The sequence below is a fragment of the Archocentrus centrarchus genome, chromosome 24 (genome assembly GCF_007364275.1).
Source record: "Archocentrus centrarchus isolate MPI-CPG fArcCen1 chromosome 24, fArcCen1, whole genome shotgun sequence".
In the NCBI taxonomy this organism is placed as follows: domain Eukaryota; kingdom Metazoa; phylum Chordata; class Actinopteri; order Cichliformes; family Cichlidae; genus Archocentrus; species Archocentrus centrarchus.
The window spans coordinates 11,911,507-11,974,790 of NC_044369.1; the positions used below are offsets into that span (position 1 = coordinate 11,911,507).

A 63,284-nucleotide genomic window follows, 5' to 3' on the forward strand; every position below is an offset into this window, starting at 1 on the left:
ATTGTGTATTTAAGCCCTCAGTTTTCATTTGTTCGCTGTCGCGTCGTTGACGTTGTGTGTCCGTGTGTTTCTGTGTTCCTGTGTTCCCGTGTTCCCTGCGCCTGCCCTTCGTCTCCCTGTGCCTCCCTTCCAAGGTTTTTGTATTTTTGTGTTTCCCCGGTGGAATAAACGCCCTTTTAAGTTACCCCTGGAGTCCTGCGTTTTTGCCCTTCCTTGCCCGTTTCCTCCCCGGCCATGACAGAACGACGCGACCAAACTATGGACCCCGCAGATATAAGGACCCTCTCTGAGCAAGAAGAGAAGATCCAGGAGCTCAAGGATTTCTCCGAGAGAATTGTTCAGGCCCCCACCAGTCACCACCGGTTAATACAATTAGCTTTCTGTTGTGGACTTATTTCGTCCTCCACCTGGCTCCTCACCCATCCTGACACCGCTTCACTTGCCCATTCAATAATCATGCTCCGAAAGAACCTACAATATGAACTGCACAATATTGGCCGCCCAGTCCAGGGCAGGGACTCAAATTTTTTTCTTCAAGCCATCACTAATGCACCTCTCCTGCAGCCAGACGGCTTATCCTCGTCTCCTCCTCTCCATGGCCCCTCCTCGCACCCGGCACTGCCTTGCTCTCCGGCCCTGCCATCTTCCATTCCACTCACCTCTCCCCAAGACCCGAGCGGTATAACGCCGCGGACATTGTCACCGCTTCACGCACAGGCCACCACCTCCGTGAGTACCACCGGGCTCGATATTATTGCGGCAAGTGATGAGACTTTTTCCCACTCCACCGTCGCGCAGCCCGACCTCTGTTGGCTGCCGCAAGATGTTGAAATCATTGATTCTCCTCTGCTAGTGGACATTCTGGATGCAGAGAATCGTGCCTCCCACTCCAACAGAAAGCGGAGGAAGCAGCGCACCCGGCATCGTCACGCTCCCCCCCGGTCGCGCTCGCCCCTGTCTGCTGTGATGCCAGCTCGTCTCCAGGAGCCCCAGGTTCCGCCAGCCTCTGTGAAGCTCTCTGCACCCGTTCCTGTTTCGCGGGTGGGGGCAACCACGGACGGGCTGACCTCTGCGCCCGTTCCTGTTTCGCGGGGGGAGGCAGCCACGGACGGGCTGACCTCTGCGCCCGTTCCTGTTTCGCGGGGGGAGGCAGCCACGGACGGGCTGACCTCTGCGCCCGTTCCTGTTCCGCGGGGGGAGGCAGCCACGGACGGGCTGACCTCTGCGCCCGCTCCTGTTCCGCGGGTGGGGGCAGCCAGGTCCAAGCCTTCACAGCAGTTTTCAGTGTCATCCACAGTGCCTCTTCAGCCTGTCTCTCAGTCAGCTGTCGCTCCAGCCACCTCCCAGTCTCAGTCAGCTGTCGCTCCAGCCACCTCCCAGTCTCAGTCAGCTGTCGCTCCAGCCACCTCCCAGTCTCAGTCAGCTGTCGCTCCAGCCACCTCCCAGTCTCAGTCAGCTGTCGCTCCAGCCACCGCTCAGTCTCAGTCAGCCTCTGTAGCTCTCCCCGCTTCACCTTCCCCAGAGCCAGCTCTCCCCGCATCAGCTCCCTCAGCCTCAGCTCTCCCTAGCTCTCAGTCTGTCTCCACGCAGTCAGCTCTCTCTAGCTCTCAGTCAGTCTCCACGCAGTCGGCTCTCCCTCAGTCTGCTCCCACGCAGCCAGCAGCTCTCCCCCGCCCTCAGTCAGCTCTAGCTCCAGTCGCTCTCCCTCGCCCTCAGTCAGCTCTAGCTCCAGTCGCTCCCCCTCGCCCTCAGTCAGCTCTAGCTCCAGTAACTCTTCCTCGGTCCCCAGTGTCAGCTGTTTCAGTGCCCTCTCAGTCAGTTCCCTCAGCCCCTGTCTTAGTTCCTTCGGTTTTGGTCCCAGTTCCCTCAGCTCCTGCTCCTTCTGTCGTGTCAGCTCCCTCTCAGGCCCCAGTGTCAGCTAGCTCTCGGTCTGTTTCCACGCAGCCAGATCTCCCTAGCTCTCGGTCTGTTTCCACGCAGCCAGATCTCCCTAGCTCTCGGTCTGTTTCCACGCAGCCAGATCTCCCTAGCTCTCGGTCTGTTTCCACGCAGCCAGATCTCCCTAGCTCTCGGTCTGTTTCCACGCAGCCAGATCTCCCTAGCTCTCGGTCTGTTTCCACGCAGCCAGATCTCCCTAGCTCTCGGTCTGTTTCCACGCAGCCAGATCTCCCTAGCTCTCGGTCTGTTTCCACGCAGTCAGATCTCCCTAGCTCGCGGTCTGTTTCCACGCAGTCAGATCTCCCTAGCTCGCGGTCTGTTTCCACGCAGCCAGATCTCCCTAGCTCGCGGTCTGTTTCCACGCAGCCAGATCTCCCTAGCTCACAGCCCGCTCTCTCTGGCTCCCGGCCTGCTTCCATGCAGCCAGTCGTCTCCCGGCCTGCTTCCACGCAGCCAGTCGTCTCCCGGCCTGCTTCCACGCAGCCAGTCGTCTCCCGGCCTGCTTCCACGCAGCCAGTCGTCTCCCGGCCTGCTTCCACGCAGCCAGTCGTCTCCCGGCCTGCTTCCACGCAGTCCCCTGCACCTCGGCTATTCCCAGAGCAGCCCCTGCTGCTCAATAAAGCAGCAGTGTGCCCTGTTCCGCGGTCCCAGCCTACGCATCCGGTGCCTCACTATGTAGGCCCCGTTCAGCCCATGGGCTCAGCTCAGTCCGAGCCGATGGGGGTCTCCGCTCAGTCCGAGCCAGGGGGTCCCGCTCAGTCCGAGCGCTCCGCGCACGAGGGTCCCGCTCAGTCCGAGCCGATGGGGGTCTCTGCTCAGTCCGAGCGCTCCGCGCCAGAGGGTCCCGCTCAGTCCGAGCCGATGGGGGTCTCCGCTCAGTCCGAGCGCTCCGCGCCAGAGGGTCCCGCTCAGTCCGAGCGCTCCGCGCCAGAGGGTCCCGCTCAGTCCGAGCCTATGGGGGTCTCCGCTCAGTCCGAGCCAGGGGGTCCCGCTCAGTCCGAGCGCTCCGCGCCAGAGGGTCCCGCTCAGACCGAGCCGATGGGGGTCTCCGCTCAGTCCGAGCGCGCCGCGCCAGAGGGTCCCGCTCAGTCCGAGCCGATGGGGGTCTCCGCTCAGTCCGAGCGCTCCGCGCCAGAGGGTCCCGCTCAGTCCGAGCCGATGGGGGTCTCCGCTCAGTCCGAGCCGATGGGGGTCTCCGCTCAGTCCGCGCCAGTGGGTCCCGCTCAGTCCGAGCGCTCCGCGCCAGAGGGTCCCGCTCAGTCCGAGCCGATGGGGGTCTCCGCTCAGTCCGAGCGCTCCGCGCCCGAGGGTCCCGCTCAGTCCGAGCCGATGGGGGTCTCCGCTCAGTCCGAGCCAGGGGGTCCCGCTCAGTCCGAGCACTCCGCGCCAGAGGGTTCCCCACCAGAGCCCGGGGTCGCCCTTCTCCGCCGCCGCATGCCCCGCGGTCGGCCTCCAGTGTCTGCTCCCCGTCGCCGCCGCCGCACGCCCCGCGGTCGGCCTCCAGTGACCCCTCCTCGTCGCCGCCACCGCTGGGAGCGCGGTCGGCCTCCAGTGACCCCTCCTCGTCGCCGCCGCATGCCGCGCGGTCGGCCTCCAGGGGCTTCTCCGCGTCGCCGCCGCCGCCGCCGCTGGAAGCACGGTCAGCCTCCGGTGCCTGCTCCCCGTCGCCGCCGCCGCCGCTGGGAGCGTGGTCGGCCTCCAGTGACTCCCCCTCGTCGTCGTCGCCGCCGCCGCTGGGAGCGCGGTCGGCCTCCAGTGACTCCCCCTCGTCGTCGCCGCCGCCGCTGGGAGCGCGGTCGGCCTCCAGTGACTCCCCCTCGTCGTCGCCGCCGCCGCTGGGAGCGCGGTCGGCCTCCAGTGATTCCTCCTCGTCCTCGTCGCCGCCGCCACTGGGAGCGCGGTCGGCCTCCCTCGTTGGGAATTTGCTTTGTGGCCCCTTGGCCCCTGCGGCCTCCTGACCTGTGTGTTTTTTGTTTTGGATTTCCCACTGACTCCCCTGAACTGTGGACTGTTTTTTCCCCTGCTGTTTTTGTTTTGTCATAGCTCCTGAACTGTTCCTTGTTTTGGCCCCCTGTTTTGGACATTGGAGCTCTCCGGCCTTGTGCTGTCGCGTTTTATTTTCGTCCGGGTGTTTTTTGTTTTCTCATCCCCATGTTTTGCTCTGGTTTTTGGACTGTTATTCAGCTTGTGCCTTTGCTTTTCTTTGTTCTGTTCCTTTTGCTTATTGTTTTTTGCCCTTGTGCTCTACCCTTGCTCCAGTGCTTCCTTGTGTTTTTGGGTTTGTTCCTGACTTTGTTTGCTCCCTGTCTGTTTTTGTTTCGGGCCCTCCTTCCTGGTCCCCCGCCTCCCGCCCTTGTCTGGTTTTGTTTCTGGTTTTGGCCGGCGGGAGCCGGCCTTTGAGGGGGGGGGTACTGTCATGTCCTGGGCCGTTGGCCCAGCGTTTTGTGTTAATAGTTTATTTCCTGAGTTTGTCCTCCCTGTATGTTTGTCATGTTCCCAGTGTTGTGACTTGTCTGCGTGTTCCTTGGGTTATCACTTCCTGTTTTATTTTGCCAATGTGATTTCCTTGTGCTTTGTGTTTAGCTTTGCTTCCCCTGTGTAATTAGTTTCATTTGCCTCACCTGTTGTTCCCTGCTGTTTCCTGTTGCCCTGATTACCCATTGTGTATTTAAGCCCTCAGTTTTCATTTGTTCGCTGTCGCGTCGTTGACGTTGTGTGTCCGTGTGTTTCTGTGTTCCTGTGTTCCCGTGTTCCCTGCGCCTGCCCTTCGTCTCCCTGTGCCTCCCTTCCAAGGTTTTTGTATTTTTGTGTTTCCCCGGTGGAATAAACGCCCTTTTAAGTTACCCCTGGAGTCCTGCGTTTTTGCCCTTCCTTGCCCGTTTCCTCCCCGGCCATGACAAATTTTAATAGCATTAGTAGTGAAACCAGCACTATCTGTCCCAAACACCAACTCCTGCAAAAATTATTTAAAGCTCATGTCTGTATGTTCTGACAGATGCTGTAAAGCTGATTTAAAATTATTCCTGCAGCCTTAGTCTTGAATGGAGACATTGAATTATTAGTTTCAGGTATATAAGATTTGGTTTGGTTAAACTGATTGCAAGGCCTTCTGTCACCTCTGATGCATGTTTTTTGATGTGTCATGACTGTGAATGCCTCTTTTGATCATGCTGCTGCAGAGCTCTTCTATCAAATCATTCTGGCAAACCTCCTCATTAGTCATGTATTATTTCTGACTTCACACAGACCCAGTGACACCAGATACTTTAATCAGCAAAAGTCTCATATGAGACTGCACCTATACACCTATCTGCTTGTTAAGTAGGAAATAATTAGCCAAGCACAGATCTAAATGCTCCTTCAGTTCCCAAAAGCAAACAACCAAAGAGTCACCAGTGGTGGGTTGAAACAGTCCAGTGTTTAACTCCAACACCTGGGAGAATGACTAACTGTGTAGCCATTCTCCCAGGTGTTACAATAAAGTGTACCATCCATGAAAAAGAGAATGTAAGAGGTTGAGTGGAGGTACAAGTTAGCAGTAAGTTAGATAGCTGTCACTGGGAATAATTTGAACAAAAACAAAGGTGAAAAATCTAAATACCAGGAAGGTTTTGGAGCTGGACCAGCTTTTTATCCTCTCAAGGATATTCAGGTGTGCGTGGGAGTTTGCCCATCCAGTCTACATGTGCTTTGTGGACTTGGAGAAGGCATTCGACCACGTCCCTCGGGGTATCCTGTGGGAGGTCCTGCGGGAGTATGGGGTGTCTGGCCCATTGTTGCGGGCCATTAACTCCCTGTACAACCGCAGTGAGAGCTTGGTCCAGCAATAAGTCGGACTCATTTCCTGTGGGTGTTGGACTTCACCAGGGCTGCCCTTTGTCACCGGTTCTGTCCATAATTTTTATGAACAGAATTTCTAGACATAGCCATGTGGCGGAAGGCTTCCACCTTGATGGCCTCAGAATCTCATCTCTCCTCTTTAAGGATGATGTGGTCCTGTTGGCTTCATCAGGTGGTGGCCTCCAACTCACAGTGGAACAGTTCGCAGCTGAGTATGAAGCAGCTGGTATGAGAATCAGCATCTTTAAGTCTGAGGCCATGGTCCTCAGCCAGAAAAGGGTGGAGTGCCCCCTTCAGCTCAGGGATGAGTTGCTGCCCCAGGTGGAGGAGTTTAAGTATCTCGGATCTTGTTCACGAGTGACACAAGGAAATCAGGGAGAGTGGACACAGCAGGAAGCACAGGTGAATCACATGAAACTGACAACATAAAAGAAGCAAGACCAAACACAAAGCACAGGAACACGAGACTGTCAAAATAAAACGGGTAGTGACCAACTGTGACTCACAGACTTAACAGAACATGAGAAATAGGATATGCAAGAGACAAGGGACAAAGACAAAGGCAACTAGACACCTGAACACAGAGACCTAGGAAAGATAACACAGGGAGCAGGCATTCAATATAAATACCAGAAACTAAAAAAGACCTATAACATGAAATAAACTGAGCCAAAACCATATGAATGCAAAAACACAGGAATCTCTAATGAAAACAGAACCTAAAGAAACATCACACAAAATACTGGGCAAAAAGTCCAGGACCATGACACACCGGTGTGTCGTGGTGAAGAGGGAGCTGAGCGTAAAAGTGAAGCTGTCGATTTACCGGTTGATCTACATCCCTACCCTCACCTATGGTGATGAGCTTTGGGTAGTGACTGAAAGAATAAGGTCATGAATACAAGCAGCAGGAATGAGCTTCCTCCAAAGGGTGGCTGGCCTCTCCCTTAGAGATAGGGTGAGGAGTTCAGCCGTTTGGGAGGGGTTCAAAGTAGAGCCGCTGCTCCTTCACATCAAATGGAACCATTTGAGGTGGTTCGGGCATCTGACTAGGATGCTTCCTAGGCGCCTCTTGGATGAGGTGTTCCGGGCATGTCCTACTGGGAGGAGGCCCCAGGGCAGACCCAGGACACGCTGAAGAGATTATATCACTCAGGTGGCCTGGGAACACCTTCATCCATCTGGATGAGCTGGTGGAGGTGGCTGGGGAGAGGGAGAGGGGTTTTGAAAAGTTAGTAAAGTTAAGCTACAGTAATTGACATATAATAGTCTCTGAACCCATGGCTATCTACAGAAGTATTGTTAGGCTAATATATGCTCTAGCTGTCATAGTCCTGGATTTTGATCCCAGGTTTTTTTTTCTTGTAGCTGTGTCTCCTTCCCCACTTCTCCTCTTCTGTGTATAAATAGTCCAATCCATCACCTCATTTCTTGTCTTGGCATCTGTTAACCTCCCCAGTGTTTCACTGTTTCTCTTGCTCTTTGGGATTTAGTTCAGTAAACTTTTGGACTCAGTTTAGATTTCTGCCTCTTTGCATAATGACATATATTTTGGACTTACTAGCTTCAACAAATGACTGACTTTCTGTTAAATCCATCTGCCACTATCTACATTTGGGTCCCTTTTCCTGCACTTCGTGACAATAGCTTTGCATGTATTTGAGATGTTTTAGGTTCTCAGTGAAAGCATATATTGAGGGTCATTCAGTGAGGTAGAACACCTGTGAGTGGATAGTGGGGAAAAGATTCTGAAAACAGACAAAACTGCAGCCAACAAAGATCTGAGATGGTTAGAAATTTTTAGTTGCTGCATGGTCAGAATTATTTGTCACCAAAAATAATAATTCTAATCATAATCTCCATCCTGAAATCTTTGTTGGCCCAAGAGTAATGTGTAACCCATGTTAAAATCTGACATAAAAAAGAATAAACAGTTGATTAAAAGTCTGCAGACAGAAAATAACGTCACTGCCCCTTTAAGGAACTAGCGTTACAGACGCAGCACCTGAGTGACGCTGCAGTACACAGACCGGAGGGAGAGAGCAGAGGAGGAGTCGGAGAGAAGAGCGGTGATTAATTAACAGGAAAAAGTTAATATTATGGTGAAAAAAACATAATCTACCTGGTCGGGAACTGACAGGGATTTTATGAGAACTAAGCTACATCGGGTTTGGTGAGTTTTATGTTTATTTTCCTGCATTTTCACCGTGTCGTACTTTTTCTTTTGGCGGAGGGCTAATGCTAAAAAAATGTAGCCGTTACAAAGAAATGCTCTGTCATAAACTGTTACCTGATTAATATATTGGGTTTATGAAGAAGAGTTTATTTGTATAATTTGAGGATTTAAAAAGAGTTTTATTGTGTTTGTGACCTGTTACACAGGTCAGGTTTTTTGCTTGGTTGGAAGCTCGGTCGGAGCGAGGATTGGTTTGCCGTGTGCGACGTGCACATTCACAGACGGGATTCAAGATGGCGAGCCAGACCCAGACCTTCAATTCATCTTCTCCATCGCATTAGGGAGGGATTCTCCTGCGTGTGGTAATTCGCTGCCGGAGCGGTAGGAATATCAGGAACTAGTTCGAACTGAACTGACCAGAACTGAGAACTGATTGAATTATTATCCTTTTTGGACTGAGTCAAACTGAAGCTTTTCACTGAACTGAGTTTTTGACTAGAACTTGAATTTAAAGTGCCATACTTTGATTTTCATATGTTTATGTGTCTGAATGTGATTTGAATAGTTGTGGTCCACTTTGATTTAATTGTGTTTGAAGGTATTTTTCTTACCTCTAAAAGAAAGGAGATTGAGTTAACTCAGGAAGAAAAATAGGAATCTTAAAATAGATGCAACCTAGGAAAAAAAGACTGGTTTAACTAACTCAAATTAGTCTTATTAAAATAAGCCAGGTAAACTAAAGAGCAAAAAGAAAGAGTGACATACTCTTTATTTTTTTTTCCTTTTCAATTATATTTGCCTCCTTATTAAGAACCTGCAGGGTAATTTTTGTTTTATGTATTGTATTTTATGTGTGTGTTTTTGCATTCAGTAAATTGCCGGCCTGTTCCACTTAAAGCAGCGGTCTCTGGTGGTGTTATTCTTGCTCCCCACTCCTTAGAGCCTAGAACTGGTCCAGTGGCGCAGTTAGCGGTGTGACACCGGTGCTACAATTGCATCTCTAAAATGTTATAGCAGGTACCAGCAACACTGTGTACATACCAATTTTAAGTATTCCAAAATCTTAATGTTCATAAATCCACTTAGAAAATTGCCACATTTGGTTGGTATGTGTGCAGCTGACTGTTTACCTCAAGTGACCCGCACTGCTACATTTCAGAAGATTCCTTGCACGGAGTTGCGATTGGAGGTAACAATAAACCATATTTACCTTATTCCCAAGCATTCTACAAGCTTTCTGTCAATGTCAAATTCATGAATTGAAATATTTTTTTTCTACCCAAAACTCCAGCTAGGCATCATTTCACCCCTTTCAAATGAAATTTTGAAACCCTTCCTATTGGAATATTTTCAGTGTCTCTATACCAAAACAAAGCGTTTGAAGTTTTCTTTAAAGTCAAACAGGTCCCAAAACCCCACCTGCTCTGTCCATATCACACCGGACCATTGAATCTCACCCTAGCTATGATCCATGCTGGCAATGTAGTTTGGCCCCTTTGTGAACATTGCATGTATGAGTTGCAGTTAGTCACGTGATTGTTATTTGGCCTTCTGGTTGGATGAGAGTGTAAACAAAGCCATGTGCTGCAATCAGAGTTTTCTTTAGGAAACTGAGATATTTTTTAGGCTATTTTTGGCCATTTTTTTTGAAGTCAAAAAATGGCTTGGAAGCATTTTTGGACCTTTATATCTTAAATTTTGAACTTCCTGTGGCCCTGAAAAAAATAGGGTAGCTAAGCTACATATTAGATTAGAAATATATGTTTTTCTTGCCTATTCAGAGTTCTTTCTTGAAATAAGGGGTTTGCAAAAATGCCACCTGGACCTTTTGAGCCCAGTGCAGTTTTAAAAGCTTAGCCTAAAGGTATGCTGCATGGTGCTAAAAAAAAAAAAAAAAAAGGTACAGGATTAGAATGACTTAAAATGAATAATTTTTAAGACTTTGGTGTGTTTTAGGATTGTTATTAAAGAACAAGGCACCCAGCACTCCTGCACATTCATAAAATATGAGAGCCAACTGAGTAGCTTGGACCCAGAAACAGCAGATATATCTTATTTGGCCAACACAGTGGAAGAATACAGAGAAGGACACAATAAGATTATAAATAAAAGATGACTGAACAAGGAGCATGTAAAACATAACAGTTTAACCTGTTGCTAAGAAAGAGGTTTTTAAATGGGGTGGCTGTAGCTCAGGAGGTAGAGCAAGTCACCTACTGATCTGACAGTCAGCAGTTCAATTCCTGGCTACGCCAGGCTGCATGCCAGTATATCCTTGGGCAAGATACTTAACTCCAAGTTGCTCTCTGACACAAGCGTTGGAGTATGAGTGTTAGATTATAAAAAGCACTTAGCTTAGTTAATCATGGAAGTGCTTGTGTGAATGCGGTAAATGTAAACATGTTGTATGAGTGCTCAGACAGAGTAGAAAAGTGAGATATAAGAACTAGTTCATTTACCATAAATATTTTAGGCTCTGGGTTTAAGGACTTTAAGTTTAAGATTCTGAGTGTGGGACTTTGAATGGCCTCAATGTGTTTATAGAGTACAGATAAGTTAGCAGGCAGACATGCTAAACTGAGAAGGTAAACAATCATACAAACACATCTGCTTCATCAGTGTGTTAATACTGTGAGTATCTTAGTGAAACTTAGTATTTAACTTATAAAATTGGGCAGCAGAAAGACTGGGACCATCAATTAGTTTTCAGCCAGCAGGAGGAAACCAGCTGTGTGGACTAATGGCAAGGTGAATACTAGCAGGTGAAACTAACAGCAAACTACCTAACAAACTAACTGTTCTGCAGTAGTTTGGTGTTTGAAGGCGACAATGTATGCCAACAGTGTCGAAGAAGGTAGTATAATGTGTTTAGTTAAAGATTTGATCAGATCATAAAAGTTCCACTATGTGTTTAAGTCATGGTTCTTGTGAACCAAAGCCTAATTTTTCAGTATACAAATTTTTCTTATGAATTGATTTTTAGCAACAAATATTTACTCACTCGTTTAACACTATTAAATAGGTGCCTTTTCTTACAAGTTTTGATAGTGAAGGGGCATGCTGGGAAATATATTACTTGTACTTTCTGTCCTTGTGGAAAATGCTTGTTCTCTGTAGCACAGGTGTGGTTTGGTTATAAAAAGTTTGACAGACACCAGAAAACTGGTGTCTGTTGGCAAATTAGGCCACGCACTGGACCCCACACCAGGCTCAAACATCACAGACCTCTTCTACTGCCGATGCAAGAACATGGAGAGAATTTAAATTTGAGAGCCAGTCTACATGTGTTTTGTGGACTTAGAGAAGGCAATCAACCATGTCCCTTGGGCAATCCTGTGGGAGGTGCTCCAGGAATATGTGGTACCTTGCCTGTTGCTAAGGTCCATCTGGTTCCTCTACAACAGCAGTGAAAACTTGTTCCGCATTGCTTACAGACTCCTTCCCAGTGGGTGTTGGACTCCACCAGGGCTGCCTTTTATCACTAATTCTGATCATAATTTTTATGGACAGAATTTCTAGGCACAGCCAGGTGGTGAAGGCTCTCATCTTTGCTTTTTGCACACGATTTGGTTCTGTCAGCTTCATCAGGTGGTGACCTCCAGGTCACACTGGGGTGGTATGCAGCTGAATGTGAAACAGCAGGAAAGAGAATTAGCACCTCCAAGTTCAAGGCCATGGTTCTCACTTGGAAAAGGTGGAAGGAGTTTAAGTGCCTCAGGGTCTTGTTCATGGGTGAGGAGAGTGTGGTGCATCAGATTGACAGCTTTATGGTTTCATTGCAGTGAAATCAGTAATATGGCTCTCAGTGCGATGTTCCTACTTGTTCTCATTTCAGCTGCAGCATCAACCAAACAGAGGAACGTCCCAGTGAGTGCCAAGAGCTTGTCTGGACAGAAAGCTGGGGTCATGTCTAAAGCCATGCAAGCAGAATGATTTCAGCAAAGATGGGAAGGTTGGGGGTTGGGGTTGACTGTACCAGAGTGAGCAGCGGCAGAGCCGGGGGTCACAGTTATGTAACAGCACTAATGTTAGACCTTCACATTAGATGTGATCTTTCCTAGCATCCCTGTAGCTGAATGCCATTTTCTCTTTACCTAATAATCACATTACAGCCAATCTGAAATGTGGAAGCCAGCCGCTTGAAAACCAGCCCTGCCGTCCTGCTGATTCAGGTGTAAAATGAACATGAAATTGGGCCAATATGTTCTGACTTCAGTGGACAAGTTCTTTTTTTTTTTTTTTTTCTTTTCTTTTCTTTTCTGTTCTTTTCTTTTAAGGTATAGCAGTAAATTCTTTCATTTTGTGGTGATTACCTGTGGCTGATTTTGACATAGGTAGCACAAGCACATCTGGGCATGGATTCCTACCATGATTAACTTACCAAGAACACAAGGATCCATCAGGAAAGGAGGAAGGAGCAAGAGCAAGGCAGAGTTATCTGCTTATTTTACTCTCAATAATGATGAGCATGTCATCATTTCATGAGCTGACAGAGACAGAAAAGCTCCAGGTGTTAGTGGGAGGAATGGAGATGCTCTCAGTCTTTGTGCAATCATGAGCTTTAAATGCCTCCCACTGAGAAAAGATTTGCAAATTCTGCCTTGTTTTTTTTGTCTCATTATAATAATAAAAAAAAGGAAAAAAAAATCCCATTTAACACCCTAAACTGGTATATTATGTAATTTATCTTGACCTTGGCAGCAAAGCAATCTAAACTAAATCAAATACAAAGAGTCAAATGACAAAGAGGTTATTTAGAGCATTTGTTGTGATGACAAAGGGTAAAAGGGGTTGTTTTACATTAAAAAAATCACTTTAAAGAAGCTTTGGAATCTTAACTGAAATAATAACGGGAACTGGTGCCAATATGAGTTTTATTCTCTTTGATTTCTGTGATTAGAATAGTATTTAATATTAACAAGAGCCAGCGTTGTATTAAATTAAACATCAGCCTGTTTAAAGTAATGATGTTAGCAGTGTCATCATCAGCTAACTGTCACAGCTGCTATCAGCAATCAATAAGCCGGCAATAACAAACAGCCTGAAGAGCGACAGGGCAATTAAGCTAAACCTTCTGTTATGAATAAACAATGCAGAATATTTTGTTCAGTTTACAAGAATGTAATCGGGTGTCTTGTGGATGTCATTCGTGTTTTGCTTAAGAAATCATTTTTGGGAGAAGGTATATTAGCTCTATAGGAGTTAGAGAGAAACTACACACATTAGCTGCTTAGCTTAAGCTGGGAACAGGAGAAAGCAGCCTGGCTGGATTCATCCCCCTGCCTACCAGAATCTCTACAGCAATTAGCATATTATATCCATAAACAATATAAAAGATGGATGTAACTTTCAGGTCTGAAAAGTGAAGCCAATGCGTAAGTGTCTTAAGTGGCATCCACACAGGAAGTGATTTGCAGTGACATGGCAAGCACAGATAGTCAATGACATTCAAGGATCGATGGGTAGAATAAGTGCTGGTGACTCAAAGTTAAACTTCCGGTGAGTGACTGAAGTGACTACCAATGAGAGTAAAGGATACTGCTTTTTTACACGTGATAGGGTGGTAAATACATTAGAGGGTTAACTAGGCAGCCAGAGCCTGGATCCAACCGCAAAAAAGGGATGTGTGATGAGCAGAAAACTTCCTATGGCGTCCCTTTAAACCTGCTTTTTAATGGCCTTGGGGTGTGTGTGTGTGTGTGTGTGTGGGGGGGGGTCAATAAACTGTTAAACAAACAACTGTTTGAGCACAAAAAAGTATCAATACCAGGTCCATCTTAGATTCCTTTTAGCCACAGCTCACTGTCGTCTATACATATATGTGCCATATATGTATAGCTGCCAGTGGTAGTAGAAAGTGCTATGAGTGCTCAAATAGAGTAGAAATGCACCATTTAAGTACCAGCCCATTTACAGTGTGGAACCTAGATGGCATCATGGAAATAATCTATGGAACATCAACAACTGACTGGCCAGTAATGAGCTTAAAAACATAAATAATAATGCAATCATATCAGCATTGTTGATAACACTTCTGTTCTACATTTTACAAATCTAATTGTGAAATGATGTGGACAGTGAGAAGAAATATAAATTACAGAGGAATTCAATGACAGGGGTTGAGTGTCATGGACTGTTTGATGGCTGACACCTTGTTTGTTTATTTGTTTGCTTGCATTTTAATTGTGTTTAATTTGCTGTGTTTAAAAGCTTAAATAGCACATGCCGACTAAACAGGACAGGAAAGTGACTTCAGTCTGTAATGCTGACATGTCAGTTAGTAAGGCACAACAACTTGCGTTTTTTCTAAAAGAGATGGTTTTCTGCAGATAAAAAGACACTTCCCCTCTATGTGATTAACAGCATGGAGCGAAGCAAGCCATTAATGGCATTTTCCGCTCGTGAGATAAAGGTCCTGGCAGACAGACGCATTTTCAGCTTCCTGTGAAAAATGAGTTGGCCTTGTGCAATGCAATGAGACTAAGATGTGAGAAGAAATGAATGCTAGACATTTAGAGGGGGGACATACACCCTCTTCATTTTCATTTATTTCTGTGGCTCTGCTCTGCTGTGCCTGAAAAGGATTCATTCAGATATTATTCTGAGGAATAATGGTAGTTTATTCCACAAGTCGCCAATCTCAGGAGACAATAGTGACAGTGAAATTGTGAGGAAAGTGAAGGAGGAGGCGCCAATGTGAAATTGCATTTTTACAAATGCTGGATGAGGAAATGATAAGTGACCAATTTTCAGGTATAAATGCCTTCAAATGTTTTGAAAAATGGCGTCAGTTTGATGGTGTTTCTTCTGCTGACAGCCCCTTTCAAAAAATCAGTGCCTTGATTTCACAGCATGCCAATTACTCAGTCACAAGGATTTTGTACTGACTGTATATCGTCTTGAGTTCCATGTGCAGCAGCTTTGTAGAATGGGCCGTACTGGAAATACTGTCTAATTAACCTGCAACATATTTAGCCCACCTATATTGCCTATCATTTTAACGTGTTGGTCACATCAAAGTGACTTAATGTTATCTGAGGTAAGAAAGGTACGCCTGTTTGTCATGCTCACACAACACAGAAGCACAGGTTCAATGCAAGCATCACCTCGGATTGAAACCTTCGAGTTATTTTTGTGAAGCTTGGCCATCCAACCATGAAGAACTGCAGCCTGTCAGATGGTATTTGTGTCCTCAGTCAAACTCAAATCTGTGGATGCTTCCTGTCATTTTCTGTAGTTTTCATTGATTGAGTCCACGTTCCTAAAAATGCTCCTTGGGTTTTGTGGGGTTTTTTGTACCTCTGAATGGCATCGTTCCATTTCACTAAATAGTGCAGAATGCATCAGTGATTAAATACATAATAAAAATGTGAATCACTGAGCACTCAGTGGACATAATCTTGTCAGTATTGCTTTTGGTAATTACCACAAACATCACACAAAGTGGGATTTTGAAAATTTGTGACACTTTTTTTTTTCTTTTCATTTAACATTGTAAAGGTCAAAAACATCCCTATGCATATTTCTGTCAGATTTATGTAATGAAGCAATGTGGAAAAAGAATATTTTACAGTCTAGCTGAAAACTTGCTTTGGAGGCCGGGTTGTCCTGGGGGACTGATCTCTTAACCTCAGTATTTCCAAGTCTTTGATACAATCTTGTTTGTGATCCCTATAAATGAAAAAAAAAGAAAACAATCATGTTTTCTCTCTCCTAACTGTAATAATGGTTAAAAAAAAACTGTACATAATTTGACTGTAATTTAGTTTCTATGAAAGATTGGTTAGAAAGTTTAGCCATACTGTATATAATAGGATACTATCATTAACATAAGTGATCACTTTCCGGGGAAAAGTGAAGATGGCTGGAGTTATCTGAAATGACTCAGTGAGGCAGCAGATGCCAGTAAAGAATGAGAGAGGAGAATGAGAAATGAGTAAATGGAAGATGATTGGTTACTAATGAGAGTTTGTTTTTTTTTTCTCCCCCCCCCTTTGGCTTATTTTCTGATGGTCATCTTCAAGAACTAAAAGCAATGATGAACCCAACCATGCAGCACTGTGAAAAATGAATCAAGCTACTGTGAAAGGCCAGCTGAGCTCCTCACCAATGCTACAGTCACATTAGGAAATATGGTGGTTGGAGACCACAGCATGAACAAAATTATCATCGCCATGTGCAATGAACTTGCAAACTCACTGTCCTTGAAATGTTTGCTACAACGATGAGGACCAGGTGTGCGACCCCTTGCAGTTATCTGCCATCTTTAAAGCAACTTTGGTGTGCCATTACTATGATAAAAGAGCAATAAGGTGGAGTCAGTCAGCTATCAGTCTGTGATTTAATCAGAGGTGGAAAAGTACATTCTGTACTTAAGTAGAAGTAGAAGTATTTGAGTTAAAAAAAATATTCTGGTAAAAGTTGAACTACTGATTCAACTTCTTTACTCGAGTAAAAGTGAAAAAGTATGGTCTCTGAAAGGTTCTTAAGTAAGAAAATAAAAGTAGCTCTTTAGAGGATGTTTCTATCAGCTAATTTTGTGCAAAGCTAACTGAACCTTGTATTATATTAATATAATAATAAAATAATATTATTAAATAAGAATATAAACTTTATATCTAAATTTTAATTCTAATGAATGTACTTGAACACTGTTATGTAGAACATGAGCAGAGAAAATGAAAGAGAATTTTTAAAAAGCTTTTTTTGCTGTTACCTACATCATACAGGGTGACTCTGTCTCATCACCTAAACTGAAAAATGAGTACAGTCAGGGGTTACAGTGGGATTCAGCAGGTGGGCGATTAAGATCGGTTGTAGTGGCTCAGCGTGGGGAAAAGAATCACAACTCTTAATAATTTCTATTGTGAGCTCCAGTAGATTATCTTTGTGTGCTGGCTGTGACCAGCTGACATGTGCTGCTGCTGCTGCTCTGAGGTTTACTGTTCTTTGTGGATGAGCTGAATTCAACAAGATGTACGAAGATGTTTCACAAGCTGTCTTAGGTCATAAATTATGGTTTTGCCTCTTACATGTGACCTGTGCTATTGCCTTGCTATTAAAATGGACGCCAAGAAGATGAGAGTGTTGCATCCCCAGCCTCTGGGTGACCGGCTGGTCACCGCAACTACTTGTACTACTTGGCATAAAAAGCAAAAAAATTTAATGCAATCACCAGGCAACCGCCTGATCTTACTAGATGCAAGGAGGCTGCCATCTTATTTTTACTCTAGTGTGACTGAGCCACAAGGCATGCAGTAGCTGGTACAGTCATTCAACTCAGTATTAATTAAATCCCCATACACCTAACACACACACTTCAATAGTCATGTCTACGCTCTGACAACATACAGGTTATGGGTCATGGGTTAGGGTTTATCATGGGGCACCACAACAGTACACTCTCACCTCAGCAATGTTTGAACCTGCCACCTGGCAAAGGTCCTCCTGTGTGTAGCTTGCAGGCAGGCAGGGATAACAAAAGGCTGGCCGTTTATTTTTGGCTGATGAAAAGGTGGAACATAAGGTACACAAGGGAAAGTGAAAACTATAAACTTACTAAGAACTAGAACACAGGCTAGGAAATGCTGGAACTGGGAGACACAGGAAAGGGGTGAACTGATGATCTGACAAAGGACTAGGGGAGAGTGAGAGACTATATACACAGAGACTTGACACAGAGACAGATGAACATGGAGATAAGATGGGATTACAAAAGGGGAAACCAGACCATCAGGGAGACAAGACAGGGGCCAGAAAAACATGGGGGCCCTACTGGGGAAATGGATCACAAAAGATAACTAAAAGTTACATAACCAGGAAGATGAACTAGAATATAAACAGAGCATATAGTGGAGGCTGTAGCTCAGGAGGTAGAGGAGGTCACCTACTAATCGGAAGGTTGGCAGTTCGATCTCTGGCTGCTCCAGTCTGGATGCCAAAGTATCCTTGGGCAAGATACTGAACCCCAAGTTGCTCTCCAATGCAACCATTAGAGCATGAATGCATGTGAAATGTTAGATAGAAAGCACTTAAGCACAGAAATAAGTTCTTGCATGAATATGGGTGAATGAGGCATGTTGTGCTTTGAATGCTCAAAGTAGAACAGCACTATATAAGAACCAGTCCATTTTACCATAGTAAATAACAACCTAACTAATATTACAAAAGGGTCAAACTTAAAAACGAGAGATTCTCAAAACCACAAGGAATCACAAAACCCACAGAGAACCCAAAATCCTGGGTCCAAGACCCAGGGAGCGTTGAGAGACGGAGGCAGATGATCCACTGTAGTGACCCCTAAAGGGAGCAGCCAGAAGAATTACAAGAAGACATTAACACTAATTACCATTTATCATTTAGATTGTTTCAATTTACACACTTTTTTTTTTTAATTACATAATTGTATTACTTGTGTCTTTAAGACTGTTACATTCCCAAGTTGGTCTAGGGGTGAGGAGAGTAACATAATACTGGATGGAGAAATGTGAGGAGGGTTGTTTGGGTCAATTTGAAGTTATTTATTGCTAGTATGTTAAAAATGGCACATAAATTACCTTTAGGGAGAGCCAAGACCAATACAACAAACAAAACAGCCCCAACCCAAAAGAAAAAACCCATTAACTAGCTAACTTAGTCAAGAGAAACATTACAAACTTACATCTCAACTCCCTAACAAACCAGTGAAAAAGCAGAAGAAAAAGGTGAATATCAATAGGAAATGGCAACTCTCCACTACAAACTTCCTCTGGTCAATGTAACAAGATAATGAAACAAAGAATAAATCAACCAAGGACAACAAGCAATAACAGGTTAAGGAGGAACATAAGAAAACTTTCCAAAAAAATAAAGCAAAGACTAACAGCACATTCTCAAAGTACACAGTGTTCTGACAACCAAAATGGCCAAAGGCTCTGAAGTGCACCTTCAGTCAACATATATACTGTAGGGCCTGAATGGCATCCTATGGCTGTAGAACTCAGACCTCAGCCAATGATATGCAAGGTGGAAACTTCAGGGGCCAGTAGGAGGGAAGAGAGGAACCCAAAAATCAGGACCTGAAAACAGCATAATAACATTAAGCCTTTATGTACGCTTTACAGTTTTTGGAATGGGATGTAACAAAGACAAGAACATTTCTGCATCTCTGAGTTACCTGCAGCTTCTTGGCTTTTATGCTGTTGTCACATAAAGCAGAGCAACAGGTGATGTGAACAAAAACACGAGGTACGGAGGAACCACAGAACTGCAGAGTGGTGCTGAGTGTGGTGCTGCAGGTCAGTCCTTGCAAGGTTAAAGGATAGAAAGTAATGAACGATAAAAAAGATCTCAGCTGATCATGTGGGCACTCTCTCCTTGGAAGTGGAGCGGAAGAGTTTACGGTTTGCAGCTGTGAAGGTGTGACTGTGGCAGTTATATAATAATTTTCAAAACGGATGAATAAATTCCAAGTCACCTCATCCTAACTTTGGTTACGTAACATGTCACTGAAGCCTGCATCGCTGAAAAGTTAGTCGTGATGACAGGACTGGTGGCAGTCAAATACAGATTCAGAGAGTTGTTGCAATAATATCATGGGTCACATGGAGGGTTTGTTATCCATAAAACACAATGGATTTGCTTAAAAATGTAAGGCTTTATTTACACAGGGTGTCTAAAAAATAGGATTTACTGTCTTATTTTCTGAATACTCTTAAAACCAAAATGGAGAGAAAACAGGAAGTAGAAACAAAAGCAAGAATACATCTGACAACCCAAAAATGATGGAAAACAAATTAAGATAGTAATGATGATTTCTTTAACCTCAAAGGGAACTAAAGGTCTGTTTTCTAAAGCTAATACAGTGCATTTAGGATGCACTGAATGCATCTTATATTAAAGCTATTGTGCAGTGGATCAACTTTAATATGTCAAATAGTTTCTCTTTGGTTTTTAAAAAAATGGCTGATATGCTGTTGTTCTGTTAGGAGTTTTCAGCTGAATGAATATCTGCACTGTGACTGTTGAAGGCATCTCATTTATTATTAAATTCATGGAAGGTACAAGTGATGAAGAGTGACTTCCTCTGCAATAAACACCACACTGAATGATGAATAAATGCAGAAAAACATTGGCTGAATTAAACCTTTACTGTGAACCTTTCTACACTGAAAGATGATCTTTAGCTGTAGAAACTGAGTGATTATAGCAGCAATATTTTCTTTTATTTAAAAAAATGGTTTAATATTATTATATTTATTTATCTTTTTTTTTGCAGATTTCATTCAAAATAAATGAGAGCTTATTGTGCTTATAACAACAAGTCTGTGTGCAGTGATGGTATCAACCTATTTCTAAGCAACGTTATAAAACTTGATGCAACAGCAAAGAAAAGCAACTTCTGTTACAGGGCAGCCTTTTTACTGGAAGAACCATAAGCAGATGCGGTGTGATCACAGGATAGGGACCCACAGTGTGGAAAGGGTTAGGTTGTTTTTAATTTAGACAAATCATCCAAAATGATAAATTATTTAACATCACTGCAGGAGTTTTCCTATAAACAAACAAAGGTAATGTTTACACAGACCGCCATCCTTTATTTCTAAAAAAACAATGTTTTGAATGCATTTCCTCATTCATAAAATATTCACATATTTTTAACTATTTAAAATCCTGAATTGTTTACATTTCTGTTTATGTGCTAGAACTATTATTTCACATCCTTTCTTAGCACATTTCCATGTGGTGGGGCAATGTTCCCCATGCCTTTATGTTTATTTAGAATAAAAAAAATTTTTTTAATTACTTAAAAAGGCCTAATTTGCTTTCTCTTGATTTTTCATGTATTTTTTGTTGTTGTTGTTGCTGGTTTTCATGATATCTCAACAAATAAAGTTAGTCAACAACTGCGTTACCTTAGGTCTCAGGCCTTGGTCAATAACCTCTTGGCACCCACTAGATAATAATGTGAAAATGGAGATTGCTCCCCTTCCAAGTAAAAGCCGTACCTTTTGAAATGTGTCAGTTGCAGTGGTAAGGAGCAGCTTTGAAAACAAAAGGTCTCTCATTCCTTTTTTCAAGTTTTAGTACAGCTGAGCAGTAGTTGCAGAGTGTTTGCGGACAAGTCAGCATCTTCCACACAAGCCATGGGTGACTGCGTCAATCTGCTGATAACCAAAGCAATTAGAACAGGAATTTTTGCTGCAGCACCCTCTTTGCAACTGAGTTCACCTTTTGACAGCCTGGAACAACTTGGAAGGCTGGAATTACATATTTTTCCCTAGAAGCTGTTGGTTACAAGGGGGTTGCCAACTGGTGTCTAGGCCTGTGTGACTGTGGTTTTATTGATGAATACACAAATAACAATGTGCATATTGAAATAATATAATATCACACAAATAGCAGCAAGACCACATTCATTACACTTTGTGAGACTAATAAATAAAAGCATGTTAATTCAATCATTTTTTATTATAGTTAAAGAAAAAAACATAATGTATAGTCACACACAAAGCTGACTGTTCATCACTCAGTTAACAAGAGATGCTGAACAATGTTAATAGGCATATTGCAGTTAATGAGAACATTCCAGTAAAAAAAAAAAAAAAGAATAAAAATATGACACTAATGACACTCTGCAAAGTAAAACCACTAAACTAAAATATAATAAGCTGAAGATTATGTAAGAAAACTCCTTCAGAGGACTGAAGCCAAAGTGAGCACTGCATAAAGACCTCGACTAGCCGAGTCAAGTGAGTTTAGACGGGGCTGGAGTAAAGACCCCATAAGTGCATGAGGTGCAAAATGTGAGGTCATCAGTAAGTGAGATGGACTCCTGATATTCTCAGTCATCATTACTGAATCAAACGGCTCTGTGCGGTAATGCAGGGGGAGTTAATTGGGGTGTATCGTCAACAAAATGTGACTCCATTAAAAAAAAAAAAAATGGCTCACTGAGTTCCAGTGTACGAAAGCCTGTACGACAGTCCTCTAAGGTGCAGCAGTGAATAATGACTTTCTACTACACACAAGTGAGCTCAGATGCTCTAATTTAAACCATGAGAATATAGTTGTTCTATATGACGAGCAACATGTACGTAAGATAGTTTGATGCACAAGAAGAAACTTTGTGTAAATAGGGCAGGAGGGAGGCCTTAGTGGTTGAAGACACTATCACAGGTTTGATCCTCTAAAATGTTCTGCAGCAAACCTGCTCAATCATTCTCAGTCATTTAAGCACCTACATGGTGGTTTAATCTCATGGATGGGGAAAAAAATAGCCTAGCAGAAAGTCTGGTTTAAAATTGAATTGTAGACACACAGGAGAAGACAGTGATTTTTTTTTTTTTTTTTAAATGTTCACTGAAAAAATAGGTTTTCCCTCCATAACATCTATTAGTGAAGTGTCCGAATATATACAAGTTTTGATTTTACTGACTTCATCATACTTCCCACAACCAACGATTGTGGATATATTTTTTCAAATAAAATATATCTTGGCAGGGATTTTATACAGTTAGTACACCCCAATCCCTCTTAGAAGTGTATCTCACAGTGTATTTTGTCCCTTTTCATATTAGAGCATATAATTCTACCTCATGAACACAGAAAATACTGAGTTTAATATTAAGATACTCAATATCCAGAGATGCAGAAAGATGCATGCTTTCAACTGCGATAGTCTTAGAGATTGAGCAACGACTGCTTCTAAAACAACCATTAGCGTCATTTCTCTGTAACATCAGTACCAATGCTGGCGCTAAATGGTTTGTGCTTAATTAATGGAAGTTAAATACATGGCTGGAATCTGAAGGATGCATCCGTCTCAGTGCCACAAAGAAGCAAATGTCTGCATCACTTCAGAATTCGAGTAGAGTTCCCTTGGTGTCCACAGCTAATCTTGTACCACAGTAGGAGGGCTCTTCCTCACTTCGAGTGGGACTTCATCGAAATGCACAAAGTCCTTTGGGTTTCTAGATGGAACATCTGCGTTTATTGAGTCTTCTATAGGTGTTGATGCTGTGCAAACCCGTGGACACTGAGCTGATTCCTGAGTGGTGTTGCAGATTGCACACACACCCGTTAGAGTGTAGGGGATTGGAAAAGGCCTCTCCCTGCTCCATGTAGGTGTCTGATGTGGAGAGGTCACGGGGGATGATCATGGGTATGGAGTACTGCAGCTTCTCTCTACTTTTGTACCAAAGACAGGAGCACATGGACTGGAAGTGGAGCACCTCAGCATAAACATTACGCAGACCCCGGCTTGCCGCTCCTCCTCCCCCACTTCCTCCCACTGCACTCCCTCCGCCGCACCCAGAATGCGTGGAGGAGGGAGAGGCTGGGTCTATGGAGCAGCTGATGTGTCCACCTGCCTGACCGTTATGTGCGAGGAGAGCCCTCTGTTCAGCATCCCTCTTCTCGTCCTCAGCGTTCATGGTCATGAAGCGCAGCACTGCTAAGTTGAGGAATGCTCCAATCACAGCCAGACCCGTCAGGATGTAGATGAAGCTGAAGGCCACATACTCCGGCTTCCTCTGCAGGGCGTGCTCATTCTGCAGCGCCACGTAGTCCCCAAAGCCGATGGTAGTGAGCGTGATGAAGCAGTAGTAGTAGGCATGAAAGAAACTCCACCCTTCAAAGTGGGAGAAGGCCAGAGCACCTACGCATAATGTACTCATGCAGGATATGAAACCGATGGTCACCATGTTGACCATGGATACCTCGGTGCGCCTCATTCCAAGGCACTTCTTCAGGCGGTGAAGCAGGTACCTGACAAAGGTGTTGATCCGCTCACCCACGCTCTGGAACATGACCAAGGTGAGAGGGATGCCCAGGAGGGCGTAAAGCATGCAGAACACCTTCCCTCCATCTGTGCTGGGGGCTGCATGGCCATAACCTGAGGGAAGGAGGGAGAAAGAAGCAGGGTTACTGGGGCAGAACTAATTAAATCTGCAGTGCAGAGGACAGGGGTCTGAGAAGAGAAGGCTGGAGGCAGGAAAGATATGAATGATTTGTATTCTCTGAGCAGCTCTTCTGATGAATTCAAAAACCCTTCATTTCACAGTGGCAGTATGCAATTGGAGATGAGAATGCACAGCGGTGTGGAGGGAAAGGCCGAGTATTGATGTCGAGTACAGGAGAGAGAGCTTGAATAATTCATTGACAATCGGTGTCCGCAGAGTGGCTTCAACTAATGAGTACATTTGCACCTAATTAGGACCCAACATTTTCCAGATCAAATAAACAGGACATCATAGGGTAGTTTGAACATACTGTTATTTTTTTTCTTGTTTGTTTATATGACACCACTTCTTGCCCCACAAATTATAGAGACCCTACAGAAGCATTGAAAATTTTAACAGACATAGCCCCCCAAAAGACTATAAATAAGCAGCTCTATGGTACAGAGAATATCAAAATGCAGGAGAAATTTTTTCCATGAATTTATCCCCCAGAAAACAGAGAGCAGCTGATAAAGCACTTACTGTATAAACATACTGTCAGTGAGATGTGTACGCAAGTGCTCACCACCACCACGACCTACTTTATGGCCTGACTCACAGAGAGATTCCGCATCCATACGCAGCATGGAGCTCACAAATTTCAGGATGTATTTCCAGGTTAATTGTCAACCTTTTGTCTCATAACATCATCTTCTCACCATTATTGTCCAGCAGGATATGACTCCCTCGCATGCAACATCATTACACTGTGAAATACGTTTCCAGCACGAGGACCTGTTGCACGCGGGAGCTGAGAGATGACGTCCCCGATAACAACGGGCTCGGCCAGTGGGATGGGTTGACCAATAGTTTGAATGTAATTGCTCCTGGGTTGATTTAATTCTTTAGGCTGTGGTTTTATTGTTGCGCTGATCCGTGCGGTTGAGCCATCTGTCTGTCTGGTGCCAAATCTGTTTAAAGCTTTCCCATTTGTGCTGCCAAAATGAGAGTCGTTACAACTGATGTATCTCTCAGTGGAAGGAAAAACCTGACCTGCTCACCAAGCGCAAGGACATTTCACTTCTTTGTGGCTTTGCCTATTTTTAATCTCAGCCCCACAAAGAAATTTGTCACATTTTCCAACGACAGAGAAATGACCGATGAGCGCAGCCCTTTCTAAACGAGAGACCGATTCTCTGGACAACTGATGACCTTAATTATGAGCTTAATAACTGTTGAAGGAAGCTTTTAAACTTGGATAAAATTAGCATTCCTGGTGTAGCGCAACCTGCACAATTATTCCATCATTTAGGTTTTTTATCCCAGTGTTTTAATCATAAAACAGTTGGCACAGCTAAAATAATTCACTTTTAGCTCCTTCAGCAGTTTATCCATTAGGCCTGCAATAATTTTTCCAGCTGTTATCCGGGACTGTTATTTGCTTTCAGCCATTACTTTTAGCAATCTATTTAAACAGTTTAATCATTTGAACTAATGATTTCAAACATTTAATCAGTACTTTCAGGTATTTCAGCTGTTTATCCATGTTATCTGACCAGCTATTTATTCGCTACATTTAGCTCTTTATTTCAGCCTCCTATTATGTTAATCTTTTGATTACTTTGAGCTTGTAAGGTTACCTATTAGAGCCATTTTTATTGCTCTGGTTGAGCTAACATTTATCCATTACAGAGCAAACTAGTTGCTGCTTTATAAAACATTTAAAGGGCACAACTTAAATTGTTTACCTTTTAACTTTCTATTTCAATCACACTCCATTCCTTTGAGGAAATTTAAATCATTCTTTTCACTAACACGTAAAACACAGAACATGCAAAAGTCTCGAGCCACCTCTCATTCCTTTAGATTTTGCTTCTAAGGAGACAGACTTTTCTGTGATTTGTAACGTGGCCTTGAGCAGTAGTTCTCCAGGTTTTATGAAGATGTTTCAAAGGATTGTTGGACATTGGCTGCTTTTTCACTCATCTTCAGTCCAGTCTTTGTAGCTGACCTTTTTCAGAGGAATATTTTTTTTTGTTTGTTAAACCACCTAACACTGATTTATGAAACATTCAAGCATAAGAAGCCGTCCAACTCAAGGGATGAACCGGTGTTGTGTCTACACATAACAGACAATTTAGCAAAGAACCAATTTTAAATTGCATGTTTGGGCACTTTGTTGTTAGCAGCTCGTAAGAGAAACACAATTTGCTCCCATTTCTTTAGTTGAATCTATGAAAAATGCCCTTCAGTTTATCCATTTTCTGTTCACATCTCATCAGAAATAATGATCAGTGGAAGGGTGGCTGTCAAAAAGCTATTCTTAAGGAAGGGAAAAAGGGAGAAAAGGCTGAGCTATCCCATATTAGACAAGAACAAGGAGTGATGAATTCAAATTTCTTTTTTTTTTGTGTCAAATTGTTGTCAGTATGTACAGAGGAGGTTAGGAAGAGGTACAGCGATGAGTGTCTACAGTCATCTGTAAAGCACAGGGGAGGCTCTGTCATGGTTTGGGGTTGCATTTCAGCCAGTGTTGTTTGGGATCTTATCAAAATTGATGGAATTATGAATGTTGAAAAGTACGGTCAGATTTTGATTCACCATGAAACACCATGTGGAAAGTTTCTGATTGAACAGCTTCATTTTCAGCAGGACAATGATTGCAAAAGGCAGCCAACATCCAAAGAAGAGCTTTAAATGTTCTTCCTGGAGAACCATTCCTGGAGACTACTTAAAGAAAATAGAAGAAAACTGCCTAAAAGAGTTCAGGCTGTGTTGAAGAATAAAGGTGTTCATACCAAATATTGACTTTCAAGCTCATTAGAATTGTACAAATTCTGTTTTTGGCTCATATACTGGATTTCCATGTATGATTATACGTTTAAAAAAAATCACTGCACCTATCCCCTATTTTCATAGTAAAATGTAAAGAAATGAGACTTTTGCACAGTACTGTAAATGGCCATGTACATTTGCCTTTATCATAACTGACTACTGACTACAAATGCTGCTAATCAAATATACATATGGTCAGTCCCCCACCCACCCGCCCCCTACTTCCACTCAGGCTTGTGAATGTTAAAGTGTTACTTTTTTATACTATATTATTATTTTTATATTATTATTAATATTAGATATTAAAGTCATAACCTTGAGAGGAAATATTTTTCATTATAACTTTCATTTCAGAAGGTCCAGCCCAAACTTACTTCTGCATTTCAAATTATTTATTACTGTCCCCTCAGGCACTGCATCAGACGGTATTAAAACTCTGACTAAACATTCTGCACACTGCTAGTAGAGGAGAAAAGAAGAAGAAAAAGAATAGGTCATTAAAAGTTAACACAATCAGTCACAGTGCGAATAAAGATGTCAGGGTGAAATCCCTGAGTGTGTCTCTTGCTTTCAAATGTTAGAGGCATACAAGGCTTTGTGATTTAAATGCAGCCACTACCCACTTCAAAGTGCTGCAGTATAGCATGTGTGCATCTGCGCCTTCTCCAAACTTCTAGTGAATGCAAGTGGATCCGACTTTCAAAGGTGGTCTACTAGGAAAAGCCCTAGTGATGAAAACAGGGTCCCAGCTTGGACCCAGAGACCAACCAGCAGTCTTCAGCGGAAGAGTCTGCAATGCCCAAGCCTGACAAAGGCATATCAGGTCACAGCCGTGGCCAGGAGCATGCTTATTGTTTTTTTCAACATTCATGGGATTGTGCAAGTTAAAATGCATCCCTGTAGGTGAGACTGTGACTGTGGGGTTCTATTATATCTTCCTGAGAGAGACCATGCGAATGACCTCAGCTGTTCCATGTGAGTGTCATCGTGTCACTGTGTGCTCACTCAGAGCACTTTGAAAAGTCAGGAGTTTTTTGATTAGGCCTACTCACAAGACTTTGCTTCATGAGTCTTCATTCTCTTTCCTCAAAATATAATTTACTAAGTTGAAAGGTCATTATTTTGACACAATGGATGTACGTATTGCAAATATGCACGTGCAGTTGTCACATTTGCGACTCCCAAAGCGGGATCTAAAAATAGGAGGATTGGAAGTGCTGCAGAGCTCCTTGGGGAGATGACCATGAAAGGAAAAGAGTTAGTGGCCAAATTTAAATCAGGAAAGGTTTTTACTTTTGATTTAACATTTTGATGTACACCTGTAAATAAAAAAAATGAATAAATGGACTGATTAATCATTCATCGTAGATAAGCAGGGCAGTATGTGCTCACGTGAGCACTGAGGTTGAGCTGCAGGCTTGTTTGGAGCTGTCACAAAGAGCATGTGGCCTGTCGAGACTCGGGGATGACCAGAGTGACAGTGGCACTCGTCAACGGCACACACGGGAGCTGGAGGCAGCAAGGCCAGCAGTCCTAGCACCATGTGAGACAGTGAAGAATTGCACATGACAAAATCATCTTTAGAAAGCCACCAACAGTGACAAAGTTATCATGAGACAGGATATCTCCACGGCTTGTGTTGGCACGCAGGGGAAGCCAGCAGGGCCGTTCGCTCAGTTTATATGGATTATAGTGGCTGGCAGAGGAAAGGTGCAGCCACATTCCTTGGAAAACAATGGACCAAAGAGGTTTGGTCTGAACAACTCCAGACTATCTGAAAGTGAAAAATGTATCCAAATAAGATTTGGTTTCAAAATAGCAGTGTCATTATGAAAGAATGCCTTCAACTATTTGCTTATATTCAATGGATAGATGGGGGAAAACAGAGAGGAGACATCTGGGAAATTACAGGCTGTTGAATTTTTTTCTAAGGAAACACTAATCCTGAGCTAAAATTAGCTCAGATTCTCAATTTGTGTAAGGATTGTTGCATGATAGAAAACCAGCACCGAAGGCTTTTGCCGCATCCCGAGATTGATTGTCTCATAACCCAATTCCTGTAATTATCATGTGAAAGAAAATCTGAAAATTGCATAACAGTGGAAGGAGATAAGAGTTTTCAAAGTACTTATTTGGCATGGGGAGACTAATGAATTTCAGCAGAGCACAGGTGCACCATCCTCAGTCCCTCCTCGCCGCTGCCTCTCATTGCAGAATCAGGATTTACAGCCAGTCACTTAAGCTAATGCCTCCAGCAACAGGTTAGTGCTAATTTAAATGCTCCAAAACAAATCATTTCGCAGAGAGAAATATTCCCTCATGTGAGCTTTGCCAACATTTTGTAATTTGGAGGTTTCATTTCAAGACTTCAGTCCTGGCCTGTAACATTTTTTAACCATCTAATTCACTTCATAGTTTTTAATCCTGCTGTATTCACTTTAGCAGATGGGAGTGCAGCTTTATTCAGTGCTGTGCCATATTAACCCTCGATCAGATTTTCCAAATTAAATGTTTGATATCTTCCAACACTGCTCATCTGTAGCAATGCAAATGCGTAACTCCTGATGGTTGTAATTTCCCATTTTGAATAGTTTCTCTTTACAGATAACAGCTCAGTATACAGTTCTTTCCTCTTGGTGCCTGCCTCTAAAACAAAACATTAACCACATTCTCAACTGCATCTAAAGTCTTCATTACACTGATTAATTAGGCAGGGGTAAAAACGGGCTTTGAAAATACATCAAAGAATGGCATAATGCAGCTCCCAGGGCTCCAGTTCTCTGTCACTCAATTAAATTTTCATTGATTACCAGGCACAATTTGTTCTCACCAGCAAGACGGGGAGCACAACCTATTCATCAGCTCACCTAATGGGAAGGGATTCTCAAAGAGGTGGTGCATTTATCAGAGGCTCTTTGTCAGTAATTTGCAAAGAGAGGCTTCATGCAACTAGTCCACAATGTGCACCACAGAGGTGAAATGATTTCACAAAACTTTTAAATAAAATATATGTAACAAGAAGGAAGGCCTCAGGATATGGAGTCTGTGACTGAAATGCTGGTGGCAGTGCTGCACTCTCTGGGGTTGACAGATAATGTTCTCAGACATGTCTGCACCCTGAAGATCAGGCAGTGCCATGCTCTGTAGTGCACTCATCGGCGTGTGCGCGCGGGTGTGTGTGTGTGTGTGTGTGTGTGTGTGTGTTGCAAAGTAACCCAAGAGGCAAAGGTGAATACAGTGGAGGGCTTAGTTTTTTCTTTGTATTATTGCATAAATAAGAAGCTCCCAGTGTGTTTTATTATGTTTGGAAACACTGCTGTTTGTTGGGAGGTAGCATGTTGAGGTGTTTTAGAAGCATGGGAAGCATTTGAATGATCTATTTAATCCTTGTGATAAGAATTACCCCAGATTTGATGTACAGTTCTTGACAAAATGACTGTACTATCATATTTACTGTGTGGCATAAAGGTAAGATATACTTTATTTGTCTCAAAAGTCAGGATATTCCTGAGTGTGCTAAAATATTTATGGCTAATTCTTAAAATAATTAATTCCTACAAAGTTAAAGATTTGAACATGGACATGGAGGATGAACATGTCCTTTTACATGATAGACATTAATGTTTTATTTTGGTTGCTGGCCTTTGTTTTGTTTTTTTTTTCCGTTACTATATAATAGCTGTTTAGTAAAATGTAAAATAAAATAGAGTCTTTATTGTAGATTCTATGACAATATAGACTCTATTCTATTTTACATTTTACAAAACAGCTATTATACAGTAACAGAAAAAAAAACCAAAATAAAGGCCAGCAACCAAAATAAAACATTATAGTCTATCATGTAAAAGGCCATGTTCATCCTCATTTACACTGTGAGCTATTAATCAGCTGAGGCCTGATTAATAGGTCACAGGAACGAAGACAGATTTGTGCTTAGCCAGTTAACTTCAGGGTTTTCTGTATTACAACAGCAATTCGGGATACATCGCCATGGTAACGTGTGCTGCAACCTTCTCTGGACCAGATTATGTTCTAGATTAGAGAAGGTATGAAATCAGGTAGCGGGTATGAAGTCACTGCCTACTGACCAATTCGTTCTCAGGAAAATTGCATCACCAATCCTGAAAGACACGTCCATCCTCTGTGCAGTGCATGGATAGTAAGAGGTTTTTAAGTTTTTGTCAAGGCCTTGTGTTTCCCTGATCAGCTTCAGTAATAAATATGAATTCTTAGAAGCAACTTTATTCCTTGATTTTTATTTTCTTGTTAGCTCCAAACTATTTTACAATTATTTTATTCATCTATGAGTATTAACATCATCTAGCATCATCTAGTAGCATCATCTACCTCCTGCACCGAGCTCTGACCCACCTGGAGAAGCCTGGAAGCACTGTGAGGATCATGTTCTTTGATTTCTCCAGTGCTTTTAACACCATCCAGCCAGGACTTCTGAGAGACAAGCTGGAACTGTCAGGAGTGGACCACCACATCTCCGAGTGGATACTGGACTACCTCACTGACCGCCCACAGTACGTGAGGACACAGGGCTGTGTCTCTGACAGGCTGGTCTGCAGTACGGGGGCCCCACAGGGAACTGTGCTGGCACCGTTCCTCTTCACCCTCTACACTGCAGACTTCTCCATCAACTCCCCACGCTGCCATCTGCAGAAGTTCTCTGACGACTCTGCCATAGTTGGCCTCATCACAGGTGAGGATGACTCAGAGTACAGACAGTGGACTCAGGACTTTGTGGACTGGTGCCAGCGGAACCACCTCCTGATCAACGCCGCTAAAACCAAGGAGCTGGTGGTGGATTTCCGCAGGCGCAGACCCACCACACGGACACCGGTGAACATCCAGGGAGTGGACATTGAGATAGTGGACTCTTATAAGTACCTGGGTGTTCACCTAAACAATAAACTGGACTGGACTCATAACACTGATGCGCTCTACAGGAAGGGTCAGAGCAGACTCTACCTGCTGAGAAGGCTGAGGTCTTTTGGAGTGCAGGGGACACTCCTGAAGACCTTCTATGACTCTGTGGTGGCATCAGCCATCTTCTATGCAGCAGTATGTTGGAGCAGCAGCTTGTCTACAGCTGAGAGGAAGAGGATAGACAAGCTCATCAGGAAAGCCAGCTCTGTCCTAGGATGTCCTCTCGACTCAGTGCAGGTGGTGGGAGACAGAAGGACTCTGACCAAAATAACATCACTGATGGACAAGGTCTCCCATCCCATGCATGAAACTGTTGCTGAGCTGGAGAGCTCCTTCAGTGACAGACTGCTGCATCCTAAATGCACAAAGGAGCGTTACCGTAGATCCTTCCTCCCAGCAGCTGTAAGACTTTATAACCATCACTGCTCCCAACAAAAACCACAATAGCCTACACAATGTAGGATAATATATAATATACTGTAAATAGTCCGGCACATCATGCACATTGTATATAGTGTTATTATTATTAGTAGTATTAAGGTTAATATTGTTTGTTGATTTTATATATATTCTTTTCTTAATAGTGTGAATTATTATATCTTTATTTATATTTATAATAACTGCGGCTGCTGTTACACCCAAATTTCCCCTCTGTGGGACAATAAAGGCTGTTTCTTCTTCTTCTTCTTCTTCTTCTTCTAACATATGATCCTTAAGCACTGATTTATACTTGTGGACCTTGTATCAAATTGGCACAGAGACTAAACCTACCTTTGGATTCTGTTTTTATATTTATGTCTTATTCTCAGATCGGTTGACACCAGCAGGGCTGCAGCTGAAAGAATAGAAACTAAAACTGTTTTACGCCCATCTAAACATTAATTTTATGAAATAACAATTCTTCTTTTCTTCCTGGCTTCAAATTTATTAGTGTGTTTTTCCAGTCTTACTGACCACTTAAAGAACATACATGTTCATACAGCACTTTTGTCAGTTTGACACAGACTGACTCTGCTGAATTGTCTGCTGCAGCTGTGTGTATTATCTGTTGAACCTCTTCATATTGTTTCTAATATTATAGGTTTATTTTGCTTTCTTTTCCTGTCCATGTTTGTGATTGGTCAGATGCTGTAACTGCCATCTTCATGCAAATGCCCTCTTAGCTAAACTGGGGTAAATGATCAAGTTTATATCGACCTTCTAAGCCTGGCTGCTGATGTTAGAATAAGTGAAGCAAGATAACAGAAAGATATCTTGGATATGCTAAACTTGCTTTCATAGTACGCCATAGGCCATGGTCTTCCATCACTTTAGCATCTTTGGCTTCGTTTCACCCCCAAAAAGCAACATAAACAAAAATTAATTACCAGGATTTCCAAAAGTGCTGCTTAAAGGCAACATGTAGCTATGCAAATGTAAACAAAATTTAAAATTAAGGACTTCTTTTATTTTTGGCTGAGAATTTACATTCACACTGTAAAAGCAAGTATTACAGTATTTTTACAACACATCCATTTTGAAAGGAGTTTTGGACTGACATGCTATAAATATAACATAGTATAGGCTCAGGTAGAGTGTTGTTATGAATCTGGTATCCTGAAACATTTAATCTTACCCTAACCCTGAGACCTAGGACAGAAAACCTGGCGTTCTCCTCATCTATGTATGTGAAAATGTAAGCTGAATTGCACAAAAACATCAAATAAATGTAACTGAATGGACTAACAAAATGAAAAAGAGTTTTTGGGGATACATATGCAAAAACCTTTGGACGTGCATAAAAAAACCCACATTTCTATACACCTACTGAGGCAGAATACCCAGAAGAGTTGTAATAATTTGCGCAGAGATGGAATGACTGTCAGTGTGTAATACGGTCGTGATCTGTAAACAAATTCCTTCTGCGAAGCTGAAGTGTGCTCAGAGGTGTTAGACGCAATCACAATATTCAGCCGTATATGGCTAGCCTGATTCTTCAACATACAGGTGGCCAGAGGAGGCATACCAGTATGACGTCACTCTTATCTGCGTTTACCCCATCCATGACATGCTGAGCAGATTGGGGAATGTTCTGTACGACTGTGCAAATAAACACATCATCATCATGTCATCCTCTGGGTACAGACTGTCTTTGAGCAACAGCCCAATCTGTTTCCCAGCTTGCTTTCTCCACAGCCCGCTTTCATCTCAGGTTGAGTCTGGCCAAAGATATCACTGCATGACCCAACAAACTGTAAGTCTTGTCTGCTTGTAAGTATCAAACATTTCCATGGATAACACCCAAAGATGTTACATTAAAAGACAATTATGATATTGTATTTCCCATGAATGCAATCCCACTTTTATCTAAAAAGTGGACCTACAGGCCGCCATTAATTCTCATTCACAGACACTTCAACCTCCAGATGACCTCACGATTGTTTATACAGGCACTCCAGCTCAGCACTGGTCCTCCCACCTCCCTCCAGTACTCTGTTTGGCTTTTGACCCACAAGGCCTTTCTAACAGCTGCTGCGTAATGTCCGTGTGTGTGAAAGGAAGGAATTCTAGGAACATGTTTATATGGAATAATTGTCAGAGTTTACAGTCATTGAGTTCAATCATGAACCAGGAAAACAGAAGCACACTTGTGTGATTTATTTTAAACGAGTTACAGATTTTAAAGAAATCCTTTCAGGCATTTTGATGACTTGATGGAACTTCAGTGACCTGAAAAATTGGAGTCCTTATGGGCTGAAAATGTTTGACTTTTTTGTAAATGAGGAGGAATTTCACCTAAGATCCACACCGATTTGGGACCATACTCTGTGAACTCTAGAGATGGTTGTGCAGGAAAATCCCAGCAGATCAGCAGTTTCTGAGATACTCAGACCACCCCCATCTGACACCAACAGGTACGCCATATTCAAAGTCACTTAAATCACCTTCACCCATCCACATTTTGATCCTCAGTTTGAACTTCAGCAGGTCATCTTGAACATGTTTACATGCATTAAGTTGCAGCCATGTGACTGGCTGATTAGATATTTGTGTTGACAAGCAGTTGAACAGGTGTACCTAATGAAGAATAAAAGCTCTAGATATCCGTCAGGTCTGAAATAAACCTGCATTCATTTTATTAATGGCCTCCAGGGGTGACTCCACTGGTGATAAAGAAGGCCAGCAGAAAAATGTTTACTGCGGTCATAAATCAAGTAAGATTTATGACCTCAGTAAACATTTTCCTGGCCCTAATCTTGATAAACAAATATCTCTATATGAATACACATAATCTCTATGCAAACGGCAAGATTTTTGATTTGTAGTCTACTAACCAATCATGTTTTAGAAGACTTTGCATGCAGCTAAAAGGTCACTGTCAAAAGCAAAAAAGGGGAACATGCAACTGGTATCATTTGGTGCCCGTTAAGTTTCTCTTTTTTTATTAGCTTTTTAAAATTTCTAAACAGAGAACCTGAAATCTTGGCCCTGATATCTGCTGGCTACAGCCCCAAAATACTGGCTGTCATCCCAAGGCTAAGTCATCAAACAATAGATGGGTTCCCATTAAACCTTAAACAAACCTTAACTCAAGCCAAAGCAGATCAACAGGTGTTATTTGTCTTTACATGCACTTTTAAAAGAGCTTAATAAGGTGCTGAAAAATACACACTGTCCTACTAATGTGAGAGGCAGAGCAGAAAATACCTGTTCTGAATGACAACTGTATATATACTTAGGTCTGAATCTCTAAAAGATGCTGAATGTGCATTAAAAGGCACAATTTGATTTAGATGATACCAAATACCAGGTAGAGTCATCAGTCATCAGATTACAGAGTTGTGGGTTCAATCCCTGGCTCCTTTACACAGCACGTGGCAACGCATGACTAGTCAAGTGTTTTGCAGTAAATCACTGCAGTGAGTGTGTGACTGAACGAGAGAGTTGTTCTTATAGTCCTACATAAATAAAAATGATACTGGTAGTACCTTAAGCTGGCAAAATTCCCCACAACATAATGAACTGGCCTTCTATCTTTTCTTTGCAAGGTTGTACTTTGAGATGCTGGTAATGATGTCAAATTTGTCAGCTCCTACATTATTCAAATGTTGCTGTCGGCTGACTGAGAAATAGTGAGAATAATCTCTCCAATCAGGCTTTCATTACATGCTTCAACAGTGAACAAGGAGCCTGTCCAGCCAGTGAGCGGGGGGGAGAGAAAGTGGGTGATGCGGGATGTATTCATCTCAAGCAATCTGATGTAACGCCAGAGGAGACAGCACATTGGCGGAGCGTCTGTCTGGGTTCACTTTAACTTGGTTACCCCTGTGTGGGCTCCAAATCGGGCCTGGGAGCATGTGCTTTCATCCAGCTCACAGCTGAGGCCCAAACACTAAAGCATCACAAGCCTTCAGACCAAAGCAACCAGGCGTTAGATGTGAGAGCTGTGACTCGGCTGCCAGTGCCCCAAATTTACCTGTCTTGTAGTAAAACCCTTTCATCATCGTGCCATACAGCTGCAACATTCTCTATCTGCCGAATCCCCTTTATCCACGACAGAAAGCACTGATCTGTGTCTGTGCGTCCAACTGTCCAAATCTTATGTTTTGCTTTCACTGTGAGAAAAAAACAAAAAAAAATCCCTATCAGTGTCTATTTCCAAATGTACTCCTTAGGTTCCTTTTTAGGGGATATGAGAGGAAACCTTGGCCACAGTTTTCCATGAGGTCAGTAAGCAAGGCATTCCAAGCAGAGTGTGAGATCTCTAGGAGGCTTAGCTAATTAAATAAATCATATGATTTATGTACCTGATACACAGTTGATATGGACTTGTTTAAATCTCACAACACAGCTGGATTTAAATGGAGTTCACATACACCAACACTGTACACAACATGGAAGAAAGAGCGGGGAGGATAGAAGAGGACAGTAGTGATGAAATATGAAGGGAAGTGAAGAAAAGAAAGGCTTAAGAGTAAGACAGATTTTGACTCCATCCTGTATCATGTCCTCTGATGCATTGTAGTGAATTTAAAAAAGGACTATTAAAGAAGTACAGACACATTCAAAGCTTAATTTAGGTGGGAGGAAGTCTCTAATTTGTAGTCATGGCTAATGTAGGAGCTCGAGTTGGGATTTCTTTTTACGCTTTTAAGAGGTCAACTCAAATAACAGACATATCTGTTTCAAGTGCTCCACTTGGGCTATCTGCTTTAAAAGTGTGCCTGTGTAGGCAGGGAGAGTGAAAAAATGAGGAGCAAGGGAGAACGCGTTGTGTAACATGATACAGGAATTTCAGAGTTTCTTTTGGGAATAGATGAAAATTCTCTGGGAGTTCCAAACACTGATGCCAGGAACAATGACACATTAATCCAAAACAAGCGGATATTTACAGAATAATGACACGATGGCTCAAGCAGTGGGCCCAATTACCTGACCGCTGAATGAGCCTCGACGGCTGATTCATAGCCAGTAGGCGAAGAATGTATAGAATCTCAACTCATCTGATAAAATATAAATTACAACTGTAAAAAATCTTTACATTGAGAGCTATACCTCAACATTATGGCTCAGTTTCCCAGACATATTTTAAGCAAAGTCCTAGATGGCAATCTTCATCAAAGTTCTCTTTAGTCTAGGACTAGTCTTAATCCAAAACTGGGACACTGGACGTATATAAACTTAACACAAAAAAAAGAGGAAATTTGTGTTTGGTGTCACATTTGTAATGGAAATGCATTTGTGGGTTGAGCAGCAGAATTGACCATGTGGGTTGTTCCCTTGAAAAACTTGCCAATTCTTCTGTGCCAACGCCAAACACCTTATTCTGCTATTGACTCTTGTTTGGTGTCATTTATTGGATTGGATGATTGAAGTTTGAAGAAACAAGACATATTGGCAATTTAACACTTTATTCATTTAACAAACAGGGGCCTCGTAGCATTTGAACGAACTATACACAACAACAACAGCCTGACACTTCCTCCTCATGCTAGTCACACATTGCTGTGGGATGGTATTCCATTCTTCAACCAGCATTCGTCGCAACCCAGCCAATGTGGGTGTGTTGGTCACTCAGTGGGATTTAGTTTAGGTCTCCTGGCAGCCCTCTGAGACCTGAGGTTGGCTGGGTAGAGAGCCATTGACCTTATTGTCCAGCAAACCTTGACTGCAAATCTGTAGAAGACTGCCTACAGTTCCTGAGTGCTGACAGGGTGAAGAAATGACTTCCTGTAGTGTCATCTTCTTGGGATAGCAGCCTGTCTCTAATATCCCCTGTTATATGGAACTTCGCCTTCAATTTGGAGATGGTGTTCCAAATAATGCTGCAACTTGGTTTGGCAGAACACCACCTTGAAGTTGTACTATGGCACGGGTCCTATCCAGATCAGTCAAGTGGTATGCTTGGAGTAAACAGCAACTGACTGCTGTAGCAGGGTCCATGCTCACAGGTGTTTGTCAGCATCTGGAGTACCAGAAGCTCAAAACAAAAGTCAATAGCAGAATAAACTGTTTGGCAGATTTTAAAAAATTAAAGCAGCAGTAACTGTTAAACAAATCATTAAAAAAAAAGAACAATATACTGATGGTTGTTAAAATACTTTATTGAAATAGTTTAGGGTGACCAGAAGTTTTTCTGGGGCAGTCCCTGTTTCTGCAGCTGTGCCCAAAAATGTTCCTGTTTTAAACTGTGCATCAATGTCTCCAATCATTTGTAGCCTAGAACTTTTGGATACACAGCCACAGTGGTTGAACTGGATTCACTAGTACAGCTAGTAGTAATAACAAGACAATTGTGATAGGAAGTTTTGCAATAATAATAATAAAAACATCTGCCCTTCAAAGTAGTAGTATCAGGTCACAAATGCAAACTTGAGCTAAATGTGCAGCTCGGTCATGACATGCAAATAAGGTTGGGAATCACAGGTTTAGCACAGGTGTCGATGGCAAGGATGAAGAGGACGTTTTTCTGTGGAATATATAAAAAGCAGAGACACACTTACATCTAGGCTAGGAACTAGGTCAAGTGTGAATGAGGAGATGATTGCTAAAATTCACGTACTATGAAATGCCTTTTGATCCATTTGGACTCCAAAAGAGTTTTGTGTTTGCCACATGGGATGGTAGCTAAAGCAGCAGCTGTACTGCAGAACCTAAGTAACCCTGTATGGTTGTTAATCCTGACACGCTGGAGGGGCTTTGTCTAGTCGAGCGTGTTAAACAAAATACAAGACAAGACTGTTATGATTTGACTGTTCCTTTGATTTATGTGTATTTGAATGGCAGTATTGTTTTATTCAGCTGCCCTGCTAGAAAATATCTGCTGCTCGTCTTTCTATCATGGTTCTACGACTATTTCTTTCCCTTTTATTTTATTTACTCTGCATATCTGACTTTCCTCCTCTGTGTCTGTTTATTCTGTCCCCTCAGCTGTTAATTCAAAGGGTTGTATTTGCTCTCTCTTTGCAGCCTGTACCTGTCACCTGATTCCAGTGATATGTGCGTACGCGCTCTGGCTGCTGTTCAACTGGTTCAGCTGTTCTAAGGGAGCAGATGCTGTCCTAAACTGATATGTGCTGGGGCAGTGGGGTGTGTGTGTGTGTGTGTGTGTGTGTGTGTGTGTGTGTGTGTGTGTGTGTGTGTGTGTGTGTGTGTGTGTCTGGCACATAACAAAGAAAGATCAAATCACTCAAAGTGAAAAGACAATATGGAAAATCTCAGGATTAAATGAGAGGACAGAGAAACATGAAGAGGCGCAATGACTCGTGTCTGGCTACGCAAACAACTTATACCTGTGTATAGCTGGCTCAGCCTCATCAGAGTAAGGGCAGCAGAAGTGGATGGCTTTTAAAGGATTGTGAACCACCATTGTTTATGCAGGCAATCTGTCTCTGATCTTTTCTGAACTATTATAGTTATTTACCAGAATAGTGAGCAGTAGCCAGTCACAAGTAGTTTTAATGCCTAAACCATAGACTGTCTATAGTCGCTGTAACATCAACCATTGGTTAGTGAAGTCTGAAAGTGTGATGCTGAGCACTTTGGCTGTGCAATTCTTGGTGTTTGACAAGCAAGGGGGGATCTGGCTGAGAAAACCTACTTTTTTGACTCTAGTGGAGATGATAATTTACAAAATTAACATTATACTGGATTCAGTAAGACTTTAAGTGAGTGGCTAAGACCAGAACAGCATATACTGAGGTCACAGATCAAGTAAGCCAAGGGCCAATTTCTGACAAACTTTTATGCAATTGAGCTTTTCTTTCCAACAGGAGGAGATGCCCCCTGCTGGCAACTGGTTTCACTTTACAGTCCTGGAAGTCCGTCTTTTTTATACAGTCCTAAACCAAACCAAAGCATGATAAATAAATAAATAATAATAATAAAAGCATGCATCAAGACAAACATTAACTTTCTTGAAAGTTTGGCAAACTGAAAGGACTCCTGTGTTAAAATAAATTGTCAGAGATAAGCAGGTTTCATTCTGCTGTCCTCTGATGATCTCAGCAGTTTAAGAGACATTTTTAAAATGAAATTTGATGAAGACATTTCCAAACACAAGCGTACACGAGAGAATTTGTGGGTGCATTACAACACACTCACAAACGTGTGGTCGTCTTACAACAGCTTTCTGCTGGAGATACAATTGCCCATCAACATCCTGGCTGAACCGTCGACCGGGCTCATTGCCACATTGTAAAACTATCATATGTCACGTCATGTGATGCACAAGACTAATGCTGGCACCTGGCTTAATGACCAGAGGCAATTAAATCATGTAATGGATCTTATTATGGTGTTATATGAACCCTAAACAGAATTACCTGCTCCTTCTCATGTGCCTCTGTAAAGAAAATATATTGTTCTGTTGTTTATCTTGTGATTATGTTATGTTTCTGCTGCAAAACTGACAGATGAATCTGAACAAAAGAGCAAAAAGCATTTGGCTTAATGGTTTTTCATAAGAGAGTCATGCTGTCATTCACAGCGGGCATTCAATGCCTTGATTGAAATGGCTGGAAAAGCTGAACAATAAAAATTATGGGAGCACAAAAGTCTTTCTCAGCAACAAATGTCTTTTTCAAGTGCAGCATCTCTATCAGATTTTCTGAGCTGTTGCTGCATTTCTTTAAGCTTGCTCTCATTAACTTAATGATGACAGGCAAAAACACTGCACGTCCTCGAGGTTTTGTGTACCTTTTGAGACCACAGTTGTTCAATATCGAGTCCAGATAACACCATGCTGAGGGGGCAGCCTGTTGCAGCAGCTCCTGTTGGGTGTTTTGTTTTGTTATTTTGTTGTTGTTGTTTTTTTAATCACTCCCTCACTTCACAGACGCGAGTTTCCTTGTTTGTCAGGAATTCCCCAGATATCGTGAAGGGTGTTCATCCTTTTGAGCTGACTTGCCTTTGTAAAAATGTACACAGGGGCATTACATGTGGATAAATTCCCAACCAAATCCTGCAAGTGTACTAACTTTGAAAAACTGTTACAGAATGACCATCCAGTTTTCACTGTCAGGTGTCTTTGTCACCTTGGTGAGGTAACTGCTGCCTCAGGCAGCCCATATGGCTCGAGAAGAGAGACGGGGAGCCCCACCTCCTCTCAATCTGCAGGTTCACCTTACCAGAACTGGATCGCATAATATCTGCAAATCGCTCCGTGGCATTCAATCCATCCTACTTGAATAACTGGACTCAAGACATTGTGTTTCACCATGATCATGATTTTAATATATTTTGCCTGATACTCTATATCGGGTAGTTGATACTAATTAATTGTCATGAATCCTAGTTTCAAGAAAACGTCTTGAAGCAGCTACTTTTGGTTTAAATGATGTCGTGACTTAATTTCCTATGCAACGAACTCAGCCTATGAACCACTAAAACCACATACTCGCTTCGTTTATGCCTTTATTATAATCAAACTGTCCAACTGATAATGTATGTGGATAGTGCAGGAAGAACGGGTATATATATTATCTGAAAACAAAGTGAATTAAAAAATAAACAGCCAGTGTTGATGGATGAATTAATAAAACATTACACACACAAGACCAGTTCTTGTTTCCCCATTTCAAAACCATCTGAGAACATCAGTTTGTTCTGCTCGATAAGGATGTTTGTTTAATCCAACTATTCCCAAACTTTCACTGTAATTCAACCCATGATATTAGTGTTAGTGTCATTGTCTTTGACCAATGGGGCTGCTTGATTATCTACAGGTGTAAATTCCACTGAAGGCTAAATACCCTGGCACCAACACAAACCAGCATGTGGATGAGGAGCAAACGCTCTGACAGCTGTGATATTAGGATTATTCCAGAGAAAATAGATTAGCAGTCTGTTGTTTTAGCCCATGGTTCTCGCAGGACCCTCTTTTTTTTTCTCCTTTTTTTTTTTTTTTGTTCGAATGGAAATTAAATGTGTACTCATACACTCATGCTTCATTCGCAGCCCTCGGGGGTAAACATGACTCACCTATCACTGTTATTGTTATTATCATTACACCCCAGTGTGTGACAGTCCACTTCATCCAGGTTGGCTTGTTGAGAGATTAAACAGATGCTGGAAACAAATTGGAAAACAAATTCCCCAAGGAGACGGTACATAAGCCAGGCGAGCTCCAGTCGCTCGGCTCTGTCGGACTGAATCATTCCAGCGCTCAAAGCCAGTTGGAGTAGCGTAAAACTAATACAACGCCCGGGTTACCAAAGCGTTCAACGCAATCCCCCTCTCTGGATGCAGAGAAGGCTGGAGCCGTCAGGAGCCAGTGAGTTGTGAGAAAAATCACTTCAGGTTGTTATGATAAGGACGCCGAGGACGGCTCTCGTTTTTTCTGTGAACCGTAAACACACAGTATTAACTTCTCACCGCTCACATCAGTGTTTGGACACACTGCACACAGCTGAGAAGCCTACTATGTGTGACATGAACAGATCTTACTTTTATTTATTTTTTTTTTGGCACATGTATGTTCTGAGGCTAAAAAGAAAAAAAGAAGTTAAGGCTACTTAGGCTCCACCATCTCTGGGTTCCGGGAGAGACAGCTCAGTGCTTTGGGCACACAATCAGCGCTCAGCTGGCATGAACACCCCCACCATTACAGAGAGAAATCCATGAGGGGTGCATTTCATGATACTGTGTTCCTGAGAGACATTTATAGTGTGGTGGTGTGAGAGCTATATGAACCTTTTTATAGCTGTAGATGCTAATTACAAATGATCTGGTGAAATATTTGTTTAGCTGTACATCATTTCTAGTTTTCTGATGTTGTTTCTCTCTTGATTGCTTGATTGAATTAGCTCTGATGCATCATTTCCTACATCAAGCCATGACTCTGTACAGTAATGTTTATGGAATGGGTTATGGAGGGTTCACACACAGCACACTCATACCAGAGTGCCCATTATGAGCAATGGGATGAAATTTTTTCATCAGCATTTAGTCGTTTATCCCCTAAATAAACACAGGCAATTTGCAGCCGAATACAAGCTATAATATTTTGTATCTTCTGCATGGTTGAGAGAAGGTGTCTATCTAAATGTTTTTGTCAGTGCAATCTACCGCACTTCTGCATAATTTAATAAACGCAATGCAAGTCCTGTCAGATAGCTTATGTGAAATGGTTTGCATGGATTTTTGAGATTAATGCTCATAGCCTATGAACTCTGACAGCTTGGACGACAGCTGCATTATAATTTCTGAGAGGCCAAATCTTTGGGAAGATATAGAGTATTGTCGAATGTGAGTTGTATTTGGGGCCTGCGGGGAATCTGGCTAAATCTGACCGATTTAAAATGAGTCAAATAAGAACGTGAAAACAGGGCAAACATCATAAAAGCAGAACAAATCTTTATTTTTAAGGTTTGCTAAAATAATGCACAAATAGACCTAACATCTGATGTTGAAAAAGCCATGCTCCATACACTATATTGCCAAAGGTTTTTGCTTGTCTGCCTTCACACACATATGAACAGTCTGCATGCCTAGGTGCTTGATTCTATACATCTATGGCCATGGAAGTGATTAGCACACCTGAATTCAGTGATGTGGACAAGGGCTTAGGTTTGGTATTAACACTGGTAGGGACGTGTGCCGAATTGGGTGCTAAATAAAGAGACATAACTACTGTCATTTGACACTGGTGAGGACATCTCCCTACTATCCCTAACTAATCATACCCTGTGACTGGTAGGAACATAGCAGACATCATTTGATATTGGTAGGGTCATGTTCCTACTGTCCCTGCCTAATTTTATGCCCCTGGATATGGTGGTGTGAGTGAATACTTTTGGCAAAATAGTGTGTGTCCTGTGTGGAAGGAATTCAGCAGCTTGTTTTTTACATAACAAATGTAGAAAAGAATGGGGAACATCTACCTTCACTACCTCTGCTCCTTGGAGCTTCACTGTTGCATCTGTCTCCTTCATGCATTCTGTCTTGCTTCTACTGACTTTCACTCCTCTTCTCTCCACCTCCACCTCTCCAGGTTCTCTCCCACCTGCTCTCTGCATACCATTACTTTCCCATGCAAGGTTTTGTTGAGATTAATTGAGATGTGACCATTCACCAGATAATTCTGTTGAATTATCTGGTGAATGGTCATGATATGCTATTATTTTGAGCTCACTATCATGATGGGGGGTCTACTGCTGTTTTGCTGCTCTCCTCTATTCTCTGTTTCACCGTGCATGTCTCTGCAAAGACATACACAGTAAAACAGTGAACAGATGATGTGATGGCCTCTAGATCCAATTCAGGTTTTTTTTTATGCTATTTGGTTCAGGGGAGCTTGTCCCCTGGGTTGATTGTCCATCTGTAAGTATATATTGACCTAAGTAGTCAACCTCTCCTCCATTTAGTTTTTGTTTGAACTGTATTTCTTGGTTTACTTGTACAGCACATGCCCATACACTAACCGCATTACTGATTAACTGATTATGGATCTAACTTTTTTGTTCTTAAATAAATTTGCTGTTCTTCTAAGTCTTGTGTGGTCTCTATATTTTGCACTTCCTTTGGAGCTTGTACTAGCTCAGACTGAGAAACAGAAAGCAGCAAAACAGCTGCAGAGACTCTCACACTAAGCAACATAACAAGAGTTCATATAAATTAGGTAAATATCCGTTATCATGTTTTGCCAGAAGCCATGAGTGAGCATTGTCGCAGCTAGCTCAGACATGTCTGTAATACCACCTGGAAAGAGGGGACTGAATGGTTTAACAGGTTTCAGACATCAGTGATTACAAAACAAAACAAAAGATAAACACAAAGGGTTTTATGATCAAAATGCTCAAGATAAAGTTGAGATGGCCCGAGTTATCACAAAGATAAACATGTAGAAACAACACACTGGAATAAAAGCCCTAAAATACGGTACTATCCAAGTTAGTGATACCTCTGTATCTGTCACACATATGGACAATATCCCGAAGAATGCGCACCGGATCTTTGACGGATACGTTTTGGAGATTTCTCCGTAAACGGACAGGATTGGACCCTGAAAAATCCAAACTTTGAATGAATATCCGTTAAATAGCCAGATAATATCCATTTAAACATCTGTGACAGATCAGATCTTCCCGTATTTTCTCCAGAAACATTATAGATCCGTGGCAGATCCATAAAGTTGGATCTGCCACGGATCATTCTGGATACAGGCCCTTTTTGTCCAGTGACAGCTGTCTTAGAATATGGAATGTAAGCCACAGAAATGTTTTCTTTGCTGAAGGGATTGCATTCAGTTACAGAAGCGAGCTCGGTCGAGACATCATATCACATCGTGTCATCATGTTACAAGCTCAAATCAAATCAATCAGTCTAATAAAACCAGCCCAGTTGGGTGAGAAAAAGAAAGTACAGTCCGAAAGCTCTGCATTTTGCCTCTGCTGCATACTCAGTCAGACAAACAGAGAGATTTAATAATAACAACATTATTTCCAGCATTGTTCCTGGAGTCACATCCCAACTGTCCAGTTTCCAATACCTTTCCTTTTCAGGTCACGAGAGGAGAAACACAGTGAGACAGCCTTATTCAAGAGACAGCCCAGTGACAGTTTTAACAAGCAGTCAGTCCGCTCTGCAGAGATTCATGTTGCATATCTCATCCCCCAGCAGCAGCCCAGCATTATTTATAACTAAAAGATAAGTTCTTATTATTGTCAGTAATAACATGAAAGAACAAAAAACAATGAATTGGTCCAACTGGCAGACTGTGTATTCAAAGCCTGATATAGCTTATTCCTAGAAGTCATTATGGTCTTCAGTGAACTTCAAAACGCCTGTGGGTGCCATTTTCCTTCATATTATTTAATTTAAATCTTGGCAAAACCAGAATTATTATAGTTTTATGATTCCTAATTATGTTTTACTTTTATGTTGTTTTGAGTTTTCAGTTCAATTTAGTTTCTGTTGTTTAAAATTGTTTAGTTTTATTTTAGTTTTTATTGGTTTGACGGTTAGTTTTACTTTCCTTAATTATTCTAATATGGAGGATATTCATCAGGGGCATATTTAACAAGTTCAGAGGAGATATTACAACACAAAGACATCACTTTTTAAAGGCAACTGACTCACAGGCATGTAGATATAGGTATGTTTTCAATAAACAGGTTGGAATAAAAAAAATCGGACAGTGACTAAAATGGAATTGGACTCTAAGGGTGTTTTCAAATCTATAGTTTTTTTAGTTACTTTGATGAGTTTATAGAGAGGGCACACATTACAACTTTACAAATTATAAACTCACATATAACATGAGTACATGTAAGGCAAAATAAAGCAAGTCAGAGTCAACAAGTAACACAGTACAAAATACAAAGTCCAGCTTCTGAATAGTAATTGTGCTCTTCAGTTACAGAAGCCTTCTCTGAGCTCTCCCAGGGAGACAGAAGTACTCAGAGCTTTAGTGTGCCATGAAGGTTATTCCATGACCAGGGTGCAAAATAACACTGGTCTGCTAGGTTCAGAAAAGTATCCTGGTTACCCTAACAGGAGGAGCCATCTACAGAAGTGCAAATAATAGCAGCTGTTTGAAGGTGTTAGGAGTTTACATAGATAAGAAGGGGGTTTACCCAGTGCTTTTGTCTCTTTAAGCCTAATGAAGGCCTAGAAACCAGAAATTACACAGCGATGTGCACGGGACAACTAATTTGATACAAAATGTAAAGAACTGTGATACAACTCCTTAAAATGGTCTTGGTGCAGTTGTTTTGGTCTTCACCTGATTATCATGTTTAGATCTGTGCCAAGAAAACTAACTAAACAGAGCAGGTATGAACACATCTTAACTAAGAACTCCATGCCACATTCACCCATTAAAGGCCTTTTAACATATGAAGCAGCATGCACTGCTCTGGCTAATAAGTTGAGCGAATGGCCCAAAATCGTTTTTTTCTAGCCGCTCATGGTTTTCATGTGTACTATGCACCTCCACTTCCTGTCATTCTGCATGTCTATTGGTTGTGAGAATGTACGTCACACCGTGGCTTAGTCAAAGTTTAAGAGTGCTTCTCGGCCTGCACGCTTGTACTGTACTGAGCTTTGCTCGACACATCGCAAAACCAGTATGTTCTATAAACAAAAGCATTAGCTAGAAAATTCCCAAATTAACTTAAATAATGAAACAAGTATTCTAATCCAAATAATTCACTTCATATTATCAAAAATGTATCAGCAGAATAATAAAATTTTAATTATTAAAATTACAAAAAACAAGAGACTGCACATGTCCACTGAGGATCCAGATTTCCTCCACATCATGCATGAAATGCATCCGCAAATCCACAAAGATATGAGGACCAGATCAGGTTTGTGATAATTTCTTGAAAACAAACAAACAAAAAAATATATATTTCTACTAATATTTCAATTTGATAGGTATTTGTGATGATGTCGTGCACAATGTCCAATTTTTCTGTCCTGCAGAGGTGAAGAATCTGGCCCTGGATCCAGAGCAGATCCAGATTCAGACAGACTCTAGAAATGATTCACTTCTTAGGAGAGCATAACCCCACTTCTAATAAAATAATGCAAATATGTCTCTAACTTTTTTGAGGAATCCTGCTCACAAATAAATAAATAGACAAACCCAAATAAATCCCTTAACAGCAGAGGTGATAAATTTTACAAATAATATTTGCATTTATGATTTATTTTAAAAGTCACAGTCACAGACTGTCACAGACAAAAAGGCGTAATTCTACAAATTATTTCACATATAGCGTGAAATACTTTATTTCTTATGCTGTTATGTGTTGAGTTGTAATACATATTTAGTGTCTGAAGCTGGGACACATCTCAGTTAATCTCAAATTTCCACTGGAAGGATTAGGACATTAATTGAGCAGCAGTGGCCAATGCTCACTAAAAGCTCTGGATTGTGAAAGAGGCTCACAATTCAATATTGCAGGATATGAGATTATAGGCATTCTTCCATTTGCAGAAAAAAGAGAAAAGAGTCCACATTTCAGATCAAATAAACCATAAGGCAGCCAGTTTGCCCCAACATAGCTGAGCTTTTACACACTGTATCGTGTATGTTTATACTCTGGAATAGAATCAGTGGGAGATCTCACTACTGTGTACTATTTTATTTGGTTAAACGCCAGCCGGCCCCTGCTGGAATATAAAGTCTAATAAATACAATGTCATGTTTTGTTAGGTGAATCAGGCAAGTACTCAACTTTCCATTGAGGCAGCAGAGCATAAAGCAGATGCACAATAGGTAAACATTGGCTGGCCATGTGAACGAAGCAGCAGCAGCAATGAGAGTGACTCCTATCAACTTTCTCAGACATAACTCCTTCAGATCCAAACCAGCAACAAGCTCCCTCAGCCAGTAACAGATGTGGATGTTTCAGTATTTGTCCCTGTGCACTCAGTTTGTGCCTGTGGCTCTATGTAAAGGTTTGAATCTGGGTCATATAAGCATTATTGCAATGAATTTGCATTACTTTATTTTTCAATTAAAGTGATGTGCTGGAATTAAGCTTCAAAATTAATGTTTGATAGTAAATAATTCTACAGTCATGTTAAAAAGAAAAGACCTAATAAGTTCTGTGAAAACTAACTGCTTCCATAGGAACTTAGGGGGTAAGCAGTAACCAGGTGCTGCTAATCAAATGCGCTTCGTTAGCTGACTGTCAGCAAGTGTGAGCACCTCTATAAAAGCAGAAATTTTGGCAGTTTGCTGGTCTGGACTATTCAGGTGTGTGTTACCACAATTTTCCCAGGAGTGGACAGCCCAGCAAATTCACCCCAATGTCAGACCATGCAATGTTCAGAGAAACTGCAAAAAAACAAACAACAACAAAAACAACCCAAGAGCTACATCTCAGACCCTGCAGGCCTCAGTTAGCATGTTAAATGATAAAGTTCATGACAGTACCATTAGCAAAAGACTGAACAAGTATGGTTTGTTTGGAAGGGTTTCCAGGAGAAAGCCTCTTCCCTCTAAAAAGAACATGCAACACAGCTTAGGTCTGCAAAGCTGAATCTAAACAAAATAATGTCCTTTGGACAGATAAGGCCAAAGTGGGGACGTTTGCACTGCACCCCGTCCAAACCTCAACCCAAGTGAAATGCTGTACATAAACAAATCCCTGCAAACTTCAATGAACTGAAGCAACGTTATAAAAAAGAGTGGGGCAAAAATCCTCCATAATGATGAGAGCCTGATAAAGTCATACAGGAAATGATTGCTTCAAGTTATTAAGATGGTTCTTCAAGATATTGAATCATAGGGGTTTACTTTTCACAAGACTGCAGTCCTGTGAAAACTTTCTTCTTCACATGACTGTACTGCTGATGGATGTTTAATAATGATGGCCAAAATTTCTATTAATGAGGTCAGCATGTGTGCAGTTAGTCCCTGTGAGCCAAAAGCTCAGGCTTCAGGCTGCTCTAAAAATTTTATTGCAGTCAGTTTGGTTATCTTTCCTTTCAGATCTTTTAGATCAATGAGACATAAATCCTTAACATGGCCATCTCAGGCGCACCGTTCTTCCTGTGAACACAGAAGCTCCACCCACCAGCTATTAAAACCTTTTGTTTGCAAGGAGTGACAAATCAGAAAATAATTAATTTGAATCTACTCCAGCAGAGTCCAAGAATAAAAACATAGAGCTGAAATTCCGCTTAAATTTCTGGAATCTTAGAAAAGCAGAGATGCTTCAAGCATGCATGTAAAATGTTTTTGTCATAAAAACATCAAATCACTGAAATAAGGAGTTATAAATGCCAGCCCTCTGCCTGGGCTTCTAAAAGCTTTCCATCCAAACAATAGGAGGCATCTGATGTAAACCAAAAGAACACCCACTGTGTGGGAGTTCAGCCAATTCATGACTTCCATCAGCACGTGACAAGAGGGAAAACGTTACATTCATCTGGTTGCAGTAAACCTGCTTGGAAAGCTAACACTTTAGCATATACATATACAGATAATTAGGCCTGGCCCCAGAGTGAAGACAGACTTTTATGTCATAACTCACAATTCTTTGTGGCTTCCTGAGTGAAAACATTGATTGTCACCATAAGTCCATTATAGATCAATACAGCAATATTTAGCATCACCACAAGGAGACAATGGGAGTCAGAAGGAGCCATCTCCCTTTTGTTGGGATTATTATGATTTGCTAAATGTCATATGAGCCTGGCATTGCTGAGCCACATCCGCTCAGTGAGATGCTACAGTTTCCAGTCACATGTTTAAACTAAGATGCAGCAAGGATTACTGCAAGAGCAATGATTGGTACTTAGGGTGTCACAAGATGATCAATTAAGATGCAAAAACATGTGTTAGAAGTGGTTAAACAGTTTTTGGTCAAAACAAACTGGAAAGCAAAGATGGTGGGAGGCGACATTATAATACTGAACAGTGGGAAAATTGAACAGCAGCAACTTACTTAGACCTACTTTAAATTACTTTTGAAGACCTACAACCTACACAGAGGCTTCCATATGATTCTTCTCCTTTTTTTACAATGTCACTCTCAGCGAGCCAGGCCCATCGTCTGCATTAACCAATGTGTCTCATTCAGCTGCACACTAATGACTGTCTTCCTTTCTAGGTTTGGGATCTCAGTAACATCAGTAACAGAGAGGTGGATGAATAAAACAAAGAAGGCTTAGTCATCCTTTCACCTCTGTAAGTTTTCAATGACAGCCCTGTGACTGACAGATTCTCAGACCAGTCATTTATCTTATTATTAACATGCATATAAAGACTTTTACCTGTGACCTTTGGGGCTTGGAACTTGTATAATCTATGAAAATGCACTGGCATTATTTCATTTGTGTAAAAATGAGAAGTGAAATGGACTTTTTTTTCTTTCAAGCTCTATGTCACATTACATCCAAGTGTATCTGCATGATGGGTTTGGAGGGCAGAGCCCAACACTCAGAGTGCAACACTGGGTTATGTAAGGTAATTTGTTCTGTTTGGGGGCCCTTTTACGGAAGCACTGAAGAGTTAAAGTTACCCTATCCCCAAACTCTCTGAAAACACAGCAGCTGTTCCCCAGCAGCACCAGGATCAATTCACCACTAAGTCAATTAAACTGTAAACTAAAACTGCTCTGGTTAATTATCTTTATAAGAGCAACACTGATATTTTAAAAAATAAGATTCATTATATTTATGTATCTGCAAAATTAAAAGTCATTAAAGTGTCAGTATGGAACCCATATTGACCCATAACATGCTGATTTTCTGTGTTAAATTTTCCACTTTTCAAACTTTTTGGCTCAATGTCCTTTAATTTAGAGAAAGCTCTTGCTCCTGATTAGTTATTAATGAAGTCCAAAGTGACCTGAAGCATGAAAGAGGCTGCAACCCAAAACACAGCTTGTTCCCTCACTTTTCAAAGCGATTTCATTGACTGAATCTGTTAGATGCATGACTCAGAATTTAAACGTCACAGAATACTATGTGTTCTATATAGGAAGTGTTTCCGTCACACTTTCAATTTGTACATAAAAATCAAAATAAATATTAATTTTACATAGAAAAATGACACTTTCTAAAATCATAATGCCAAAATTGCAATTAAAACTAAGATAAGTGATTTATACATGTTAAAGGGCATTTATTTTGTCATGGGTGTCTGCAGAATCAGTGCAACAGCCATACGTGTGGTTGAAAAGCAGAGTGGGTGCTCATTTTCTGCCATGTATGTTTGTTAAGTTTGAAAATTCTTAGTAAATGATTGCACACACAGTTTTCTACATCTACACACTACATCTACAGGGGCAGCTCAGCTCATGCAGTGAAGCTCCTGATGCACAGTTTTTGTGCTGTTGTTGATGCCTGAGGAGGTCGGGAGCTAGGCAGTTATTGAGTCAGGTTATTTGGAATAATATAACTTACAGCAGATTGTGGAATACCGGGAGGGAAGAAATTTTATGAACAGACTTGTTGCAGTAGTGGCATCCTGTTACAGTACCACAGTCAAATTCAGAGAGCTCTTTAGAATTAGCCATTTTTTCACAAATGTTTGGAAAAGGCAGCCTGCAAGCAGGGAATTTCTGTGCCTTGGTTTTGTTGACAGGACTAAAAATTTTGGCCAATGAAAACACTGGACATGTGCTGTGACAACTTCTCAGTAACTTTCCTCACACTAATACATGACATCATCAGAAATGCAACTTCACCCCTCAGTTATCATGCTTTTTGTGTAGTTTGACTATTTTACTTGCAGTTATGTCATCTCATTGTGCCTTCTTACTGTAGCGGTGCATGCATCATCCTTCTCAGAGTCCACTAACCCAGAGTATAATAAAAGTATTTTCCACATTTACCACAATTGTGAAATCAATGTGTGTTAGACTGTTTACATGAGACCTCCAACAGGCTTTTTTTTTTCTTCTGTTCTCTCTTAAAATTTTGCTTCCAGCTCATATGCATCCAAAAACATGAATGTTAGCTTAATTAATTTCTAAACCGATTAAGGATACGAGGTAGATAAAGTGCTTGAAGTATCGAATTAAGCATTGTATGACTAAATGTGATGCTAAATGCTTGTAGTTTAAAGCACTTTGAATGGGCAGTAAGACTACAACTGGGCCACTGAGGGAAAACATTAATGCACATGTGCAGTGGGCTGCATAAGCAAACCTGGAAGCTAGAAAATTTTTGGCTCCAGGCAAAACAATTTTCATTCAAGCAAGCAGTTCAGATCATTTTCAGTGTCCAGTTCTCCTAACTTCTTCCATAAGTGGCACCCACTGAGAATTTGCATCTGAAGGAGTTAATCTTGATGTGCTCACCTTCAATATCTGCATAACACTAGTGGATGGAGATGTGCATCCATTTGCATTTTCTTTTCTTGAGGTGAAAATTCTGTTAAAATGTCCATTAAAAATGAGTAGAAACTTCCTATTTTAAGCAGTATGCCTACGGCAGAAAGTGTAGACAGTGTGGCATCTGCTGCTTGTTGTGGGATCACATCGACTGCAATGCCAATGACTTCTTGAGTCATTAGCCTTGCAGGTGGTGCAATTGTTAAAAAAATATAAGGTAAAAAAAAATAGTATTTGTGCACCTCATGCAGATACAGTAGGCTCTAGCCCCCCCTATGACCCTGAATTGGATAAGTGGAAGAAAATAGATGATAAAATAGATAAGTGGATGTTCCCCCTTTCTCTGCCCCTCCGAAAATGACAAAAAAAAAAAAACATTAACTGCATCAAAACCCAATGAAAACATTGTGATATTCTCACTGGTGATGTCAAAACATCACAAGTTGAGCTGGTGTACTTCCCATTGTCACAGGATTTATTGCTGTTGTATGTTTACTTGTGTCTTGACCTTCTTTTATCTTCCCGGTGCGGACACTTTTCCCACTACGTTCCCCGCTCTCCTCTGAGGAGAGCTGAAGGACTCATCTCCGTCTGCCTGATGATGATAGGTGCCCACAAGGACCAGCCAGTGAAAGTTACATTCTTTGTGCACTCAACCACTTACTGCACTAACCTCTTAAGCTGACTGAATAATAATGGTGATTCTAATGTAAGTAATTACCATTAATAATTCAACATGTGCCCTCGTGTGTAATTATGCAACAGCTAAAAGATGGATTCATGCCTGCTGCCAAATCAAACTGCTGCCAGCAATGGAGATAGAAAAAATGATTAGATATTTTATTCAGTGTCAGCCCACATATAGAAACATTAGAGTCACTGATCCAAAGAAGATTTGCAGAGTGCGGATGCTCATTTTAACCAGCAGCATACGTCACATGTATACACTAATGTGCTTACACACTTGGTAGCTGCCCAGTACATCAATGACTGACGTACTGGTGACAGAGCAACTAAGCCTGAGCTGGAAGGGATTCGGCGCTCTGATCCAAGCCGCTTTTAATGTGATGGAGGAGTGTGTCCTGCAAACAAACTGGGGGATTCTCCTCACTACTCCGAGGCTTTATCTTGGGATTATAATGGCTAGTAGAGACAGAATATCCTGCACACATTTGGATTCATTTTCTTTCTCCTGTGAAGATTAAAGATTCAGAGACTACAGATGAAGATGTTTCTCTATTGAGACAATGAGCTCACGTCTACTGAATCAACAACAGGCAAATAGCCAAATGATCTTTGTACAAGAACTATTTAACAAGAGGTGATTCACCGTCATAAAAATCCAAGCAAAACATGCTTTTTTTTTGAAGTAATGGTTTTCTAACTATAACCATGTGGGTTTAGATCCTATTCAAAAGAAAAATGTTTTTATGAGCCCAAAGCGAAGGTTAATGACATCAGGGATTAGATATTAGATGATCTGAAAGAAAAGAAATGCATCTTTTTGTTTTCTTTTTTTTTTTTTTTTGCAAGATTGATTTTTCTGCTGAAAATGCAAAATGAAAAGTAACCTGCTGCTTCATCCACCCATATAATACAGTTGCAGGAAAAGGTTTGTGAACCCTAGCTTTGTGATATTCTACCTGGAGATAAAGAACCTTTTTTTTTTAGCTTTTTTTGGGATAGGACAATGGACAGAAGACAGGAAGACTGGGAGAATGAGCAGAGGGAATCCACACAGTAAATGGCCTTGGGGCAGATCCAGACCCAGGCCTCTGCATGAGCCTTATGGCATACGGGTTGCCTGCTCAGCCCACATCTGGGAGCCAAAAGAAAGATTTACAATAAACAAGAATTTGAAGTTGAAATTAGATTTTATTTTTAGCCCTTCCATTCAAATTTCTCTGTCCTGCATATGTTTTTTTTTTTTTTTAATAATTCAGCATCTTGTCTTTCCTGATATGTTCATGTGAATGATCTACTGCAGAGAGTTTTTAATGAGAATATTCCATCTGTAGCCAGCTCACAGTGGGGTCTGTGGATTATTCAGAGTTATTGTGACATGTTGCTGTTGAATTTTCTTTCTTTTATGAGACTTTTAAAGAATGAAATCACCTCAGAAAATTGTAGTTATTTCTGTGATGCTGTTGGAGAGAAGCAGAAACCACAAATACAGATATCTTCAATATGCTCCACTGACTGCTTTTCAAACTCAAGGTCACAGGAGAGCTTAAGCCCATTACTGCAATCATAGGGTGAGGGTGGGTGAGGGGTCCAGCCTGAATTATAAACTTTAACGAAAAGGAAATTTTTAAACCTAATCTTAAAAATAGAGAGGGTGTCTAAAAGGATATGAATATGTAGGTAAGAGCCAAGATTCCAAGATTTTAAAGGAGAGGTACAGGAACCTTTCTGGTTCAAATTTGCAGTCCGATTGTAGTTCCATTTCCACTGACCAGTGTTATGCAGGCATTAGTTGGATGTAGGGAAACAATCTTTACAAAGATCAAAAGAGAAAATTATTTTGCAGAAAGACAGTCTTGAAGTATATTGGCTGTAATCTAATTATGTATTTGCAAATATAAACACTGACTGAAGTCTTGAATGGGATAACCGCTATAATGGAAGCCCTGAAAAAATTGGGCCTGACTACGATGTCACGAAGGTGTTGTTAGGGTTAGGGCTGTTAAAACAAACAAACAAAAAAATCATTACTACTACACTACAATAAGTATCACATTTTCTGATCAAACTCAGTGTTTTACTGTTAAAAAGCAACATAATTGTAATACACGATGTTGATATTTGCTTTGCATGAACATTATCTGATTATTTTTTTGTAAAGTTGCAAATTTACAAAAACAAAAGTTTATAAAACTGCTTAAATGGTAAATTAATAGCATGTAGTGCATCGATAAACATCATTTGGGTGGCTATTAGAAAGTTTATTATATTACATGTTTCTATATAAATAGGGAGGTGGGGTGCTACTGGCATCACAAGATCTGAATCTACTGATAACAGTTGTGTTCTGTTTTATTCACTGCCTTGTTAGTTGGTTGGTTGATTGGTTGGTTGGTTGGTTGGTTGGTTGGTTGGTTGGTTGGTTGGTTGGTTGGTTGGTTGGTTGGTTGGTTGTTTGGTTGTTTGTTTGGTTGTTTGTTTGTTTTTTTTCTTTTCTTTTTTTGTTTACTTTTGTTTACCCCTTGTGTTTGTTTTAGGCACCAAAACTACTTGATTAGGCTGAGGAAAAGATTGTGGTTTGCTTTAAAGTATGATGAGTTGGGGTGTTAAAATGGCCTTGTGTGCATATTAACACATTTGCCACAGGACTAATGCCAACGCTAAGAAACATCTTGTGTGTGTCTCTGTGATGGAAGCAGCATTGACAGAATATCTGACATCAAACTTAAATTACATCAAACCACAACAAACATCAGATATTAATCAGTTGTGTTTTTTGGACCGCACTAATCAAACAGAATTCAGTGGAATTGAATTTTGTGTGTGTGTGTGTGTGTGTGTGTGTGTGTGTGTGTGTGTGTGTGTGTGTGTGTGTGTGTGTGTGTGTGTGTGTGTGTGTGTGTGAGCAGAATTCCGCTGAACCAACCCTTTAATTTAGCTTGTGTAATCATACAGTGATATCATATTGCTTGTTACACAAAGACTACTATACTGTAAGTCACCACGTGTTATGACAACCATCTGCCCACGAGGAACAACACGGCTGTTTCGTATATCCTCCAATCACATGTCCCCATCCTTATCAGATGTCAAACAGCACATCAGATAACACACACAAAAAGGACATGAGGCATGTCTTCTTTCTACAACTGTGTACTCATGTTATGTAATTGTCCTCTGCCTGGCAGAGTTCAAGAAGACTCGTCCTGTGGTGTGGCAGTGATAAGAAGTTCACCCCTGGGCTGGGTGAGGGTGCAGGGAAGATGACTGTGTTTCAGATCCTCCCGAGGCCCTGACATTTATCGTATTCAGTTACAAATCATGCAGAGGAGCTCCCCAACTGGCATTTAGAGAGCACTTTCTTGCTCAAAGCTCATTTATTTTACCCTTGTGGTGTATCCCACATTGAAGCAATATTTCTCCATACAAATGTGTGATTGAGTGTACGCCCCGGCCTCTTCCTTCCCTTTCTCTTGTGGAAAATGATGTGTGCTTACTGTCTGTAGTTTCTGCTGCCTTCTTCAGTTATACTAATCAGCACAACATTAAATCCACCTTCTTAATATTGTGCAATTCCCCCTTGTGATGCCAAAATCTATCAGGACTTGGAAATAGGACCTCAAGGAGTGATTGTTGACTGCCAAGCCTTTGGGTTCTGTAGGTCAGGGTAGGAACTTGGTGTATGGGGCTTCTTAAGGTGCATATTGTAGATGGATCAATTACTTTTACTCCTTGGCATGTTCTTAAAAGGCATCCCAGAACAATTTATGTGGTTTGGTGAAGCACAATTGTACTATTGCTGCTGTCTGGGAGTCCTGTCTGCAGCAATGTTTAGGTGTGTCAGAATAAATACATGAATGCCAAGACCCAAGGTCTTCTAGCACAACATTGCATAGCAAGCTCATCACTGTTATTCACTTCACCTGTCAGAGGTTTTAATGTTGTGACTCATCAGTTTATCTTAAATTATCAGTATGAGTTGTTAGGATAGATTCTGTCATGTGTTTGCTGGCAGTTAGCATTGAAAATTTCCCATTTTATTCCTGATGCAGAGCTGTTGGCACACCAGATTGAGCTCTCTAGTCCTTCGGGTGTCCTGCGTTAGAGCGGAAAGTCCTGAGGCCTCATTCTGAAAATGACTTTAATTATAGATTTGAAGAATAAGTGAGGAAATAAGAGGTTCTTGGCTATTTTTACACTTCAGCTTAACAAATTAGGTGTTCCACTCTCATATCCTGGAGCAATATTTGGACTTTACTATAAGCCTCGGCTGTGTGATATTGTTTGTACAGTACACGGTTGATTTTGTGTGCCTGGAATCCAGTGGAACAGCAAGGCTCTGGTGTTGTCATTAATACTTAATGTCAGACTGAAACGCCAATCACTGTATTTGTAGCAGCCTTGAGGCTCGCAATTACAGAATGCGGTTACAGACACCCGGGGTTGAGTTAGTGTGCAATTAGTTGCCTGCTTCTGATAGGGTTACAAGTCACAGGTCACTACTCATTGCTGCCACAGTCACTAAATACAGGAGGAAGATTCAAATAGGAGAAGAAGATAAAAACAGATAAGGGCAATATGATGTAGGGAGACAGTGAAGGTTTTCTGTTAATTAGAAATAAATAATATAATCTGATCTTTGAAAAAGTGACTTTATGAGCAAAATCCAAAATTTCTCCATCTGCCACTTTGGTTGTCTGTTATAAGAAGCAGCTTGTGGTTTAAGAACCATGGGTAAAGACTTAAACTGAATAGGTTTTTTGAATTACTAGTATGTAATGAAACAGCTTATGGGTATATATTCAAATGCAACCCCTTTTCTTGCTATGTTAATACAGTTTTTGTCCTTAACTCCAAAATGTTCAATTTTAAAACAGCATTTATATGTGCATAAGGTGCACCAAGAAGCTAATGAAAGTTTAGAGTGACTCCACAGCATTTCAGTTTGTCTTCTGTCGTTGAAGTAGACTCTTAAAAGACTCTTTTGAAATTCAGGCACACATGTTGCTTTAAACCTGTAGTACCACTTTAATGCACCAGAAGCCAGCTAAAGTTTCAACTTATTTTTCAGTACTTGCAGAAGAACATCAGCAATTAGATGCATAGTGTTTTAACGACTGACAATATTTAACTTATTTAACATTTGCTGTCCAACTCATTGGGGAAATTCATCTGCTAAATGACCTATTATACTCATCCACAAGTTACTGTGTGCTTTTTGTTGTCAATGATCTGAGCTAACCTGCATTTTCTTACTGTCCACCTTGGACAACGAATAATTTGTCTAAATTGACAACCTGAAAATCCAGACTTATATCTAGAGATGGATTTAAAGGCACCAACAAGAACCCGGTGAAGGAGATAAAATAAAAGATACAGTTTAATTAAAAAAAAAAAAAACTTTGAAAACAGCTGCCTGTTGCAGCCATAATCTACTGTATGAGAGTATTTTACAGTAAAGAATGAGCTAAAGCCAAGGACAGCTGCAGATTTGGTGATAATTCTCTGTATTTGTATCAATACCAAAACCCCCTTTCACACTGTTGCACTTAATGATAAAATGAGATGTAAAAGTGGCCTCAGATCAGAAGACAATTTGATTCATTACTGTAATTAATTTCTTTATTTTAGTTACATTTTTCTCATATGACTGAGTAAAGCACGGAGAGTGCTATGCAGGGAAATTAGTAAAGCTGTGTTCCAGTGAAATCACTAAAGCAAACAGGCTAATTATTAAGACTGATAAAAAGTGAGTAAAGAGCTGCCAGGCTTGTGGTGTTGTCCTTGGGCCCTTTGGAACAGGAATAATGAGTAAGAGCACAAATGAAGAGGCGAATGAATGTCTCATGAAGTTTCCTCAAAGCTCATATCTGATGACAACCTTCAGTTATGAGCAAAAGAATCAAGTACTTGTAGGACCTTAAGATGTACTCACTCAGTGGCTGCAAATTTGACTTTGAAATGATCCTTTACAATGCTAGAACTCATAATAAATGTACGGCTATGACCACCTGTTTCTCCAATAACTGTCTCTATACGTGTGTGTGTGTGTGTGTGTGTTCCACAATATACCAGTAATGAGTTGCTCATATTCAGATTTCTGTTTGAACAATGATAGATGGTCTGAAGAGGTTGCAGATCAAGAAAAATGAGTGATATTATTTTTGTTTTGCTGCCTCCACAGCAGTGAGAGAATGAGGCAGAATTCACACTCACTGGATGAGCCTGCCCCTCGGTAGGCTTCCAGAAATGTAGCAATTAAAGAAAAGACAGGCGAGGACATTTTCTTAACTATGAATAAAAAACATTTTTTTACTTTTAATGGAGTATTATTGTTATTATGTCTACTTTTGTGATCTACATACAAATAATTTCTGCACAAGTGCATTTTTACAGCTGTGTCTTAATTTTATAATAAACTTGTTGCACTCAATATATTTTAAAATAAAATTATATTTTATGCTCTAGCTGTGCTATCACATGTTGGAGTAGCATATTGTCCCATGAGCCAAATCATATTTTAATATGATCAGAAATGTAGACAATAATAACTGAAATCGAGGTACACCCTTAGTCTGATTATATTCAATTGCATTTTAAACTTATACTCTCAATTATCAATAACTGTAATACACGTTTAGGTCTACTGTAGGTTGATTTGACAGTAAAGCTGAATTAGCTTCATTTTATACTATAACCGAGTGTCAAATAAAAGTAAGAGTTTCCGCAGATGATCTAATAAGTTGCTCTCTTACCTATGGTCGTGATCACAGTGATGGCGAAGTAAAAGGAGCCGGCGAATTTCCACTGCACGCCGGCTTTGTGCGGCTTCAGCTGCAGAACCACTTTTTCCAGCTCGTCAAAGTCCTCCTTGGACAAGTTGAACGTCTGGAGCAGCTGCACTTTCTTCAGGTGCAGCTCTATCCTCTGGGTCGTCTCCTTCTGGGATTCCAGCGCGTCGAAGATCGCGGCCCCCACTATCAAGTAGGTGAAGGTACAGATGATGAGGGCGAGAGTCCTCACGTTTTGCCTCTTCATGGTGGTGCGGTGTGTGTTAGGGGGACAGGCGGAGTGTCAGAGCGGGTCTGGAGGACGGGGAGCTCGGCTGGCTCATGGCTGTGCTGCTCTGACGGAGCAGAGGAGCTCTCTGATTACTTTATGAGCGAAGGAGCTGTTCATTCAGCACCACGCCTCCCTCACCTCCCCCCCTCTTCTCCCTCCTCGCATCCATCCCACATCTCTCTCTCTCTCTCTCTCTCTGACTGCATGCATCCCATTTTAACTCTCCTTACAAAATACTTTGTCGAGGACAAAGAATCATAAATAAATACATTACAGTTTCATAGTAAAACAGCAAATGTTTATTTGATTTTTTACTTTTTTATCGTGAAAATTTATGAATAATCGGCATGCGAAATGGATTTTTTTTTTTTTTTACACCATTGACGGGCAAACATCCAGGGTGATGAAACAACGGCCACTAGTGGACAGGTGAGGTATGAAAATTTTTATCAGCATCAATATTCTAATAATTAATAGCCCAGAATGATGTACTCTCTCAGTGGCTGCAAATTTGACTTTGAAATGACCATTTACAATGCTAGAAGTCAAAATAAATGTTTCTCCAATAACTGTCTCTATAAGTGTGTGTGATTTTTTTGGTTTGGTTTTTATCGCTCTCCTATGCTCCCTCCAGGCTTCACGGCTACACTGTCTAGTCATCACATAGTGCAGATTAATATAAAAGTAGCATTTCGATGACAAAAACATCAAGTTTTAAAAACTGTGGTGGACACAATTTTACAAATTGATTAATACAGAAAATAATGACCAGATTCATTAATAATGGAAAATAATTATTAGTTTAGCCATACAACAAACTTCTATGTTGAAATCACGAAAAAAGAAATATATAATTCCTCAAAAACAGACGTAAGACATAGAAACACAAAGCAGTCCCTTTTTTTTTTTTAGTGGAACATAAAAATTATTTCTTTTTCAGATGGAATCAGATGAATTCCTGAGAGACCACAGCTGCTTTTGGTGACTACTGACCTACTTCAGCAGAGCAGCCGGGGGTTTAAAAAAAAAAGCAAAGTTTTTCATTCACATTCACTTCTGGGAGCTGTGAGATGGTTTTATTGCATCAAGGATTCGTCTCCATCTATAACCAATGCTTTCAACATGACTCACCAGAACATTTCCACAGAATCCAGCTGTTTTTTTAAATCCAAAGAAAACTCAAAGTATGCTCTTTGACCCCAGCGTCTCCCAGCTCAGCAAGGCAAAACCAGAAGCCCCTTCTCAAAGTAACCAGTTGCTGCAATATTTTGTGTTGACACTGGGGGATAATTTAGCCACAAGAGGTGTGCGAGAAATATATGATGTTTAATCTGAGACAGAAGTGATGACGGTAATAACACAAGCACAAACAGACAAAATGTCAAGTGAAATTCCTCTGGGGCCAAATTTGATGACCTCCAGAGTCACTGGTTTCCAGCTCCAGTTGTGCGTCAGCAGGAGATGGAGACACTGTTTACAGATATCGAGGAATCTTGATTTTACAGCTTTCACTTGTTTAAATACAGTATTGTTTATTTTTACTCACAAATAAATTATTTAATTGTCAGGAACACATACATAACAAGCACGCTGAATTTTTTTTTCTAAGGCAATAAAATAGTTGTATTTATTCAGATTTTTAGCTATAAAAAGCAGATTTCTGTGTGAATGTGAGACTAGCTCTTAATTCCCCAGTGAGCTGTTTCTGAGAAATAAGATACAGCATGTCTGGAACTCGTCGCTCTTGTCAAAATGTAAGCGTAACTTTATCTCTGCCAGGCTGTGACAGACGACATCTGTACTGCACCTCACTACCTCGATTACTGACTGATATTTTCTGGCCAATCTTAAGTTCCACACCATGGGCCAGGATAAAAATAGCTCTGGCTTCAATAAACAGGTCAGTCAAGTCAACCATGACTGAGCCTGAATAAATCCTCCCTCCACCAACTGAAGTGCTGCCTCAGCTGATCAATACGTCAATTAATCCATGACACTTAGATCAAACCTGTGGCTTTTTTTTTTAAATGCTCTTTAAAAAGTAAAGACTCATTATATAATTAAAAGGATCCATTCTCTAACAAGCTTTTTTGAGCTTATTTGTTTGTAAAGTGTATATATATATATATATATATATATATATATATATATATATATATATATATATATATATATATATATATATATATATATATGCCAGCCAGTTGGTTATGGCATTCCATGTATGATTTTGAGAGCTTATATCATCCATCTATCCATTCTCTGCTGCTTATCCTTTTCAGGGTCGCTGGGGGCGCTGGGGCCTATCCCAGCTGTTATAGGGCGAGAGGCAAGGTACAGCCTGTCCCTGTACAGGTCAATATCAATTCATTTACAGTAAATTCCCTTTTATTCATATAGTGCCAAATCACAACAGTCGCCTCAAGCTTTTCTTATATAAATCTGTGTTCTTCATGCAAAGCAACAGCTCAACAAGAAGCAGATTTTATTACACACTGGGTTTAACAGCCTGTTGTTGAAAATTCAAAACATATACCAGGTTATGTAAATTAAACTTTTAATAACACTTACATGATCTGCATCACTTTGTTAGTTTTGTTAATATTATGTTAT

The 63,284-nt window shown here is 41.3% G+C and overlaps 1 protein-coding gene across 1 annotated transcript; it reads right to left on the reverse strand.

The window, feature by feature from the left end:
- Positions 1 to 21,436: 21,436 nt before the first annotated feature.
- Positions 21,437 to 60,725, reverse strand: kcnk3a (potassium channel, subfamily K, member 3a). The gene is made up of 2 exons (XM_030721611.1): positions 60,365 to 60,725; positions 21,437 to 23,828 (listed from the first exon to the last, which is right to left on the reverse strand). Exons 1-2 carry the CDS (start codon positions 60,645 to 60,647, stop codon positions 22,906 to 22,908), a joined length of 1,206 nt encoding a protein of 401 aa, XP_030577471.1. The 5' UTR covers positions 60,648 to 60,725; the 3' UTR covers positions 21,437 to 22,905.
- Between the last annotated feature and the right edge of the window lie 2,559 nt (positions 60,726 to 63,284).

Excerpts from the sequence above, each read along its gene's own strand:
- kcnk3a (XM_030721611.1), bottom strand. The coding sequence starts at position 60,647 with ATGAAGAGGCAAAACGTGAGGACTCTCGCCCTCATCATCTGTACCTTC. Across the intron at positions 23,829-60,364 it reads CACTGTGATCACGACCATAG|GTTATGGCCATGCAGCCCCC; the intron begins GTAAGAGAGCAA and ends TCCTTCCCTCAG.